At 43.0% G+C, this 72,089-nt stretch overlaps 1 pseudogene across 1 annotated transcript; it reads left to right on the top strand.

The window, feature by feature from the left end:
- Positions 1–36,494: 36,494 nt before the first annotated feature.
- Positions 36,495–37,898, top strand: LOC308418351 (splicing factor U2AF 35 kDa subunit-like; annotated as a pseudogene). Its single transcript has 2 exons — positions 36,495–36,627; positions 37,473–37,898. The product of its transcript is annotated as a splicing factor U2AF 35 kDa subunit-like (transcript).
- The last annotated feature ends 34,191 nt before the right edge of the window (positions 37,899–72,089 follow it).

Raw genomic sequence — 72,089 nt, 5'->3', positions numbered from 1 at the left:
GTTTTACTCATCTTTTCTGGTGTAAAAGATCATTCATCTGTGTTCCTTCTTACTAATTCTGTGAATGCTTAAGATTATGTAACACATGATATTGTAATTATATCTAATATGCCTACCATATGTGCACCAACTTTATCTCACTAAATTTGCCAATGCTGTAGAATGACGTTGACTGTCTCTCACCACATCAAATAGTTGGAAAAACAAAGCACCGTCCATAAAACAGTTTGAGAAACCGATATTTTCTAAGCAGTCCTTGTAAAAATGCAAGTTTATGTGAAGAATTCAAAGGCAATTAAGTAACATCAGCAGTGGATGAATGAAAACAACTAGTTTCCAGTTCATTTTGGTCTTGGCCTGTTTGATGTGACTATCACGGATTAGCTGAGACTATGTCATGTTTAAACACCAGAGATTCTTTTCTTTTCTTTTCTTAATAGTCTGGGATGTAGGGAAGGTCAAAAGCCAGCATCTACTGACAGCATTCTTGCTAAGTAATACCATGGTGGAAGATGGAAGGGAAAGCAGGTCACAGGTATTATGTGCTTTTGCTTTTCTACCAAACTCACTCTCATGATAATGAACCTGGTTCGTGCCTGGGGGCAGAAAACTCATAACCTATTTATTTTCCCTCTTTCCAGTCCAGATTACATCCCTAACATGTGAACTTTGGAAGGCACCTTTACCAAGGTGACAATTGTGACAGTGTCTTTCTCCTCAACTGCATAGCTGTTAATCTGTGCATACGTATTTACATTCCCAAGAGCCCCAAAGGTATTAAAATTGCCTTCCCTTTATTCCTCCCCAATCTGTGTATTCCCTAAATCCTACCCTCATAGAGGAAGTCTTTATTGACCTTAGAGACCTAGAAAAACCAGGCGGAGCAATGTGAAGGGAGAAGCAACTCCAGGTACTTGAGCCTCCCTTAAGCAAGCTGCCGTTTAGTAGCAGATGAGCTATCTGTCCCCACTGACTTTGAATTTTAAGAAACTGCTGAAAAGAGACAGGAGCCTTGTTGATCTGAAAACAAGCAAATACAGCTCAAAGTCTCTCAGGAAAATGAGCTACCTTGTGGAGGGCCAGCTCGCCCTGTGCAATGGCAAAGACTCTCAGGGAGAAATGATGGTTACCCTGTGCAGAGCCAGCCCGCCCTGTGCAATAATCAATGGCCTTTTTCCTTTTTTTTTTTTTTCAAAAGCATTGACTATTCAAGCACATCACTGTTCAAAATAGATGGTTCCAGTAAATGGGGTTCGTACAGGGTCATCTCCCCTTGTCTCCATCTGTGTCCCAACGGCTGTAGTCTCACTAAATAACACGTCTCACCCAAAACACCAGTGGTGAGGTGACTCTTCCTGGGGTGACCTGATCCAGATGCCACACAGAAAACCACACCGTCGAGAACTAAAAGTAAATCCAGCAGGAGAGAGGATTCCTCTGTCTCATCTTCTACACTGGGGTATTACTATTCCAGTTTTAATGGTCTGCCTCGACATTTTCATAAACTTGACTCCTTTTGAAGAAAGGACAGGAAACCTATTGAACACACTAATCTCCTTGAAATGTCTCTGGGTACAGAGTGGTGGGAATATATGCTTTGCCATAAAGCAGGCGAGGGGAGGATAAAGCACTCACAACTGCATTGCTCCAGTGTGCCGTGATATACTGTCTTTCCTGTAGAGAGAGCAGGTATTGGGGTTGTAATATTGTGTTTTCATTGCTAAAATATTGCTTTAAAAAAATTGAGAACCTCAAAGTCTTCTGCTACTACCCCCTCCCCAAAATAAATCTTTTCTCTACCTATTTACACTTCAAAACTGTGTGGGCAACTCAGTGCAGTCATTTGATTTCTGTATTATCTGGCTGTCGTTTCGTCCCAAAGGAAAATGTAAGCATTTCCCCACGGGTAAGAGCTCATTGATAAAGCTGAACTGCATTCTATACTGGTTTAATATCTAAGTTTTGCCCCGAAAGTCATCGGAAGCACTAGTCTGAAAGGCAGAAGCTGTGAAGAAGCTACTAACATCTGAGCAGTTTCCGTGCATGAGATACTATGATGGGTGTATTCAAAGTTCTTATATTGGGGGCTGTGGAGGTGGCTCAGTGACAAGGCTGCTTGACTTGCAAGCAGTAAGATCTGAGTAAAAATCCCTAGAAGCTATGTATAAGCCAGGCATGGACACACACACCTACACAGAGACAAGCGTGTCCTACAGCTCACTGTCTGGCCTACCTGGTTTCCTGAGAAACCCCATCTCAAGAGGTAAGTAGAGAGTAAGACAAGACAACATCTGGCCTTCGGGTACCTATGAGCAGGCATGCACTTCCTCATGTGCACATGAGGAATAAACCACACACACACACACACACACAGAGAGAGAGAGAGAGAGAGAGAGAGAGAGAGAGAGGTGGGGAAGGAGGGAGAGAGAAAGAGAGAGGGAGAGAGAGAACATTTCAATTTTCTACTGGCAAGGAGCTGAGGAAGTAGCTCAGTGGTTTAGAACGCTCACATTAGAACGCTCACATTAGAACGCTCACATTAGAGCGCTCACATTAGAGCGCTCACATTAGAACGCTCACATTAGAACGCTCACATTAGAACGCTCACATTAGAATGCTCACATTAGAGCGCTCACAAGTACTTTTGACTCCAGCTCCAGGGCATCAGACACAATCTTCTGACCTCCACCGAGACATGTACACATGTCACACTTACACACACACCAGCACACATACAACGAATCTAAATCTTCCAGCAAACTAGGACATGTTCAACACCCAGCAAGAACAAACATGTTCAACATCCAATGTTTTCTGTAAGAAAAAAAATTAATAACATTCCAACAAGCCCTAAATTCCAAATACTTCTTTGTGGAAAGAAAGTGCTCCGAAGTTCAAGGCCAAATTAATTTACTTGCCTTGCAATCCACCATTTACCGATCTAGTTGGTGGCATGATCCTGAGAGAACAAGGGCCTAAAACTGAGGCTGACTAAAGTCTCATGAAGTAGCCAACTTTACTCAGAGCATCAGACAATTTATGCTCTGAGAGTTAAGAAGAGTCATCTGAGTTAAGTACACAATCACACGGACAAGGCCCATGAGGCAAAAATGATGTTTTCCCATGGAGGTGTATAAACAAGCAATAGACAGTAGTTACAAGCAAGCCGAAGTAAACTCACTCCTACCTGACACACCTGGGAAGGAGGGGCACAAAAGCACATTCCAAGAACAATCCTGTGTTTTGAAGAAACTGAGGTCCCGAGGTCTTGTTTTCTTGGTGTCTTCTCACAAGTGCTCAGAATTCTCACGTGACTTCATCTCAACATCCATCAATGACTTAAGCTTATACCACGTATTTGTCCCTCTGTGTCTTTTGCCCAGACCCCAGGAGCTCAGCACTAGCACCCCCAGAAAGCCCACGTGCCAGCCAATTCCCATGGCTCTTACTAATACCACGCTCATCTGGACATACATATGCCCCAACCAGAGCAGGTCTGAGCACCCAGGATGGGGCTAGAGGTCAGCAGACATCCCAACAGCAACACTGGCACCCCCAAGCTATGACCACATGGTCCCCATGTTAGGATGTTGCTATGTAGTCATATATTGTTTTAGAGGCTTGCCATGGGTTCTTTCCCTCTGTAGGACTTGCTCCAAAAGAGGGAAGGACAATTATGAACACAAAGCACAAAGCCAAGTGCTTGGATCCTGGCCTTCAAGACCAGAAAACAGGAAGAGCATACTTTGAAGCCAGAAGGCTGCTGGGTTAGTGTGGGACTCTCTTTGCTCCACCTCAGCTGAATGCCATTTAGTGAGATAATTTCATTAAAATTGATCAAATGCCCACTTGTCACAAGAGTCCAAAAGCATTTATGTGTTCTTGCATAAAACGACAATATGTCTGAAGCTACGCATTCTGAAAGGGGAAAAGAGCCAGACACACAGATTCTAAAATAGACATAAACTGGGGTAGGGGGTTGTCTTGGTTAGATTTCAATGTCAACTTGACACAGTGTAGAGTCATCTGGGAAGAGGAAATCTCAATTGAAGAACTGCCTCGGTCATGCTGGCCTGTGGTCTTGTCTGTGAGGCATTGTCTTGGTTGCTAATTAATGTGGTGGACCGTGCCATCCCTAGGCCTGTGGGCATGGGCTATATAAGAAAGCCAGCCAAACATTAGTCAGCAACTGAGCCAGCAAGTGTGTCTCCATAAATTCTGCCTCAAACCTGACTTCCTGCCCTTCCCTTAGTGATGGGTTGGAATCTGGAACTACAGACCAAGTAAAGGCTTTCATCACTGTCTTGCTTTTATTCGGAGTGTTTTTATCCCGGCAACGAAAATAAAACAAAACAAAAAAGCTAGAACAGGGAAGACCCAGGAATAAAACGTTCTGACTAAAAAGACAAGAAACATTGCAAAACCAGGTTCTCTCAGTGAGCTAGCTGCCTCTGAGACAGGGATCCTGTGCTGGGCTTTGATCTGGGTAAATGCTTTCATGAATGTATTCCACAGTTATTACACAATATGTTTGTCTGACCACTTTTTGTATATACATTATGAAAGCAATTTTTTTTTTTTTTTTTTTTTTGGTTTTTAGAGACAGTGTCTACCCACAGAACCCTCTGAGCCTCAAACTAATGGAAATGCTATCTCAAATCTTCCCAACTCTAGGACTGTAAGTCTGAACAGAACATTAAACATTTTATTTTAAAGAAAAGGATCTTGGTGATATTGGTTTGAAGACATCTTATGACACAGAAAAATATAGAAAATAGCACAAGCTTTTGAAAGGCAGATCTGAGCCGTTCATTGATAGACATCAGCCTCGCAAACAATACTAAAACAAAATAAAATCGTTAGGTGGGGATGGGCTTTGAGTGTTAATTGTCCTTTTAGTTACACACTCACATCATTTAATGGTTAACTAATCATGCATTTGTTCAACATCAGTCATTAAACCCCTGAAAAGTGCAGTGTTTCTGGTCCGTCATGTGTAGGTATCCCCAGCAAAGGTCTTAACATGGGTGATAAAGAATTCCATGCAGCCGGATCCAGGATTCATGTCTTACATATTCAGTATTCTATAGCACTAACAACACAGCCAATACTACATCCTAACACTCAGCACTTACCATGAACCAGTCGTCGGGATTGCTCAAGGTTGGCCAGGGTGAGAGAATCCCCAACTTTATAGAGAGATGGCTTAAGGCTTATGTGATAGACCAGGTCAGAGAGAGTTTATTGTCATGAGGGAGGAAGTTAGTATCATGGGCAAGGAGGATAAATACTGCCATTAGCAAAGTATCATGCAAAGGAGGTCATGAGTTGGGTATGAGAAGAGAAAGGTGTATTATCTAAGGGGAGGTCTGAAAGCTCATGTGGGGGAAGGTGTCAGTAAGTGCTAAGAAAGACCAAGTGAAGACACAAAATTGAGTAGTAAAGGGTGGCAAATGGCAAACACCGCTGTCTCAATGCTGTGGAAGCCCAACTTGTGTGGTCCTGAAGCCATGTGATATCCAATCCAAAAATAAAGTATGGAGGGGGAAACTGCCACTACAATACAATATACAAGGTTCTAAACAGGGTGCTGACATACCTGTCATCCCTGCTCTCCGTACCTAGAGGCAGAAGAATTCAAGGTCACCCTCAGCTGTATACCAAGTGTGAATCCAGGCTGGCTGATAGATAGATAGATAGATAGATAGATAGATAGATAGATAGATAGATAGATAGATAGATAGACAGACAGACAGGCAGGCAGGCGGATGGACTGACGGATGGACAGATGGAAGGAGGGTAGGTGGGTGTATGTATGTATGTATGTATGTATGTATGGATGGATGGATGGATGGATGGATGGATGGACGGACGGATGGATGGATGGAAGGATGGATAGATGGATAAATGAAGGGATGGAAGAGTGGGCAGGTAGGCAGGTGAATGGATGGATAGATGGATGGATGGATGGATGGATGGATGGGTGGGTGGATGGGTGGGTGGGTGGGTGGGTGGGTGGGTGGGTGGGTAGGTAGGTAGGTAGGTAGGTAGGTAGGTAGGTAGGAAGATAAACTGACAGATTGGTTCCTTTAAAAACCTGATCTCACAGCATGGTATAAATAGAAACCCAGTCTCATGATACAAATAGAAATGAATAAATGGATAGTTTAGATGGTTCTAAGTTCTGCCCAAATATAATCAGTGTAACATAAAAAATTTATTATTGCAAAATTGTAAATGGTGTTTCAGAACTTTCTGCTCCTGCCCAGGTATGGGAGTCATAGAACTGGGTGGGTGCAGATAGAAACTTTTTAAATTTAAAAGAATAGCTACATAGCACAATGTAGGAAGCTATAGAGTTTGAACACTAATTGGACACAGATGTCAAATGATAGGTTTGTCCAAAATCTAAAACCCCTGCCATATTCTATTCTGCTAAGCTGGGTTCAGCCAGAATGTCATGCTAATTTTTACTTGAGGGACCCAGGAAAGGTACTTTATTTTTTTCTGTTCCAGTGTTAAATTCACTTAAATATTTATTATGATTTTCCTTAAATCTGCCATAATTGTTTACACACACATATACATGGTTTTGTTTGTAACCTAGATTACAATAGATGTTAGACAGATTACCTAAACATCATAACCCTACCATAAATGTTAAGTCATATATATATATGTATATGTATATAGTTCATATACACATATATGTAATAGTTGAGATGAGACTCATATTTATTGTATTGATATTAGAAATTCCTTGAGGTCCAGTTCTCTGTGGCAGAACACATAAGACAAGAAGAGTTGAAACAGACCTACTCCAACAAGGCCACACCTATTCCAACGGGGCTACATCCTCTAAAAGTGCCACTCCCTAGACCGAGTCTATACAAACCAACAAGGGTTGATTTAAGTATGGATGCAGCCACTCCTATTCTGCTTTCTGCCTGGTTCACGGGCAGGAGAGGCAGTGACAGGGACAGCAGAGGTGCTTCTCAGGACTGCCCAGACTGTGAGGCCCTCTCCCCTGCAGAGTGAGCAAAGCCCTCTAGCTGGATTCACATTGCCTAGATTCCACTGTATAAAATCACCACCTCTCCCACCAGGGAAGACAGACTGAAACTTCATACTATATTTTAGGCAGAATGTAAAATTAGTTGAAATCCTTTTACATACATTCGCTCAAACAAGGATTGTTTGTTTCCTGGGGAGTTTCTGAGTTTTGAGCCCTCTGACATGCCCCACACCCCGCTTTCTCCATCCAACAGTTCCTCAACTTATATTTTCTTTGCCTCCTACATCCTCCCTCCCTGTCTTTGGAGGAGGCAGAAAAACTAATGAATAAAATCACAGGTCACCGTCTCAGGAGGCTGCAAACAAACCATGGAGGAAGAAATGTCCATATCTTATGAAACTGAAATAATTAAATCAGGTGAATCTGCTGCATACATTTTCATGTTGCCTCTCTCAAATCTGCTGGGCTATTATAGTATTTCTAACGGTTCTTTTCAATACACTGCAGACTCAGGAGCATGGTAGACCTAAAGAAAGTCATAATAAAGGACTTTTAGAAAAAGAAAAAGAGGCTCATTTCTGCACCAGAGCTTCAGAAAATAGGCAGTGACCCAAAGCTCAGTGCTGAAATTTTAAATCTTTAATTGACTTTTTATGAATCTCCACCCTGCATATTAACAGAGGGGTTTCCCTCTATTATACTCTCTGCTCTGTTTTGCTCTGTAACTTTGTCTTTTTGTTTTTAAATGTGGTGTATGTGTGTATGTGAGCACATGTGTATATGTGCATGTGTGTGTGTGTCTGTTTGTGTCTCTGTGTGACTGTGTGTCTGTATGTGTGCACATGTGTATGTGTGCTTTGTGTGTATGTGTGCACATGTGTATATATCCACGTGTGTCTGTGTTGGTGTGTGTAGTGTAAAGGTACGCAGGGCAGAGCATGTGTATAGAGATCAAGCAACAATTTATAAGGGACATCTTTCTCCTTTCTATCCTGTGGGACCCAGGACTTGAACTCAGGTCATCAGGTTTGGCAGCTGGTGCTTTTGCCAACTAAGCCAGCTCAGCAATTCGGCCTTCTTTTCTGAGTCAGGGTCTCTGACTGAGCCTGGAACCACTGATCCTAGGAATCCAGCAGTCTTTGCTCCCCAAACCTCGGGAAGCACACGTGCAGACCACCATGCCTAGTCTCTTCCATGGTGCTGTGAATCTGAACTCAGACCTCATGAGTATATGGTGAACATGTCATGTGCTGAGGCCTCTAAATAAGTTTTTAGCTCTCTTAGTCTCTCCTTTTGCTTTTCAATGTGCTTTTTGCTGTCCGAGTCCCTTGCCCTGGCTTAGAGCATCACCACCCAAACCTAGTGTATCACAGAATGTGTCTCACCGTATCACCACATGTCAATGTGTTCATACACATTGACACATTCACCATACACATTCTATCCAATTACCTTGAGTACAAGTGTGACTAGGATGGCAGAGATGTTCACAGCCATGGATTTTTCTACAGTTTTTCTTTCCATTACTTCATTTTCAAGATACTTTTCCACCCAGTTTTTCACAAAGTTTTCTGACATAAACACAAAGGAAGACCTATTTTTTTTCTGCCTGACTATACCAACCTATTGATGAATGTGAACGCACGGATTAGCAAATCAATGAGTTTATCACAGGAGAATTGTAACGAACCTGGAAAGACACCCACACTCGGTGTAGTAATGAGAGCTAACTACTCAGTACAGCTTGCTTCCTTTGACGCTCTTATTAATCTTGGGAATGAAAAGGAGATGCTCTATGCTGGGACTCACCTGGTCCTGACCAGGGCAGGGTGATTTTTGTACCATGGAATACATCTTTGCATTTGAGATATTGGAGACCAGTACTAATAAGTTCAAGCCAGCTTGCTCAACAGGGCAGGCAGCATTGAACATTGTGACTTCAACATTGAATCTCTGAGAGTCACAAAAGGAGAAAGCAAGAAAGTGACTGGACCATGAGCACCAGCTCATGTAAGAGGCCCCCCAGACCCTAGCACCAGTGATGTCATGAAGGGAGTACCAATCAGGCCCTGGAACCCAGTACATAGGCAACTACATCCACCAAAACAAGAGCAAAGACCTAATCCATCAAAGTTTGTGGTCCTGAGAAGATCCCTAAATCTACTAACTTTGCTTTTGACTTCTGTAGTTCCAATTCTGCCTAACTCTTCTTGCTAACTGAGGTATGTCAACCCAGGATGTGGTTTTGTGGTTAAAAGTTCACCCTGAGAAAGGCTCTGGACTACTCAGATCTCAAACATCCACAGTGTAGTCGCTGACCTGCTAATAACGTCTTTCTATTGGCTAGAACCTGTGTCCATGTGGTCTTGGCTAATGGATGCCTCACAACACTAAGAGGAAGTTGCATTTGTGTGAAACACAGAAGCTTGAGTCAGAATGAGTAAAAGAATGATGCACCTTCTTCACGTAGCAACATTCTAGCTGCCTTCTACCAAGCCAGAAAACCATGGCAAACAGGCATCATCAATGTACTGGGGTTATGTTTTCTATTTATTTATGTATATACTTAAAGATGTTGTCTGTGCGTGTTCAGTTTTTTGATTTTGTGATTTGATATGTTCCTTTTTGCCCTGCCTTTAGGCTTACTTACTTTTACCCTTACTCTTTGATAATGTGCCATATATACATATATATATATCACAGGAGTCTGGTAAAGTGTTATTTCCTTTCTGATAAAAGACTGAGATGACCCATCTCAAGTCAACCTAGAATTATAAGGTACCTTGTGCCCTTGTAAACACCCAAACTCATTTAAAAGCTGGAGAATCTCCTACATGTAAGGGGATACAATCATACAAGAATATAAAACTGACAGAAAGAAAACACGTTCTCTTTCTTGCCTAGGCAGCTGCCCTCCCTTTCCCTGTGGGAATGCATCTGGAGAAAGACCGAGTAGACACAGAACAGCTATATCCCTAAAGACTGCTTGATGGCCTCCCGACTAGGAATATGTTTGTTCTGCCTTGTGGGCAGGGTTCTTTCCCATCAGTAGTAGTTCAATCCACATTTGGTTTTAAAGAGCTGGGTGGGTGTAAGGGGGAGTCTGTGAAACTGGAGACAAGAAGCAAACAAAAACTACAAAAGGAAGCCTAATGTGTAAAACATGGGCTCACGAATGCGTTTGTTTGGACAAGTTTAACCATGGAAGACTGTAAAGTTGAGACAGAGAGGAACCTCAGTTGATAGTATGCCTGTCGTACATGAAGCCTTGGGTTCCATTCCCAGTACCACATTAATCTGAGTGTGGTAGCACATACCTGTAATCCCAGCATGTGGGCATAGAGACAGGGGAATGAGGATTTCAAAGTCATCTTTGGCTACATAGGGAGTTTGAGGACAGTTTGAAAACCATCACCATTAAAAAGAAACTCCAGCTTCTCAAACAAATGCTGGGAACTATGCTGTCAGGTTAACTCAAAAACAGAGTTCAATCTTCACACCTCGGTTTTACAGTTCCCCCCTTGGCTGACTTATTTCTCTAAGACAATGAGTGTGGATCTGGGGGGAATTAAATGATATGCTACAAAACTCTTAGTTCCTAACACAGGGCCTGCCAACCATCAGCCTTGTCACACGAAGATTCATGTGGGATCGTGAACACCATGTGACATTCGCATACTACACAGAGTGGTCATGCAGTAAGAAGGCTTGATCCCATGTGGTCCTGGCAGACAGAGCTTGGAAAGTTTTCATTGTGCTCTGTAGAAACTCTGCTGTGCACTCTGAGTGGTACCAGATGATCATGGTATCCCAAGAAGAGGGAAGCTAGACCCTGGAGCAACATCCACCGGGCAACATAGTGGACTCAGAGATTTCTGCAACACTGAAGAGGTTTCAGGCTTCCTCCAGACAATGGTTAGGAATTTTGCATTTTACTTATTTACTTTCATATGTATGGGTGTTTTTCCTGCATGTACATCTGCACAACACATGCACCAGCACTCACAGAGGCCACAAGGGGCCAGAGGATCCCGAGCCTAGAAACCAGAGTTAAAGTTGTTCACGTCCATGTAGGTTCTGGGAGTTGAACTCGGGTCCTCTGAAAGCGCAGCGGATGCTCTTGACCACTGAGCCATCTCTCCAGCCCCATTCACTATCTTGTTAGGATTCTTTCAGCCCTGTGAGAGGTGAGACATTGCTACGTCTTTACTTTGGTTTGCAGTGGGAATGAAAGAGAAGTTAAGCTTTAGCAATGGCAGGAAGGACAAAGTCCATTGCTCTATACTCCTTATCAGACACTTGTTGCCAGAAATATTCTCACCGCCCCAGTCTAAAGGACTGTGATTTTCAGTCCCACCATGGCCAAGGTTGACTAGAAAGAGATTCTGAAGATTCATCCTTTTTCTTTCAGAGTATAACGTTTTTTTGTTTATTATATTTGTTTCTCTGCTATTTGTATATATGTGTGGATGTCAGAAAATAATTTGTGGGAGTCAGTTCTCTCCTTGCACTATATAGTTCTGGGGGTAGAAATCAGGTGCATCAGGCTTGGCAGCAAGCCCCTTTGCCAGCTAAGCTAACTTACCAGCTCACACGCTTTTTGTAAATTGTCAAATAGCATCATATATTTTGATTGTGTCAGAATGACGTTATGAAGTACTTAAACACTATGGATAGAACAGTTAAATCCTCCTAATTACAAATACGGAACCATGTGGAGTTGTCATTTTAAGTGCTAGCAAACGACACCCACTCTCCATTATGTTTCTCAAGGATACAGTATGTCACATGAACCATGGTAAAATGTGCCCAAGGAACTGTAGAGATGGCTTAGCAGTCAGGAGCACAGCCTCATCTTCCCGAGGATCAGGTTCAATTCCCAGCTCTCAACCATATTTAACTTCAGTTCCATAGGTTCCGATGACCTTTTGTGGCCTTCGTGACCACCAGACACAAACATGGGGTACAGACTTACATGTGGACAAAATACCCATGCACATTAACATAGAAAAGCACTCAACAGTCCATTCATCAAAGGAACTTATCCACATATTAGAGAAGCAAGATCTTTCTTCCTCTGAGTATGTGAATTTAATTCAAACTATGACATGATCTATTTCAGCAGATAGTAAATGGTTTGTTTGTCTCCTTAACAGGTAAATAAAAAGGGCCCACAAGAGTGACAAGACTCCTTGCCATCCCAAGAGCAGGCTTTACATATAACCCTCCAATATGGCAGAAATGTCTATTTATTTGCTTCCTGATTTATGCAGGAATTGGCAGAACAGCAATTACATTCAGGGAGTCAGACTTGGTGGCAAATTCCTTTGCCATCAGAGGGTTAGGCTTGGTGGCAAACTCCTTTGCCATCAGAGGGTTAGGCTTGGTGGCAAGCCCCTTTGCCAGCTTAGCTACCTTATGCTTGGTTCCATTTAGAATTAACTAGAGGGCTGGAGAGATGGCTCAGTGGTTAAGAGCACTGACTGCTCTTCCAGTGGTCCTGAGTTCAAATCCCAGCAACCACATGGTGGCTCACAACTATCTAATGAAATCTGATACCCTCTTCAGGTGTGTCTGAAGACAGCTACAGTGTACTTGTATATAATAAACAAATAAATCTTTATAGAATTAACTAAAAAATATACCCTATTGAGGGTTGTTCTGGTGCTGCTATGAATTCAAATGATAAATACTGGTCCTCAAGATCTGCTTGCCCTAGATGAATAGATCCACATATATTCCAAGTGATACTATGTAACTCTTGCTCCTCAATTTAAAACTATTTGTTAAAATAAAGTGGCTACAGTCAATTACTAAAGAGAGTAGAAGAGGCAGAGTTTTGGGTTACCAGGATGGAGTAACAGGTAGGAACCTTGAGAAGGAGGAGAGGGGGAAAAAAGAGGGAGGAGGAAGGAGACATAGAGACCAGGAAGTCTCCATTGAACTTGATGCACCAGGAGCATGTCCCTGAGGGTATTGCTTCCCCCAAGACAGACTGCTGGAGCAGAAACAGCCCAAAAGACACAAACAGCAAATACTTGGGTAACACAGTTGGGAAGTAGACACTCTAACCGATTAGAAAAATACATTTAGGGTTAACCTCCCAGTAATTGTGCTTGAGCTGATTTTAAAAATCCATAGGACTGTGCCTTGATTATTGGGGGACTGGCTGGGTCATATGAATAATTAATAGAGTTTATTAAACATCATTTACACTGCCTGACTCTGTAACTGAACTTAAAGGTATGAGAAACTCAGATTCACAGGGACCAGGAACACCAACTGGAAACATGTAGGCAAATTGCCCTGCTGAGAACCCAATTTGAAACAGTACTTCCTTTGAATCACTAGGGACACAAACTCTTCCGAGAGTAAGAGTTTTTCAGTTCAAGTATTTAATAATAAGAATAAATAAAAAAAAAAACTTCACAGGTCTGCTTATCAAAGGTCCCAGCTATTTTTATCCTAGTGTGGGCTTTAGCTTGTATTATTCAATGCACAGAGAAAAAACAGAAAAGTTTGCAACATTTAAACCATTCTTTCCCCCATTTCCCTAAGAATGAGAAGGTGGAAGAAATGTTCTAGGCACCAAGAAATCTAGAGACCAGCGGAGTAAAGCGTGGAGTGGTTACTGTGGGTTGAGTGTGGTTGAGTGTGGTTGAGTGTGGTTGAGTGTGGTTGAGTGTGGTTGAGTGTAGCATCTGCTCCCTGCAGGAGCCTTTGCTGGTAACTGTTGCCAGGTCCCCTTAAGGATTAGACAATAGAGAAGCTACAGACTTCATCCATTGTTGGAAACTAGTTCTCTGAGCATAGAGCAGTTGCCAGACAGAACAGGACAGAAACAGAAACACCCATGCAACACTCACTGTCAGGGAAGAAAGATGTGTCTCCTGAGATAGGTATTATGGGCAGCTACCTGTAGCCCATAGTCCAAGGCTCTTCACTAGGGGATGACCTGCAGCTTGCCAACCCATCACCAGAACAGAGGTTTCCCAAAACTCCAGATGTTGATCCCGTCTTAGCCCTGGATGACACTCACCCTTTTTGAAGTGTTTTTAAACTTCCTGGGGCACTTATTCAATATTCAGATTTTCAAGTTCCTCCTAGATCCCTGCAGCAGTGTCTACAGATAAGGGGCCCAGAGAGTTAAATATCCTAAAGGAACCCTGGTGACTAGTCTTCACAGAGTATAGAAAAAGATCATGGACAAGCCGTAAGCCCTTAGTCACCAGTGACATTTTGGGGCTCTAAGTGACTTGGGCCCTCCTTATCACTGGGTGCTGGGGTTCAGAGCCACTGTGCTTATTTCCGCAGCCTACAGGCCATCGTACAATATTCAATTTAGATTGGAGCTAAATGACAAAACTACCCTGCATAGAAGAAAACGTGGTTCATTAAATCTCTCGGCATTTTTGTGAAGTCAAAACTGTCTTAGCTGCCAGCATATCTGAAACTCTCTCTCAGTGTTCTCTCCCTGAAAACTCTGAATAAATTGTAAATATAACACAGCCAAGCCCCTAAATCGACCATCTGGGATTAAATCTAAATGCTAATTTATTCTCTATTTTTGTTGTTTCAGGTTTTTCTTTCTTTTGTTTTGAGATGGGCTTCCTGTAGCCCAGGCTAGCCTAAAACTTACTATATAGGAAAACATTCTGCCTTCAACTCCCAAGTGCTAAAGGTATATACCACTGCCATACACAGCCTAGTTAGTTTCAATACATGGTAATAGTCTTGCTTTTTAAACATCCTACATAGAGTTTGCAAGTATTTCAAAAACTTTGAGTATTATTTACAATGCCATATAATGAAAGTTTTAGCATCTCAAGTGAAAGTGAAGATAAAATTATTTTATTAGGAAGTAAGAGATATGAAATTTTTTGGCTTGTGTTTAAAGAGTATCATTTCTTATTTTTGCTAATATTTGTTGGTTTTGTGCATCAAAGTGTGATATTTTTAAGATGGCTCCAAACATGACTCAGCATAAGATAGTTCCAGACATGACTCAGCATTCTAGGGGGGTAGCCATAACCATTTGATTGGGTTTCACTGAGTAGCATATGCACAACATTAGGAATCTTTATAGGGCACAGAGAAGTGACCAAGGAATCCAAAGGCTAAGGTAGGAGGACTGTAAATTTAGGGAATATTGTTCTACATCACACACACACACACACACACACACACACACACACACACACACATCTATACTTGCAAATAGGACAATTTTCCCAAAATAATAACAATGAACCCAAGTTGGATGCCAATTTTTTTAAACTTCTGGTTTCTAAAGAGTAAAATCTCTGATCCATTTTTAAGATAATTGTCAATTTTTAACTTGTGATATTCTTAGTCTCTATTCTTTGGATGTTATTGAAAACTCTGTATGACCTTCTAGGTCATTGGTAATGGGAAATGAACTGTCCTTAAAATCATATGCTTTTACAGTCAGCAAATCTTCTCAAAGTCCAAAAGAATCATAAATAATGGAAGCTTATATTCTGCTACAATATTTATGAAAAATTTTAAAGCAGGCACATATACATTTAAAAATAAAAGCTGCTTTTTGCATTCCAGTTTGAATCAACGAAAACTGTGTTTCCAAGGTAGAGGTTCTCAAGGTCTCTAAAGGAAAAGGTTTGGGTTTTTTTTTTTTTTTTTTTTTTTTTCCTGTCAATTATATAAGTGTGCATAACCTTTGTCCAAAGTTTCAATAGACAGTAATAAAACTCAGGAGATCACAATTCTAAACATCAAGAATCCTGGGATGCTCTCCTCCTGATGGTTCCCTGCATTTTCTTCTCTAACTTTGGGGAACTCATCTTTGTAGGTCAGACCTGTCTTGAGCAATAGCCAAGGTCACAGGTGACACCCTCAGAAATTTTAACTTTTAGATTTGTGTGTGTGTGTGTGTGTGTGTTTATATTTGTATGCACACATGTGACAGCATGCACATATGTGTGTGTAGGTTGGAGGCCAATGACAAGTCTTTTTAAATCACTCTCCGACGTATTTTTGAGACAGGGTCTCTCGCTGAACCTGAGCAAACAGCAGGCTCCAGGATTCTCCTGGCTCTGCCTGCACACCACTGTTTTTACAAGTATGTGCTACCCTTCTCTGCTTTTATGTGGGTTCCATTGACCAAGCCACTACTCTAACCCCAAATTCTAGGGTTTTACTGGTCATATCAGTAACAAAGCCCACAAGCAAGAGTTTTTCTCACCTTCAGAAGATGCCTGTGGCCAGGTGGTGGTGGCACAGGCCTTTAATCTCAACAGTCAGAAAGCAGATGCAAGCAGATCTCTGTGTGTTCTAGGCCAGCCTGGTCTACAGAGTGATTCCAGGCTAGCCTAGGCCACACAGAGAGAAACCTTGTCTCAAAACAAATAAACAAACAGAAGATGTCTGTGTCCGCTGACATTGATTGTCAATTTGGCAAGATTAAGAATTACCTAGGAGCCGTACCTCCCCAGCACCTGTAAGGAATTGTTGGTTAGTTTGCCTCTGAGCATGCTTGTGAGGGGTTATCTTGGTTAGGTTAACTGAAGTGAGAAGACTCGCCCTAAAGGAATGATGGTGGTAATCCCTGGGCGCCCACCTTACAATGCATAAGAAGGAGGATGTGACCTAACTACCAACAAACGTCCACTGCTCTCTTCTCCCTGACTTCAGAAACAATGTAAACATGCTCTGACTCCCTAATGCCTTGACTTCTCCCCATGATAGAGTGTATCTCCAACCTGTAAACATTTCTGGGATTGTTCTGTAAGGCGCTAGCATTTGAATGGTTTATTACTTACCTTTGTGGCAATCTCGAAAGCTATGCAGGAAAGTCTATCCTGACAGGAAAAAGAGGGTATGTCACGATAGGAAAGGTGGGACCCCAGAAGCACGGGGTGCTGGTCACTTGGTGTGTGCTGTCAGGAGGCAGAGCACAGTGAATGCTGGCGTTTCTCCGATTACTCAATCTGGGATCTCATCCCATAAGACAATCTCAGCCACATTTGGAGAAGAGTGTCCCACTTTAGCTAAACCTCTCAAGTGTCTGTTGACAGTGATGTACAAGTACCAGTACATGCAGACAGAGTGAAGATCAGCCCCACCAATGTCAGCAAGCACCATCCCATCCACTGGCAAAGGACGACCAATCTGTTTTCTCTTCGGGAGCAGAAGCATTTAACTCCAGCGGCCATCAGGTACCCAAACTCCAAATTTTGGGGTATTTGGACTTCAACCAGAAGGCTGACACCATGATCCCCAGTTGGTAAGACCTCTCTAGCCTGGAGTAGGATGGCACCATCAGCTTTCTGGGGCCTCTTTCATAGAGAAGGTGTATCGTGGGACTTCTCTTCCTCCATAATTGTGAGAGACTTCTCTAACCAACTCTGACTGAAGGAAAAGTCTAGTGTCCCAGCCAATAGTCAAAACTTACAGCAGTGGGACCTGTCAACACGTTTCAGTGGATGAAGGCACTTGATGCCCAATGACCTGAGTTTGATTCTAGAACCCACATGGTAGAGAGAACCGACTCCCACAGGTTGTCCCCTGATCTTCATGAACATATTATGGCATGCACATCCCATACACACACGAACGTGAAGGACTCTAGGGGCTTTCGCCAGCCTTACACCCACCTGCCTCAGGTCAAGGCTAGGCCAATTTCCATCTCCACCCATAGGAACATTCTTGAGTAAAAACATTCTCAGAATGTACTGACTGATGCTTGCTAGTCAATAGATTTAAAGGTCAATATGCTTAGCCAATAAGTTTGAACTGTAACCTTGCTGATGAATCCAGTGCCCCTAAAAAGTATAAAAACTGCTTGTAATAGCCATCAGTGTCACCTTCTAGTCGCTTGCCATGAGGGGTTGATTGAGGGTCGACCCCAACGACCTCTTGTGTTTGCATTGAATTCCATTCTCCTGTCTCACTTGTGGTGGGGTCTCCCGGTAGTTAAGACTCACTTTGAGTCTTACATGCACAAACCAAAGGAGTTTTAATAATATATCTAGGATATATAATAACAGAAGTTAGCTGCTGTGGGGTTGAGAGAAATGGGAGGAAACTACAGGTGATTATGGAGTTCCTTAGTTGTATGGTAAAAGACTGGGAGATGGTGGTAATAGCTACATAATTATGGCCATTCCAAGAACCACTAGATCATATTCCATAAATGGGTAAACTGTGTAACACATGAATGGGCTCAATAAAGCTGATTTAAATATATATATTTAATTATATTACTTGTATATATATTCATATATATATATATATAAGTTCAGAATACTGATCTTTTGGGATTTAGTTTGGGAGACACCATCTAGTATTTTAGTACATGCTAGTCTGAAAATCTCAATCCTCCTGCCTCAGTCTCCTATACTATATTGGCCTATATTACCATACCCAGCTTGGGGCATTTTTATAAAGATTTACTTTATAATTTTACTTACATGTTCTATTTGCATATATGTGTTCATGTGTACGCAGGTACCCACAGAAGCCAGAAGAAGGCATTGGATCCCGTAAAGTTGAAGTCAGAGACAATTGTGAGCCACCAGAAGTGGGTACTGAGAACTGAACTTGAGTCCTCTGTAAGAGTGTGTACTCTTAACTGCTGAATCAGCCATCTCTCTACCCCTTACTGAGGCACCTTTTAAAAGCTGTATTTTCTAAACATGTAGATCACAGCATGACCCTGTTCAGGAAGAACTCGTTAAAACATAGGTTTCTTGGTCCTACCACATAAAGCTTACCAAACTAGACTGCTTAAACACGGGACTGTAGCAGGTGGCAGGAACGAGCTTAACAAGGATTCAGAAAGCAGAGAGCTAGGATAATCTGTCTTTCATACTTTTCTGTTTTAATATTCAAAGTAGCAATTGAGAAATTGGAATGCAGAGACTATTTTCAAAGTTAGTGCCAACTCTTAGGTGATTCTTGCATTCCCGTTCCTGTGCCTCCCAGAACACATCTGCACAAAGGCTTTGGAATGCCTAGGAGGTAGTCTGAAAATATGGCTTACTATATTGTGTTATTATATAATTACACAGATTTAGATAGAATATTTTTACATCGAGTGTTTATATAATTATCTCGGTTGCTAGGCTACTTGCTGTTGAATGGTAAAAAGCATATTAAGATAACACAGAAATCCTCACTCAAGTAGAAATGAAAGCTACATATATCCAATATTTTTAAAAAATAAAAGATTTATTCTAGAAGTGATTGATGCTTATAAACAGGAAGTTGCTTTAAAAAAAAAAAAAAAGAAAACTGTAGTGATGTATTTCTGAAACATGACAGAAGCCAAGGCAGGAGGATCAAAGTTGAAAACTATCCTGACAGGACCACAGTGAGCTCCAGACCAGCCTGAGATACATGACAAGGCCCTCTCTCAAAAATCAAAAGGAAATGGGCTGAAGGATGGTTCCACAGTTAAGAGTATCCTCTGCTCTTCCAGAGCACAAACGTTTGGTCCCAGCATGCACATCAGTGGCTCATAACATCTGTAACTCCAGCTCCAGAGCTTCTCAAGCTTTCTTCTGGTGCCCAAGTGCACTCGCTCACTGATCTGCATACACACAGAGAAGTACAAATCTGTACATGTGAAGATCAGAAGTAAGAAGGAAGGAATGGAAAGTGGGTGAGAATAATAGAGAAAAGAGGGAGAAAGGGAGGAGAGAGGAGGGAAGGGAGGAGGAAGATGGGAGAAGGGAGGAGGGAGGGAGAAGGGAGGAAAGAAGGGAGGAGGGAAAGGAGGAGGGAGGAAAGAAGAGAAGAAATAAGGGGAGGAAGGAGGTAAGAAAGAAGGGGAGGAAGGAGAAAAGAAAAGAGAAGGGGAGGGATGAGACATTTGATGATAATAAAAATGTTTGCCATGTACAAAGAAGTTCATACCCATAACAAAATCAAACAAAATTCTTCATCTCCACAGAACCCACTATAAAATAACTGTGTAATCAACACTCTATTCCAACTACAGAAGGGTATTTACAAACAAAGACAAATGCCTACTTTTTCTTTAACCTACAATGAGCCAAGTGTATGATTGTGAGTATGAAGCTAGTAAGAACAGTGAGATCCTGTCTTTAAAATAAAATAAAATAAAATAAAAACAGTAAAAAAATAAAAACTATGAAAGTTTGAAAGTAGGAATGCAATTAGGTTGGTAAATTTGAGAAAATATTTGTCTAGCATTCATGATGCCCTAGGCTTGAACTCTACCACCATAGACACAGGATGATTAGCCTACTCCTGTTATCCCAAGACTCAGAATGTAAAGAAGGATCAGAAGTTTAAGGTAATCCTGGGCTATCCAGTTGAGTGAAGCCTGGGATGCATAAGTCCCTGTCAATAGTAATAAAATGATAATAAGAATAACAATAATAGTTTAAAAAAACAAGATCTCAGTGTGTAGGCCTGGCTGTTCTAGAACTCACTATGTAGACTGGCCTTGAATCACCATGTCTGCTTGCTTTTGCTAGAGAGTTCTAGGATTAGGAGCATGTAACACACCACTCCCAGCTCCAAGGCTTAAATGAACATGATGAAACAGCAACAATCCAGAAAGCCAAATCCTTAGCCAGCCTGGGTCCTAATAGAGAATTTATAGATCCTTCTATGAGAAAACAACATGGGGCAGAGGTTAGATGGGGAGGGTTGGGGGTAGAGACCACTGAACCGGTAAAATGTTAATCCTGCAAACATGAAGACCTCAGTTAGACCCCAGTTAGATTCATGTAAAAGTATCAGGACTGGTTGTATGTGTTTGTAACTCCAGCACCAGAGAGGCAAAGACAGTGGGTCTCTGGGTCTCTGGGTCTCTGGGTCAGTTATTCTAGTTCAGTGGGTGAGATCCAGGCCACATCTAAACACAAAGAGGATGGTAATGAAGGATAGACATTCACATTGACCTCTGTCCTCTAAATGCAGAGGCACCCAAACACACGCTTGAATAGGCATAGGTCAGAAGGGCAAGGACATTATGTATCATGTTTAAACTGCCTCACTAGAAAATATTACATCAGCCATCAATCCTGGAAGATGAATCCGACTATTATCTCTACAGGCATTTTCCCTGCAAGCTTTATAGCTGTTCTGTACTTTATTAAATTACAAAAATAATACATACTTGGACCATGGGAGTTCAGCACTTGCTTTGGCTGAGTTATGCTTTAATGATACCTTAAGCTTCTATGAAATGTTGCTATAAAAAACAGTCAAAAAGACATTTGCCTCGGTTTGTTACTTAAAAAGCAATCGAAGTTGTTGCTTATTCGTAGAGTGCTTTCTTACCACACGTACATATCTGTATTCAGTCCCCCAGCATTGAAAAAATAAAAAAAGTAGTTTTATTTTACTGTTCGGGTGTTTTACCTGCATGTATATCTGTGCACCACTTGCATGCAGTTCCTGAAGAGGCCAAAAGAGGGCATCAGACCCATGGGAACTACAGTCCCAGGCAGTTGTGGGCTTCAATATGGGTGTTGAAACTTGAACCTACATCCTTTGGAAAAACACCTGATATTTTTCCGAACCATTTCTCCAACCCACCCACCTACCCCTAAATTAATGAAAATAAAAAAGGGTTCAGTGGATTATCAAGTCAGTCATTTCATGTTTCCTCTGATGAGAACCCTCAGCTGAAGTGTGTTCTGAAGTACTTGCCAGGGACAACTCGTTCTTTTGAAACATACTATCCCTTGCTCCAGTTCTTTTTGTTCTGATATATATCCCATGAATGAGACTAGAGATCGGGGATCGATGCAAAAGCCAAAGGTTTATTAGTCCAGTGCACTGGGGTAACCTACATCCAGAAAAGAGGTGACTCCAAAAGGCTGTTACAAGCAGTTTTTTGTACTTTTTAGGGGTGTAGGTTACAGCAGCAAGGTTATGATTTAAATTTAAACCTGTTGGTTAGTGAACATATGCGTCAGGACCCTGTCTGGGACCAGAGGGTCAGATGGTTATCAGTCAGCACATTCTATGATTCTCCTGAGAATTATTTACTCAAGGAACTCCCTTAGGCAGAGGCAGGGTGGGCCACTAGACCATTGTTTCCTCAGGAGCTGGGAGAAGGAAAATTTAAAGAATGTATAGGGCGGGGTTCCAAGGATAGAGAATTTTCTACTTTGACTTCTTCAAGTCCAGGCTGGTCAGAAACTCACTGTGTAAGAGAGGATGTCTTTGAACTCCTGACCCTTTTGCCTCTGTCTGAACACTAACATTATGAGCACACACAGCATATCCAGCTCTAGGCTTTTCTTTTGTTTGTATTAATTTGCACACTGGCATGTGGATGCCACTGTCCATTTGAGGGGGGCGTCAGAATATAGTTTGATGGACTCAGTTCTCCCTCCACCATGTGGGATCCAGGAATGGAGGAGGTCAGGTGGTCAGACTTGGTAAGGTAACAAGTTTCTTTACCTGCTGGGGCCATGTCAGAAGCCCCATCTTTTCTTCTAATTTTCTAACAAACTGAATAACTTAACAATTCCATTCCTGTTCCATGGCAACTAACAACTATGTTGCTCACTGACATACAACAAACATGGAAAAATCCACCTGACCATGTTATACTTTTAGCTAATGATTATTAAATAAATATTCTATAAGATCTTATAAACTCATATATCTAAAACAAAACAAAAACAACAACAGAAAGATCACATTTTTTAATACCAAGCCAGGGTTTCTAGTGAGAAAGCCAGAGAACAGGGAAAATGGCCAACTCTAATCTAATTAGAAAGGAAATGACCTCAGCCCTTCCTGTGCTCCCCTGAGTTTTTAACTCTACAAAGCCTCTGAGCATGTGCAGCTCTCTAAGATTCCCATCAGGTGACCTATATAGGACCACCCACTGAAAGCCCTCAGTTGGCAAGAGTAAATCTAGGAAAATTAAAGTAGCATGTGCTGCTGTGTGCACATTCTGAGCCTGGAGTCAACAGTGCAAATGTGCCTGAGGTACAGTTACATAATTTGTTATACAACTTAATTACAATAAAAGGAGTTAATCTGATGATCCCCACTAAACATTTTCTCACATCTACATCTCTGACCCCATAAAAAGCAACACCCCAACTGTCCCCACTACTATCTTTACTGGCCAGGTCTCCAGGTCTGCTTCCTATGCTAAATGTGATTGCTTTCTCAAATACTTCCAAATAAAACTTTTGCTTGTTGACCTTCTGCGGCTATATATCATATAATTTTATTTTATATTTTATTGATGAGAGAAAGCAAGAACATAAGCCTTCAACTAAGCAATACTAGTGCCAGACTCCCTTTCAGAAATTAAATGCTCACTGTGATAGTTTGCATATGCTTGGCCCAGGGAGTAGCACTATTTGAAAGTGTGGCCTTGTTGGGGTAGGTGTGTCACTGTAGGTGTGGGCTTTAAGACCATTCTAGCTGTCTGGAAGCCAGTATTCTGCTAGTAACATTCACATGAAGAACTCTCATCTCCTCTTCCACCATACCTGCCTGGATGCTGCCTTGATGATAATGGACTGAACCTCTTAACCTGCAAGTCAGCCCCAATTAAATGTTGTCCTTAAAAGTGTTTCTTTGGTCATGGTGTACGTTCATAGCAATAAAACCCTAACTAACACACTCACCATATCTTGGTCAACTTAAAGAGAAAATTTCTTCATGAGAAGTCTCTCATGGGTACACTTGTCCTCTACTGAGACTGTTATAATAATTTTTTTCCTAACCACAAAGGATTCCTGTCCCCAATATACAAACCAACATGTGTATGCATGCATATGTACAAATGTGGGTGTGTGTGCATGAGTGTGTAGGGGGTGGTTCTGATGCTCTGATTGGAAATCTGCATATTAACACTGAAGGTCCTGTTTCCCAGTTGGTTCTTGATCAATCAAAAAAGATGCTAGCAGCCAATGGCTGGGTAGAAGAAGCTGGACTGCCAGGTTTCCACAGGCAGACTAGCAGATGCAAGAGGAGAAAAGAGGATTTGTCATGCATAGGAGGGAGGGAGAGTCTCCAGCAATGTGAGTTTTCCAGAGGAGTGGCCATTGCTGCTTCCCTGAGTGGGCCTAGGGTAGAAGGCAGAAGATTAAAAATGCAACTATGCTGAGGGCAGATTTATGGTGCTGAGTAAGGAGAAGGTAACCAGACAATTAAGTTGAGGGCAGATTTAGGGTACTGAGTTGGGAGTGAAGAGAAAGGCATGCTAGCCAAGGGAGGCTTTGAAGAGCCTGGCCATTGAACTAAAAGCATATTAAAAATAAAATAATATATGTGTTTGTCTTTCATCTACAGATTCAAGGGAACCAGGATGGTGGCTAGTAGCTTAAAGTGAGGTAGTAGAAACTACATGCTACATGAGTGTGTAAGCGCACGGGGAAGCCAGAGGTTGACATTGAGTATTTTCTCTGTTGCTTTGTGTTTTATATTTTAAGACCAGGTCTTTCACTGAACCTGGGCCTCATAGATTTAACCTGAGGCTAGTTAGCAAGCTTTAGATATGCTCCTGTCTCCATCTCCCAGGGCTGGGATTCCAAGGGCATGCTGTCATACCAGTGCTGAATGAATGCTGGGGACCTGTACGCATCCTTACATGGCAAGCATTTTACTGGTGGAGCCATCTCTTTAGGACCTTGGTTTATATTTGTAACACAGCTGTGAAGATAGCTAAGAACATGTTACAGAGTATCACAGGGTTCTCCTTTGCTCTGAGACAGGTCATGGCATTGGGGTTTTCATTTGTCTCTCTGACCTGGTCTTTACTTTTGAGTCATTCCTCCTCTCTACTCACTTCAAATTCCAGAACAGTGAGCCTTACGGGAAACATATACCAGGCCCTGAGTAGTAACAATCCCCAGGGTTCCAGCAGGATGTAACTAACCAAGCCCGAGAAGCAATCACCCTGACCACACCAGATCAGGGTGACTAGCAGCATTCGTTTCTCAACCTGACCTTAGCCCTTTAATATGCAATCCTGGGAAGTTAACCTTGAAGAAAAATGTGGGTTTTTTTTTTTTTTTTTTGCTTATGAGGGTGCCATAGATTAAACCCAAACTCTCCCCTGGCCTCTATAGGCAAGCATTCTACCACCACTGAGTCACACCTCTATCTCCTCACTGTTAGACTCTAGGCAAATGCTCCACCACTGAACTATACTCCTAACCACTGAAGGCTGTTCTTAGAAAGTCCATGGAGCATTACCTTCTAGTTTGGGCCACAGTGAAATAAATTCCTGTTTTGGTTTTACCGTCTCTCCCTCCCCCCACCTGCCACTCATTTCTCTACTGTTCAGAATTGAGTGTTTAAACATAGTCTGTGGCATCCAGGAGCCAGGCTTCTCCAGCTCAGGCCTCTGCTAAGAACAGAAGAGCTAAACCTGCAAATGTGCTGTGAAAAAATCACTTTGAGTTGATTTTTTATAAACTACAGTCTCTGGGTTTGGGGAGCCCCACTTATCATGAGAACTTCTTAACTGTGGAAAATTAGGATGGTCTATACACAGAACCACTGGTCTACAGTTGCCTTTAACCCTTTAAACAACCATCCACTGCCATCCTCTGTATCAGACCTAGTAGATTATGTCTATTTCATTAACTCTTTAGGAATAGGTTAACTTAACAGCCATTTGATTCAACCAACCCAAAGGCTAAGGATGCTATCCAACAGCATTGGAGCTCACACACCCTCACAATACATACCATGACACTGTATTTCCTCCAATGTATTTGAAAGCTATCCTGGCCTTATGGGTTTTTTTTTTTTTTTTTTTTTTTTTTTTTTTTGATCTGTAACTCATTGGATCATGATATTTAGACTAACCTAAATGTGTAGTCATTCATATGTACCTCCAAAATAAACGTCTTGTCTCTTGGAGACGACAATTGTGTTTTTCACTGGCATCCTCATCTGCCTGAACCAAATCCTTTACAAGAACTAAGCTCTGTTAGATTCTTTCTCTTTGTGAGAGCAACTCAGATCTGTCTTCAAGGACAAGAAATTGGCACTGCACCTGTCCTGCTTAGCTTTAACCTTTCAACGTCTTGAAACCCAGAATCTCCCAGAAAGATAAATAAATAAAGGAGTTACCTAGATGAGATTGGTCTGTGAGCATGTCTGAGGCAGACTGTCTTGGTTATCAATTGATGTAGGAGGACCCAACCTTCAGTAAGCTATACCATCCTTTGGCATTTGGTCCTGAACTATATACAAAACCTAGCTGATGGCAGCTGGCAAGCATCATCTTCCATGGTTTCTGTGGGATTTCTTTGACTCTGAAGTGAGTTTTTTGGTAGACTACATTCAAGGTCCTGCCTCCAGTTTCTGCTTTGACTTTGCTCAGTGATGGGTAGTGCCCTGGAACTGTAATCCAAATAATCCCCCCGCCAGAGTTGCTCACAATCAAGTTGTTACCACAACTAAAATGAAACCAGAACACCTTGTGTTCTTTCTAAAAAGTACATTTTTCTTCTCATAAGGCCCTCTACCAAGCTGTCTCCTAGGTCATCTTCTGTTCACATGACACCCCAATCCCCCTACTACTGATGTGGTAGAGACCCCACATTCTCACTAGTTCCTCAGTCACATTGTTCTGTGAAGAATGCCACACATATGAGAATAAAAACATCTACGTTTTTCATCTTGCTGTTCTGTTTAACTTGCTTTTCTCTTTAACTTGTGTGCTCCAAGACTAAAACGTAAGAAGATAGGATCTGTGCTTTCAGTGTGGTCTTGGGTGTTTCCCAAGTGCTTCTGTGTTGAAATTTAATTCACATTGTGAAGTATTTGAGAGTAGACACTTTCTGAGATGTCCTACATTTAAAGACTAGGATTAGAGGACAGAGGCTACAAAGAGGTAAGGGATGAACCAACAGCTTTAGGCCAGATCAACAAAAGGTTGTTTGATGTAGCTTGACACCTTGACTTAAATCCAGTCACAGTTGAACACCAGAGAACCATGCTCTGCTTACTCAAAAACAAGACTATTCAGCCCAGCTAACCCAAAAACAGTAGGCACTTTCTAAGCCCTGTTGTCTGTCCTTGTCCCGTATTGTCCCAAGTCAACCCCCCTAGCTTTAGTCTTTGTAAGAGCAATGTAACCAATCTAGTTTTTTTTCTTCCTGAATTTTCATTACAAACACATCCTTGGTTCTTGGCCTTATTGCCCCTGTTATCTAACCTCATCATCATAATTATAAGAACTCACACAAGACCTGATCATTTCCTGGCTGGAATCCATTCAGTAAATGTAAGTGGAATGGTTAACACTGACTGCCACTTAGCAGGCTGGAGAACTACCTAGGAGACAAACCTGTAAGCATGTCCCTGAAGGTATTTCTGGACTGGGTGAACTGTGGTGGGAAGATCCACCATGAATGTTAGTGGCTCTGTGACCTGGAGTTTGGAACTGGGTAAAGATGAGAAAGTGACTGAGCGCCTAAGTTCATCTCTCTGCTTCATGACTATGCACAAAATGTAACCAGCCACTCCACACTTCTGATGCCATACCTTCCCCAACATGGCAGACTGTACCTGAAACCACAAACCAAAAGGAGCCTTTCCTTCCTCATGTTGCGTCTATATCAGATATTTGGTCACAAAAACAAGAAAAGTACATGAACACCCTGTGGTTGTTTGAATCAAAAATGGCCCCCAAAGGCTCATCTGTTAGAATGCTTGACTCAAAGTCCACAGAACTGTTTTGGAAGGACTAGGAGGCGTGGCCTTGTTGGGGAAGGTGTGTCACTGGGGGTGGGCTTCGAGGTTTAAAAGCCTATGACATTCCCTGATAACTCTCCTCGCCTACGAGTGTGGATCAGACAGACATAAGCTCTCAGCTCCTGCTCTAGCACTGTGCCTACCTGAGGCCATGCTCCACACCATGTTAGATCATGGACTCTAACCCTCAGAAACCATAAGCAAGTCCCCTTAAATGCTTTCTTTTATAAATTGCTTTGGCCATGGTGTCTCTTCACAGCAGTAGGAAAGTAAGTGAGACAAAATATTTTTCAGTCTCAGGAGTTTTGGGTTAACTCTAAAGGCTCAAATTCAAATTTAGGCTTTTTTTCTGGTTCCCGTAATTTCTCCAGAAAACTAAGGCTTACCCAATCCTGTTTCCATGGAAAAAGATCAATACCCAATAGTCCAAATAAAACTTTCTGCCTGACATGGAGAGAATGGGAACCTAAAAACCTACCTCTCAGAATTTTTGTTTCTATGACCCAGAATCAGGTGCTGACAGATGTTATAAGACCTACAGAAAGAAGTTCAGCCCTTTGCAGGGAAATCTTGCTCTATCTTCTGGCTACCGTCTGCTGAAATTTGAGGATTCCACATTTTCCTGTAGTCTCAGTTATTTGGCATGTGATAAAATGTATGTGGTGCTTCCTCAGGACAGTCCAGAAAATAATCTCAGTCCACCTTTGGGCTTCCCTCTTCTGGTTTGATCTGTCTCTTTGAAATGGCGACACAGAGGAGGCTGGAGACCTAAGATTCCCGAATTAAGAACCGAAATGCAAGAGCGGAAGTGGTCCTCACAACTGACTCATCTCTTAGTTCCTGAAACAGTAAAAAAAAGAAAATGCCTCTGCAACAAAATAAAAAGAAAAGCATGGAGTCCTCACTTGGTGGTGCAAGGTAACAAAATACTAGAAGGTGATCCTAGAATCACTGCTTCAGTCCCACAAGGCAAGCAGGCAAAGAAGAGAGAATCTTCCTTCTTCCAATGTTTTTATGTAGGTCTTTAGTAGAAGGTGTGTCCCAAATTAGAAGTGAGTACTATCAGGCCTGGATCTGGGACTTGCTTTGTCCCAAATGACCTTGAACTCAGAGATCTCCTTGTCTTGGTCTCCTGGGATTCATAGCCTCTATGCCTCAAGATCTCCATGCCAAGATCCAGGTCAGAAACTTGTATCTCCCAGCCTCAAGATCAGGATCACAGGTAAGCCTTCTGGATTGTAGCTCATTCCAGATATAGTCAAGTTGACAACCAGGAATAGCCACTACCCCATGTAAGCACCCTAAAGATGGGTGTCAGGGTCAGATGGCACATTGCTCTGAATTACTTCATATTGTGTAAAACAGTGGCATCTAGGCTGTCTTGCTCTTTGGCTCCATTTGAACACAAGTACAGAGTCTGGTTGAGGCTGTACCTCCCTGGGCACGAACACCTGTCCAACATCATCCAGTAGGCAATGACTGATAAACAAACAAACAAACAAACTTATTCCTAAAAGCAAAAGGGTAAGCATTAAACTACATAGGTTGGAAGCATCTGAGGAGATAGGTGGATTGATACCACGTCAGAACAATCAGGGTTGGGACATATGGGAAGAACCTATGACTTCAGCCACAAATGGGACATCTGTATCATCAACCTCTCCACGGGCTTGGGGACCATCAGGAAAGAGGGAATAGGAAGAGTGTAAGAGCCAGATGTCTGGGGGGATCAGAGTGAACCATCTTCTGGACGTGACAGGATGTCACATTCATGAGTGCACAGGAGCTATGGCTGTCTGTCTATCTGCACTGAACAAAGTCTGCAAATATTTTAGAATGGAATGAGAAGGGGGTCCCCAGCCCTCACCCCTAAATGCGGAGCTGTGGACAGTTGATGGCTTCTGAGGAAGGAGAGTCAATTTCCTTTAAGGATGTGGCTCCTGGCAGGTCAGCCACACCCAGAGTTACGTGGACACCACAAATTAGAGTAAGCCAATTTTTAAGTTTTAAAAACAAGGACGTGAAGCGGGTGGAACAGAGTTGGGGGAATGACGATAATTTAAAAAATTGTATGAAATTCTCAAAGAATTCATCTTTAAAATGTCTAAAGAAAGAGTAAAAAAATTTATGAAACCAGCTGGCAGAGAAACAGGAAGCCCCTCTCCCACAGGACTGTGTAACAAAATAGCACTTCTGAGAAAGAGCCCATGAGTTCTCCCAGGAAAGGGTCCTGAGACTTCTCAACCTTGGACCTGTCCCTTCTCCAGCCCACTCTAATTCCCAAATGCCCTCTGCTCACGCCTAGTAAACCATCTCTGCTTCCATCATTGCCCGTGTTTCTCGTCCATATCTTTGTTCTAGGACACTAGAACCCAGGGCTTCAGCTGGGTCCCCACTGCTGACACAGCATATTTAAATCAGCATCCATCTGTCTGTTCTGGTCATACCCTCCTTCAAGCCTGCGACTGAGCAGTTGCACTCCTGCTGACTGTTAACATCTAATCACTGCATTTACTTTCCTCAGCTCTGATTCTGCCTCCGCTGAGAACTCAGAAACCTTGAGCCATGGTGCATCTGTAACCGTTGGTAGCCATTCTGTAACCTACGTCACGCATATAGATAAACGTGATTACTGCGTGGCCTAGATTGTGTGGCCTGAGAGTGAATATAAGATTAGAATAAAGGATCTGTAGTCACCAGTGGCCAGCTATCAAGGGGAACAGGGACTATTTGAAAATGGTAGCCACAAGGCTACTGCTCATGGTCCTGACATTGAAGAATGTCACAGATGCATTTTTGTATTCTTCTGACATAGTGTTCTCACACTGGGCTTTGGGGGGGGCAGAAGTACCAGACCCTCTTATCTACCCCCCTTCCTGATATGGCCAGCATTGAGGAAGTCTCTTTGTACTGTTTTCCATTCTTTTTCTGCCCACCCCCAACCTTCCCAAAGTCTCCTGCACCCCAGGCTGGCGTTAAGGTCACACTGTACAGCTGAGGATGACCTTTAACTTCTAGCCCTCCCACCTCCCCCTCCTGAAGTTCTGGGATTCCAGGAATGTACTGCGGTGCCTGGTTGATGTGATACAAGGACTCAAACCCACATCTCTGCACAGGTTGTGCAAGCACTCTTCCGACTTAGCCACGCCCCTGCTTCTCTCCGGGCAGTGAGGCTCCTAGTCTGTGGTGCTGCCGGAGCTATAACTTGAGTCCTAAAGACGCTGCTTCCAGCGGTTGCTAAGCATCCTTCTTGCTGAGGCACCTACCCTCCTAATCTCTGGCAGATGCTGTGGCTGAGGGAGACAATCTCCAGAGAAATAAACAATAATTTCCAGACTCTGGGGTGTACATTTAGAGGAGGGAGGATTCTCTTAAGACAACATAAAGGAGGCTCTGCAGCTTTGTAACTGTTCAGCTTTGCACTCCTCCGGGGAACATCTGCTCTGGGTTAGAGTTCCACCTTTAGGCCTTCCTCCTCTGTCATAAGAGAGAGACAGAAAAAAGACAACTTCTGAAAGAAGCCTTTCATTTGCATATCTAAAAGCCTCAGTCAAGAATCCCTCCCCCCCCTTGAAACAAAGGAGCTGCTTACCCTCAAAGCTAAATTCAAATTGCCCCCCAGAAGGCTTTGGGATTTAAGATTGGCAGCAGGAAGGAGGGGGTTGGGGGGGAAAATAGTTGGGGGGTGGCATTTAGACGCAAGTGAAGAAAAGTTGAATTGACATCTAGGCTCCCATCGCTGATTTTTATTAAATTTTTTATTTTTATTTTTATTATCAGAACTACCTTCTCCAAGATGTCAAAACAATGCTTCAAACCCGAGAGGAATTGGAAAACTGCACTGTTTCTCAAAGGTGTCCGAGTCATTCTTCTAACAGCAGCACTCTGAGCGCCACAGTTGGCGAGGTGCTGTGTGTAGAACAGTCTCCCAGGGGCAGCCGTGAACAGCAGGGTAAATGGTAGGGCAAGAGTCTGGGACACCGGCTCCCCTAAAGTGGCAAAGACTCAACCAGACCAGGGACTTAAGGTTCAAAATAGATACGGAGATGGTTTATTAAGAAAGGAAAGTTTCTTAATAATTCAGACAGGAGTGAATCAGTGTGCTGAGGAAAAGCATGTGCTCAGAGGCACTGGGGCATGACGTTCTTGACCCTGTGTTAGCCATTTGCACAGTGCCCGTCTCTCCAGTTTGTACACAGCAGGGTCTCCTGTGCCTGCTTTGCTCTTGTCTTTCTCCTCCAACTGGCTGCTTTCAAACACTAATCTTTTATTTTACTCATTTATTTTAGTGTGTGTGTGTGTGTGTGTGTGTGTGTGTGTGTGTGTGTGTGTGCTCCTGCAAGAGGTGGATGGCAGAAGTCAGAAGAGGGTATTGGATTTCCTGGACACGGAGTTGAATGCAAGCCATCCAGTGTGGTGCTGGGATGGGGACATGGGTCATCTGCAAGACGAGCAAGCACTCGTAACCACTGGGATATTTGTCTAGACCTCATGTCACTCCTTTTGGTTTGGGTTCATTTGGGTTTGGCTGGGTTAGGTTGGGTTTTCAAGACAGGTTTCTCTGTGTGGCCCTGGCTATCCTGGAACTCACTCTGTAGACCAGGCTGGCCTGTAGACCAGGCTGGCCTACCTCCTCTGCCTCCCGAGGGCTGGAATGAGCACCACCTGCCTAGTTCCTACACCGTTCTTAATGTAGCTTTCTCCAGCCACGCAGAAAGCCAGCAGTTAGCTAGTACCACCTTCTAGATAAGGTCTCTGCTTTATCAAAACATTTTACCTAAGCACTCAAACACACATGCCAATTCACAAGTAGTAGGGGAACTTTAGTGTGTGCTCTACCGACTCTGGTTATGGCTGTTGCTACGAATCCTTCTGGCTACAGAGGTGTCTTCCCACATAATCTTTGGCATATGCTGTGGTTGAGGGTCACAGGCCACAGGAACAAATATTTTCAGATTCTAGGATCTACATTTAGGGCAGAAGAATTCTCTTAAGAAAACATAAAGTACTCCATGCTTAGTAGGGGAAGAAAAAAGAAAAGTACCTTTGCCCTCTATCCTCCTAGATGCCTTTAAAATGTACGAGAGGCAGATTTCTGTGCAAATGTACGAGAGGTGTGGAGTCACTGTATCTACAAGTTCTCAAAGCAAGAAGCTTTCAGGCCAGTGGGTGATTTCTACAGAATACATCTTGAGCGTTCATGGTCTGTAATGAATGTGCTTTTCCTCTAAGACGCAGAGAGAATTGAGAGCCCTGATCCCTTGTCTCCTTGCCAGTGATATTAAACATGTTGTTGTCTAACTCCAGGGTGACGTGAACCAGAGGAGAGCTCAGCTTAGTATCAATGGAGTCCAATCTTGACACCAAATGGGACTTTTCAGATCCTTCTGCTACCTAAAATTGAGACATCTTATTCGCTTCTTATAGACTTATTTATGTGCCTGAGTGTCTCGTCTGATATAAGTGTGAGTGAACCACATGTGTGCTGGTGTTCACAGCAGAAGAGTCACAGGACTCCCAGGAACTGGAGTTAAAGACAATCCTGAGCTAGCGTGGGAATCATACCTGGGTCTTTTGTTCTTAACCACTGAGCCATCTCTACAACCCCAGCTTTATTTTTCTGGTAAGGCAGGATAAAAAGACAGAGGAATAGGGTGTTGGGGGGTCATTAGAAGAAAGAAAACCCTTCACCCTGGAATCTGATTGGATCACCTCACAAGAGCAAGCAAGGATTCCAGCACAATTAACAAGTTCTTAAGCCTTCCTGTCTATGAACCCAGAATTTTCTAGAAATCTAATCCCCTTTACCGTGAGAGCCACATCCTAAAGCTTAGGTGCAATCTTTGTGTCCCCTTACCGTACTACAGTCCCATCCAAGGCATCTCCAAAAACAAACCTGTCACCTTAATTACTGAAGAGAGAAATGGGAATAAAGAGATAGAACCCCCACGAAAATTGCTGAGGAAGAAAGTAGTCTTAAAAAGCTCCCTGAATCCTGTAAAGTAGAGGAGCCTATATCCACACATGAGCAGTCCTCTCTCTGCCACTACCCGTGAAGGGCTCTTAGCTGCACTTGGCTGTCTGCCGCTTTCTGTGACTCTCTTTTGAGGACTCCATGCCCGCCCTGGATGTGTCTTACTCCCCATTGTCTTCTTCCACCCTTCCACTGGCCTCAGCATGAAACACCCCTTTATTCTTCCCTTGAGCACTCCCTTTCGTAATATTTTTACTGAAATCTCCGATTCCGCTTCATTTTAACAGGTAGCCCTAAAATTCCTTTCAGCATCGGCCTCACAGATCCCACTCTGGCCACAGTCAAAGCCTCTAAAAGATTAAAGAAAGCCCTCAAGCCGCTGAGTGGGACACTGAGGAGCTGTCTCTGTCCCCTTTCAGCTGACCGGAGGGAGAAATGGAGACAGAGACTACGAACGGTGAAGTAAGGAACACAAGCTAAGGGAAACTGAGCATCCTCCGCAGTGGGCTCGCTTTATGTACACGGAGCATGCGCAATCGCTCTGCGTATGCTGATGAAGGTTGTACTTCCCTCCAGGTATAGGGAGGTACCTGTCGCATGGGTGTGTACGGCCAGCACGGCAGAAGAAATGAAGGTGGGAATTCTTCCTCAACCTGCCCCGCATCTCACACTTCCTCTGTTTTCTGTACCACCAAGGCGCCATGTTGAGAAGGGTAGTGTGAATTCCGACTTTCACTTTATTCTTTGTGAATTTGTTTTATAAATCGGTGACAGACATCACCTCAAACATTCTATATATTTTACATATTTGCTTTTCTTTCTTTCTTTCTTTTTAGGTTATCAACAAAATGTGAACAACGAAAGAACAGAGTTTTTATACATTTTACTCCTTGTCTTTTTGTTTTGTTATTTTATCATCCAGCCCCTACCTAGATAGAGTCATGAAATGTTCACGATAAATATTTATTTGGATGGATGGACAGATATCCGAAAAGCTATAAAAGCCAAAATGCCATATTATAATTAAATTGACTACGATATGGAAATAACAGATTTTTCCCCCCAAATGTGGAAGCTGACTGGATTTTGGCTTATTTTAGAGTCTTTTTCTTCTAATTCACAACACATGCTGGCAGTAAAGCGCTTCAAAACAAGCCAGCCCGGAGTATATCAATATGTTGGGACTAGTCATCAAGACTCCAGAGACAGAGACCGGGCCTCGGGCCTGGGTAACAGTCTGCTTGGTAACACTAAATCCTTAATGCCTAGCCAATGGAGAAATAAAGCAAGCAGGCGGTTAGTCCTGCAAAGAATGTGTTTCAGATTCTCTAGAACAAAATCGTGTTTGAATATAAATCATTACTCACTGAAATTTGAGAGGTTTCTCGTGAAGAGATAAGTTTATGTGATGATATATTTAGTGAGCGCTACACATCGGTAACCCCGGCACTCGGGAGGCAGAAGCAGGGGGATTGCTATGAATTTGAGGCCAGCCAGAGCAGTGAAATATCATCTGAAAAAAATTGTCTTTAAAAATTTTAGGAGGGCATATACTGTTTCCAAGATTTTCATACTTTTGGACAATTGACTTACATGCTTTTAACAGCCGTAAAGTTTAATTACACTCTTATAAGTAAAAGAAAGGAATATCATGACTGGCTTACTTTACAGCTAATACTTTTTCCTCATACAATTCTTTTGTACTAAACTACATTAGTGCACTAATTAAGATATGAAAATAACCACAAATTGCTATATAATTTTTTTGAGAAAGCAAGTTTTTAAAAATTAAGTGTGGAGCTCAAGAGGTGGTTCTTCAGGTTGAGGACTTCATACTGTTCTTGCAGAAAACCTAAATTCAGTCCCTAACATTTTCTTCAGACAGTTCAAAGCCATCTGTAACTCTAGCTCCAGAAAAATCTGATGCCCTTTTTTGTCCTCCAAAAGTACTGGGCTCACATTCACATACCCCCCCCCCACACACACACACAATTAAAACTAAAACTAATCTTATTAAGTAGAGATATCTGGGAGCTGGTGATGCTCATAGCTGACATTCCTTGTCTATGAATGTATCTCCAGAAAGTCAGATCATGAGGGTCTGATATGGAGAATAGATTAATCCTTGTATGGATTCAAAATGTGAGGGAACCATTAGAGACAGAGGACAGCAGAAAAATGTCCAAGGAGAGAAAAAAATGTCACAGGAGAATTCTTTCTCTAGCTTCTTCCTGTAAGCCTTACCCGATGCTTCTTGTACCCAGTGATGGGAATAACCTCTGACACACACCCTTGAAACTCTGATGTTTTGCCTCGAAGTGTGCCCAGAAACAGAGTAAAGAAAATCTTAACGGAACCGCCCCAGTGTGCTTTCTGTTACCAGGATAAACACAGTGACCAAAAGCGATTTGAAGAGGGAAGGGTTTGTTTCAGTGTACAGCTTAGTACATCAGCAAGAAAAGTCAAGACGGACTACTTTCTTATACTACCCAAGGCCACCTGCCCAAGGGTGGCACCACCCACAGTGCGCTGACTCCTCCAACATCAATCATCAATCCAGAAAATGCCCCACAGGCTTGCCAGGAGACAATCTTATGGGGCATTTTCTCAATTAACAGTTTTTGTTGTTGTTTGTTTGTTTGTTATCCAGATTCTAGATTGTGTCAGGTTGACAGAAAAGCAAAAAGGAACAAACAGCCATGACACAACTCATCTGGAACTGCAAGCTTTTGCTCTTTACACTGTTGCTGTTGGTTGTATTATTCAAAGAACCATAAAAAGAAGGGGGTCGTCTGCTGGAAAATGGCTGAATACTTAGCCTCCACCTTCAGCACCAAGAAAGACAAAAACAACTGTTCATTTTATTTCAAAAATCGGAGCGTGTCGTCATGGAGACAGATGTTCTTGGTTGCACAAAAAAAAAAAAAAAAAACAACCTTTAGCCAGACCGCTGCCCTCTTTTAAAAATTATTTTATTAGATATTCTCTGTATTTACATTTCAAATGTTATCTTCTAACCCCCACTCCCATACCCCCTCCACTTGTTTCCATGAAGGTGCTCCCTCTCCCAATTACCCTCTCCACCTCAGTGCCTTGGCATTCCCCTACACTGGGAAAACGCGTCTTCACTGAACCAAAGGCCTCTCCTCCCATTGATGCCAGACAATGCTATCCTCTGCTGCATATGCACCTGGAGCCATGGGTCTCTCCATGTGTGCTCAATGGTTTGTGTTTTAGTCCCTGGGCGCTCTGGGGCATTTGGTTGGTTGATAATCTTGTTCTTCCCATGAAGCTGCAAACCCTTTCAGCTCCTTCAGTCCTTTCTCTAGCTCTCTCTCTCTCTCATTGGGGTCCCTGTGTTCAGTCCAATGGTTAGCTGCAAGCATCCTCAACTGTATCTGTATGACTCTGGCAGAGCCTCTGAGAAGGCATTCATACTTTGTTACTGCCAGTAAGCAATTCTTGGCATCAGCAATAGTGCTTGGGTTGTTGGCTGCATATGGGGTGGATCCCCAGGTGATCTGATTGATCTTTTCTTCAATCCCTGCTCCTCTATTTGACCTTGTATTTCCTTCTGTGAGTGATTTGTTCTCCCTTCTAAAAAGGACTGAGGCATCCACATTCTGGCCTTGCATTTAGACAATGGACTACTCAGCTCTTAGAAACAATGACTTTGTGAAATTCCTAGGCAAATAGATGGAACTAGAAACTATTAGCCTGAGTGAGGTAACCCAGTCACAAAAGAACACACTTTTTTTTTGCACTCACTGATAAGTGGAGACCACTGCCCTCTTGAACATTTACTCTAACCCCAGTCTGCTGATGGCTTTGCGCTGTGCTGTGACCCACATGGAGATGCAGGAGCACTGTGATGAGTTCTTTGAGGAAGTCTTCACTGAGATGGGAGAAAAGTACTGGGAGGTTGAGGAGATGAGCGTCTGTGACAACCTAGAGAGCACTGCTGGGGACCGTGTATGTCAGGTGAGAGGATGGGAGACAGCTGTGACTGCCTTCAATAACCGCTGGATCAATGGGCAGCCAGTCCATGCAGAGCTGTCCCCAGTAACTGACTTAAGGGAAGCCTGCTGCTGCCAGTAGGAAATGGGGGAGTGCAGAAGAGGGGGTTTCTGCAACTTCATGCATCTGAAGCCAATCTCAAGAGAGCTGCGACAGGAGCTGTGTGGAAGCCTAGATCCATGTCTCTGATTCCTCCAGGAACTGTGTTCCCGATCAGAGACCATGGGCACCATGGCAGAGGGCAAGAGTGTGACAGGACAAGAGACCAGGAGAGATCTGGGCAATTCTGAGCTGAGCCGATTTTGTTGCTGTTGCTATTGTTTGTTTGTTTGTTTGTTTACCATGTGTCTGCTAGACCATGGTGTAGTTGGTTGACAAGCCAGAATGGGATTTAAAAAACAAAATGGCTTAAAAAAAAAAAGAGAGCCATAAAAAGTAACTAAGATAATATTCATGTGCAAAAGAGTTAAGCTGAAGTTTGGCCTAGCATCATAGACAAAACTAATTCGACAGGTAAAAGTGCTTATTGCAGAAGCCTGGTGACCTTAGTTCATTTCTCAGAACATAGAGGTGGAAAGGGATAACTAAGTCCACAGGTTGTCCTCCAGCTCCACACACACATTGTGTGTGGCACAACACTACTGTATCTGAGGAGACAAGGACACATCTACTCACCCCAGACACAAAATAATGACAGTTCCAAGTAACAATACTACCAAAGTGGACCAGTGCGTTTACTGATGTTCTATCAGGGAAGGGGTTGGAAGGGTCACTTATGTGAGCAAGGGAGACAGAGGCATCTGTGTCACCACTACACATGAGTAAGGCCTCACAAAAGCTAGACTCTAGAGAGCAGGGCAGCACATGTGCAGGCAGTTTAACAGGTCTGAGAGTCTCTCCTGAGTAGTTCTTACTGCTTTTATAAAGGAAGGAGGAATCCTGTGAATTTACTAAGTTTCAGGGACTTCATGAGACTTGTGACTTGTTTACAAAACTCTCTTTAAAACTTCCTAAAGTCTTAAGGAACATCCTTGGGGATGGGATATCTCAATTTGGAGGAAATTGCTACACAACACCGGAGGGTACACACCTATAAACAAACACACTCACACACTAATAGTTAATAAGATTTTTAAAAACTGATGGCATAAAGCTTCAGTTTCAGGAACCCAAAAACATACGGATTCAAGGCCAGTCTGGACTACATAATGAACTCCAGAACAGACTTGGCTGCAGAGTAAGATTCAGTTTCAAGAACTAATACTACTAATAATTTATAAGCCATCCATCTAATAAAGGGTTAGTTGTTAAATATATAAGAACTTAAATAATTAAATAAGATAATCTGAAAAAAAAAAAGGCAAAGAACCTAAACGACATTTCTCAAAGAAAGCACAAGTGATCAAAACATATTTGAGAAAAGATAATAAGCCATTGAAGATGTAGAAACTGCTGGTATGTTGCTGATGGGAACACGGACTACTGCGGCACATGGAAACTCCCCGGGGAGGTAAGAGGGTAGCACGAACAGGAGGGAGGCACAGTGGTGAGCGTCTGCAGAGAATCTATGAGTGTAGTGTTTGCCTTACTTACAGAACAAGTTCTGGACAGGCCAGGATACATAATGAGACCTTCCCTCAAAGAAAATCAGCTAGAATGACCATGTGTTTTAGCAATCCTATTGCCAGTTATGGATCTGAAGGAAATCCATCAGAGTGGGAAAGTATTCCTATACTCACTAAAGTACACACTAGACTAAGATGAACAGGTCATAAAATGGGCCCCATATTCATTACAGCGTATTCTTCACTCTTTCAGAAGTATACAGCTTCTGGGGACATAGTACATAGAGCAGTCGTGAAGCCCCTAGTTTGATTCCCACCACTGCCTAAAATGGGCTGGCAGAGGCACATAGGAAATAATGTTATCACTGCCACTTCAGGGGTGGCCGATGGTTAAGACTTTAGCCTCATGTTTCATCCAGCCCGCTAGGCCCACCTGAGTGACAATAACCCAGAAAAGTTATATTTATGTGATATAAAGGTGTGTGTGAGTGTATGTGTGTATGTATGTCTCTGTGTGTATAAAGTTAAACATATATATGTACATATACATGTACACATATACACATCTATATGTATATGCAGGTTGAACAGGTGCATATGCATATACATATGTATTTGGACTAGAGATGTGGCTCAGTAGTTAACAGTATGTAATGCTTTCACAGAGGACCTGGGTTGTTTCCCAGAACCTATATCAGACAGCTCACAACAGTCTAGAACTCCAGCTTCAGGAATTCTGACACTCTCTTCTGAATTTCAAAGGCACCTGCACTCACAGGCACCTGGCTGCACTCACACAATTAATGCACACACCTACACATATGCCCATAACTTAAAAATAATAATAAAAATATTTTAAAAGCAATGTATGCATGTGAGGTAACACATATGCTAATTATCTTAACCAAGCCATTCCACATGTATTTATATCCCTAAACATCATGTCACACACTATCAACATAGATCACTTTTATTGTCAATTTAAAGAACACAAGGAACAATACAGTAAAACTGACAAGAGCAGTAACACAAATCTTAATGGTAATAAATTGCCAATGGCTTTGCAAAAAAAAAAAAAAATCAAAGACATAAATGTCAGAGCTCCAAATACAAACACGAGAATAAAACATGAAACTAAATCCATGTAGCCTCATCCTAGACAAGGGCCTAAAGTGTATCCAAGACAAAGACCAACACCACAAATGGACAGAATGTGTTTCATCAAAACTGAAAGTTTAGGGTTTGGAAATGTAGCTTAGCAGTAGAGAGTTTATCTGACATAAACTATTTCCTGTGTTCCATCACTAGCACCACAGAAGGCTTTGTTGCTGTTTTTTAATATTTTAATTGGAGGTTTGTGTGCTTCAAAGGACACTATAAAGAAAGTTTAAAAGCCAGCCTACACAATAAAATAAAAATATAACTCCTCGTCCGTTCATCTGATAAAGGATGTTTTAGTTCATCTCTGTTATCATAACAAAATTCTTCAGGCTGGATGATTACTATAGGAATTTATTTCTCACAATTCTGGAGAGTCCAGTATCAGGAGGCCTATAGCTTTAATAACTAGTAAAGGCTAGCCTTAAACACACCATGAACCCTAGGCTGGCCCAAAGCTACTGCTCATTGTGCCTCTACCTCTCAGGTAAAGGGCTGACAGCTGTGCACCACATCTGGCTTCATTCTCTACTTTTGTGGTGGCCTCTTGTTAATGTGTCCTCACGTGGTAGACAGAACATGAAAGAGCTCACTCTCTTCCTTGTACCTGTTATGAAGTTGCTAAGCCCTGAGGAAGGCAGAGCCCTCGTGCTAAATCAGTTACCTCCCAAGGGCCCTGTGTCTTTGAGTATCGTACAGGTTCCCATGCACATACCATAGTGGGTCTCACAGTCTACATACATGAATAATACTTATAACTCCATAGTAAAAAGATAACTCCCTTAAAACATAGTCAAAGGGTTTAAGAAGACACTAAAGAAGACACATATGAGTAGTAAGTATGTTAGATGCCAGCATCACTTTGTATCATGGAGAAGCAAATCAAATTCCCAGTGAGATGCCACTTACCACACACCAGGGTAGACAGTACCAAGTGCTGGAGGCCATTATGGAGGAGTTGGACTCCTTACCCAGTACTGCTAGGAATACGAAATGGTGCAACCACTTTGCATTAGGCCAGTGAGATCGTTCAGCTGTTGCTGGATAAAGGTGGTTACCTCCAAACTTGAAGACCTGAGGTCAGTCTTTCAAAACCTATGGGGGAGAAGCAACCCCCAAAAGCTGTCCTTTGACATCCACAGACACACTGTGGCATGTCTGAATGCCATGCATCCAACACACAAACATACAAACACACACACACACACACAGAGAGAGAGAGAGAGAGAGAGAGAGATACATACATACAGACAGACAGACAGACACAGAGAGACACAGAGAATATAAAACAAAACAAGTTTTAAACAAATAGAGCTCTCATAGGACCCAGAAATTCTACCCCTAGGTTATATCTGAGAAAAGTTAAAATGTATCTAAAACCTGACTTGCATATGAGTACCCACAACATTCATTTTTATGGCCAAATTGTAGGAATATCCCAAATGTCCACCAACAGATCCGTAAGTGGAATATTATTCAGCCCACAAGAATGCAGAACTGAGGCCTGCTGCTGCAAGCATAATCACAATGCCCCCCTCAAAAAAAAAAATCAGACGCCAAAAACCATATGGTTTATACTTCTGCTTGCATGAATTACTCAACAACAACAACAACAAAAAGAAATCAAGACAGAAAGTGGGCCAGTGATTGCCAGAGGCAAGGTAAAAGGAGGAACATAGAGTGCTTAATGAACACAGTGGTTTTTATTTTTGTTTTCTGAGGTATGATAAATTGCTTTCAGTGAAGGTCCTGGAAGTAACTCCACAAGTGAATACAGTAAGAACCACCGAAGTGTGTAATTTAAAAGGGAGAATTTTATGATACATCAGTGATATCCCAGTAAAGTCATTACTTTTGAAAGCATTGTTTGAGGGGACAAATCCATATGAGCTACACCTCAAATCTCTTCTTTTTCCTAAACTTACTTTTATAGATTGGTGCATCTTTGGATGGAAAATGGCTTTGGTGGCCTTGTTTTTAATTCTGAGTTGAGGAGGGCCAGCCAGTGAAGTCACTTTGACTAATGAAATATGTCACACAGATGGCTTTCACCTTCCTGTAGAGATCAATGAGCCAATGTGCTGTGGCAAGAACTAGCCCCGAAAATACAATGTTTTATACTGTTGTCGTTTTTACAGTGTTACAGGCCATAAAAAAGCACAAGTGTGTGTGTGTCCTTTATCTCCGGCTCGCTCCACAGGCTTCCCGTACAACTTTAACAATTTAAATTCTGTTTCTCCCTTCACTGACTTAACTCACTTTTACAGACAGCCATCTCTTGCTCTTCTCTGTAGGGACTAACTGTCTGATAAAACCTTAAAGGGTATGGAGAATGCCTTGTTTTCTGCTATGGTTTCAACAAGATGCATTCTCCCACCAGACTCGGGTGTTTGAACATTTGGTGGCCAGCATGGGAGGATGTTGGGCTTGGCTCAAGGTTCTACAGCTTTATTTCCTGTCCACTCTCTGCTTCCTGTTCCTCCTTCATGAGAGGAAGTCCACTCAGAGGCCATTGTGGATCTGCCTGCCATGCCTTCCCTGTTATGAGGAACAGTATCCTCAGGGTATGAGCTAACATAAGCTCCTTCCTTCCACTAAGCCACTTCTAGTCCAGCATTTGCCTAACACAGAACAAGACAAATAACTCTGACATACCTCCGACCAGTGCCTGCTGGCTTCTTCAGCTTCTGATCTCTTTTCAAAACCTGGAGTGGAAAGAAAGAGTGTTATTTATCATCTATTTATCTATTGTCTATCTATCTACCATCTATCTTCTATCAATCAATCATCTAACATGTATCTACCATCTATCTATCTTCTATGTATCTGTCATCTATCTTCTATCTATTGTCTATCAATCATCTAACATCTATCTATCAATCTATCATCTAACATCTAACATCTATCTATCATCTACCATCTATCTATTTATCTATCTATCTATCTATCTATCTATCATCTATCTATCTATCCATCTATCTATCTATCCATCTATCTATCTATCCATCTATCTATCTATCCATCTATCTATCTATCCATCCATCTATCTATCCATCTATCTATCTATCTATCTATCTATCTATCTATCTATCTATCTATCTATCTATCTATCTACTATCACCTTTAGTATTCTCCAAGGCCAGCTAAGAAGCTAAAAGTCATGTGAACAGTATGGATCCCTTTGCCTCTCAAACTGTTTAACAAATATTAAAGCAGTAACTTGGTGCTTTCTCTTCAGGAGCCACTAATGGCAAAGCAAGCCACACTGTCTACCAAGGATTTGCAAAGAAGTTCACAGTATCGGAAAGATATTACAACTGAGTAGAAAAACCTGTGGAAATAGAAGTGCATGTTCCAAGAGCAGTGGAAGAGGAGGGATGGGAACACAGAGGGAAACGCTCCCTTCTGGGAGAAGAGAAATCACCTCACAGTTCTTTACCACTCAGATAAAACTATCATTAAATTCTGGCAAGATTCTCAAAGGAAAGGACTCGGTCAGCCTGGCTCCTAACATATCACCCTGAAAGGACTTTAAAATGGCTGCCAGTTTGCCATAAAGTGTCCAAAATTTTTCTTTGGTCTATATTTTTAACAGACATGGGCCAGAGACACTCATGGTACCTATTGTTTATCTTAGACCATTTCTGCTACTATAACAAAATACTTAGACCCAGTAATTTACAAATAATAATAATAACAATAATTTTTCCCACAAGTCCTGAAGCTGCAAGATCCAAAACAAATCTGGTGTCCACTGAGGATTCACTCCACAATTTAAAGATGATGTCTTTCAAGGAATCAGCCCTTCAGCCTCATGTGGAGGATGAGAAGGGCTAGTTCCCTACTGCCTATTTTTGAGGGCATCTGATCCAAGAGAATGATTGTTCCCAGAGGCACCATCTCTGAATACTGCTGTGGTAGGGTGTTGTTGACATTTAAAAACAAACAAACAACGAAAACCTCTCTAATCTTAAAGGGAATAAGAGATAGTTTATTCTGTAGCCATTTTGAATAACCACAGCCCAGAAACCCCAAATTCCATGTTCCAGTGTGGAAGCAGTTTCATGACATTTTTATTGTTTTACAGAACAAGGAAAGGAAAGTCATAAAAGTCATAAACCAAGGAAAGTTTAAAATGCATTGGTGAGTACATGGGAGGGACTATAGGCAGGCACAGCAAGATGAAGGAAGTTTTTCTATAAACCCAAGATGCTATCGTGAATATATTCTAAGAGGTCTTTATCTATTAGTCACAAGATGCTAGTTCTGAAACAGAGGTGGGCAAAGAATAGCTTCCAGAGGGCTAGCACTAGCCCAAGATAAGGAAATTAACCTCTGGACCTGCAATACTCCAATCTCTACAGAGTCCTGACGTTCTGATCAGTCAACCCATCTGCTGACACAGCTCCTTTCCAAGAGTTTTTATTAGAAATCTGAATTGTTGAAGGGACACAAACATTCAAGCCACGGCAGACTTTTTTCTTTTACTCTCAGGATAAAATACCAGAGAACTACGCTCAGAGTGTTGATCTTAACTCTGTAGCCGACTTGAACATTCTGGAAGGAATAATCCATCACTGAAGAAGAGTGTGCCTGCTGTTTATAAAATGCTGAAATCGGCCCCACGGCAGGGTGTTGTAGCTTTGTAAAAAGAGGTGGAGCTGATTTCCGGAGAAATGAATCTTTGTTGGTTGCTTGGCTATTTGGTTGGTTGGTTGGTTGGTTGGTCAGTTGGTTGAGACAGAGTCTCATGTAGCCCAGGCTAGCCTCCAACTATGTAGCTGAGGATAGCCTTCAACTCCTGGCCCTCCTGCTTCTACCTCCCAGCACTGGACTTGCAAGCACGTGGCACCATGCCTAGTTTACCAAGGGTTTAGCTAAGCAAGCTCTCAGTCAACTGAGCTGCGTTCCCAGCCCAGAAAAAGGTGGACTCTAGCTAGATAAAGAAACAGGTCTAAGGAAAGCAACCTGGAACTGAAGAGGCCAGAATCACCAGACAGAGCCAAACCCTGCAGAGCCGTTCCCGTGAACTAGTCTAGATTTAATTTTGCAGAAGGGACAGCGCAGGGCCATTGCGGAGTTTCCCACCAGGGAAGACTAATTGCATCATAACACCTCTTCTGCAATTTCAGCCAGACAACCGCCTCTTCCACAGTGAGTTGATTCTCCCTAGAAACATTGAAAAGCATGAGTGTCGGATAATTACCATGTAAAGCCCTGCTTTGTGGCATGTTGCATTTAACATGAGCTGAGTGCTATTTATAGATGTTCATTCTTTTGCGTGCATGTGTTCATTAGTCTAAAGTTACTCTTTTGCAACATTTTTTAAAAAATCAGTGGGAGGGGTGTGTGCTGGTGGAATGTTTCGGCAGTTAAGAGTAGATACTATACTCTTCCAGAGGACCCAAATTCATTTCTCTGCAACCATGCCCAGTAGCTCACAATCACAACTCCAGCTCCAGGCTATTGGACACCTTCTTCTGAACTGCAAGGGCATCTGGACTCAAGGGCACACATAAACATAATTTTAAAATAATCATAATGAAATCTTAAAAAATAAAATGGGGCTGGAGAGATGGCTCAGCAGTTAAGAACTCTGTTTTTCCAGAGGACCCAGGTTTGATTCCCAGCGCCCACATGGTTTCTCACAACTGCCCCTAACTCAAGTTCAGGGGCTCCAGTGCTCTCTGCTGGGCTCCTCAGACACCAGGTACACATAGAATGCACAGATTTTCATGCACGTGAACCCCATGCACATACAATAATAATAATCAGTTCAAGAGCTGATAACCGGACTACAATTATCCTACTTCTCCTGGAACCTAATATTCATCAAGTACACATGTTATTTGCCATGGAAATAATGCCACAAGGCCTGGCTTAAAAGATTTGCCTGCTATACATACAGGAGAGGAGATTCTGGAGTCAACGAAACTGCTAAAGCAGCTGCCCCAGTTCAAAGAGCTAGGCACTGATTATAATGTAGCCATATTACTGCAATCTGCCTGTCTCAGTGCCCAGGTCAAAGTGCAATGTGTGCCCAGTGTTTGTTTAGAAAAATGGTAAATCATCAACCACACCTGGCTCAGCTTCCTCCGGGATGTTTTAATGACAGTTTAAGACAGAAGCTAAGCCAGAGCTCTAGTCACAGGAGCTGCTAACTTGGATACCATGTGAATACCACACTTGGGGGGAGGTGTTGGGGGGGAGCTCCAGATACTTTTCCTCCTCGGGTAAACAACTCCTTCATCACGTTCATGCTCTAACCTAAACTCCAAGCTACTTCTCAAAGCAGCTGTGAAAAAGGCCAGGGCTGGGCTGCAGCTCGGGAGGCAGAGTGCTGGCCCAGAACCAGGAGGCCCTTGGTTCTGTTCCCATTAACTGGGTGTGATGGTTCACACCTGGAACCCCAGTGCTGGGGAGGTGGAGGAAGAAAGATTAGGAGTTCAAGGTTGTCCTCTGGCTATGTGTCAAATTCCAGGCTAGGTTGGGATGTGTGAAACCTGGTGTGCTAACAGGGGTTATGTGGGGGTGGAGAGGGAGTGGGGGTGCAGTGGGGGTGGGGTGGGGTGGGGGCAGGGATGGAGTGGGGATGGGGGAGAGGAGCCACTGGAAGTTCTCCTCACATATGAAAGAGAACATGTTACTAACTAATGTGTTATACTTGGACATTTCACTTTAATTTCAGGGCCAAAAAAAGCCCACAGGTTTTGATAAACGAGCCTTAAAGTCACCGAACAATCCACTCCGGACTGCCTTAAACAACTGGAATCAGGCAATAGGCTCACTCACTCATTTTCACTCAACTACCTCAGAGTTAAGCGGCCTCAGTGGAATGCAGGTAAACGAGGCGTGCTCCCCTGCCACTCAGAAGCGAATTCTAAGACCACTAACGAGACAAAGGCTTTGTTATTTCCACTAAGAGACACTGTTCCAAGGCAGGCGGGACCTTCTAATATCGTCTTCCTTTGGCCCAATTTCCTTTTAGTCCCAATTAACTCATAATTCCATTAGACGTTAGAGAGTAAGGCTTGGAAACAAAACGCCCGCTAGTTTTAAAAGCACTGCATTTACAAAGCCCTCGGCCTGCCCCTGCCCCTTGACCAGACTATCTATAGTCCAGTGAAATTAAGTTAGGGTCGCTGTGCCTGACCACCCTGTAGATTATTAGTTTGCAAATGTGTTCATTAAATGGCAAGATTCATGGGGATGTGGGGGGCGGGGTACAAAAGCCTTCTGCTTTATCTCTCCAGGACGGTCCACTGGGTAGATCTAAAAATAAAATCAGTCCAGCAAATAGCACAGCTCAGAAGAATAGCTTCCTGTTTTGTGGTCATTGGGTGTCAGGCCCACTGGGAAATCTAGGGTTGCATGACTCTTTTGAACGAGCCTTGAAGTGCTCACCAAGTAGATGACTCCAAGGTCCCCTAACTAGGGACACTGCTGTGAATTCAGAGTGCTGCTTGCCTTCTGCCTGGGAGGAACAGTTGGGGCAGTCACAAAAGAGAAGAGCTCTTGTCAGAATTACACAAAACCTGAAGGCTGACGCCAACACATCTGCTCTCACGCACTGCTGTGTGTTTGGTATTCCCAGTCCCAGACCGGATGGCTGGGGGAAGGGGGGGGGGGGGATGTCAGGTCTGCTCCGGTCAGGATGCGGTTTGATGTTTGAGCTGTCTTCCTAAGATTCTTTCAAGGCACTTAACCCTGAAAACGCTATAAAAATCAAGTAACTCTCTATCTGTATCCGTTTTCCCTTTGAATGTATTGTAGCATTTTATTTGAAGCGCTATGGGGGATTTCAGGCCACTTGAGCTTTCCTGGTTAGGACAAAAATGTAAAGAAATTGTATTTGAGGTGGTGTGGTTATCAAACGGTTTGATCCAGTCAGTATGGAAAGCTAGGAGGAGCTGGAGAGACACCTTGGTTGTTAAGGGCGCTTGCAGCTGAACCACAATCCAGAAGTCATGTTCCCAGCACCCACATTACTGGCTCACAACCTCCTGTTACTCCAGCTCGGAGAATCTGACGCCCTCTTCTGGCCTCAGCAGGCATTGCAGTATTGCATACACTCATTCCTATGGATACACACAAATTGAAAATAACAATGATCAAGGCGGAGCCTGGCCCATCTGCCACCCGGAACAGCAGCTCGTAGAGGCTGAGCAACTGGTGGGTGGGAGACCTGGGCTGCCAGGGAGCAGAGAGATCTCTGCGGAGTGCACACGGAAAGTACACCCCCTGCCTTGACCTGCCCTGCCCTGTCTGATCCAGCGACCAGGAACAGAACTTTGGAACTTCTGTTCCCACCCGGCAACTCTGAGGCATAGAACAGGGCTCGACCCATCTGTCACCTGGACCAGTGGAGATCCAGGGACACAGACCAGATACAAGGGAAAGGCAAGAACATATCACTGACAACAAAATGGCAAGAGGAAAGTGAAAGAGTACATCCCAAGGAAACCAAGACAATCTGGCAACACCAGAACCCAGCTCTCCCATAACAGCAAACATCGGAATTCCAAACACTCCAGAAAAGGAAGACACAGACCTGAAATCATACCTCAAGATGCTGATAGAGATACTTAAACAGGAACGGGAGGAAAAGCAAAAAGATTCAGAAGCTTTTAAAGAGGAAACAAGAAAAACACTCAAAGAACTCAAAGAACTAGAGGAAAACAGAATCAAAGAGATGAAGGAATGGAAGAGGGAAATTAAAACAGAAATTGACACAATAAAGGAAACACAAAAAGAGATAACCCTAGAGGGAGGACACCTAAAAAAGAAATCAGGAATCACAGAAGCAAGCATTTCCAATAGATTACAAGACATGGAAGAGAGAATCTTGGGGGCAGAAGACAACATTGTAAACATAGACAAAAAAGCCAGAGAAGATGCAAAAAACAAAAAGCTCCTAACCCAAAATGTCCAGGAAATCTAGGACACAATGAGAAGACCGAATCTAAGGATAATAGAAATAGAAGAGGGAGAAGAGTATCAACTAAGAGGCACAGTAAATATCTTCAACAAAATCATAGAAGAAAACTTCCCTACCCTCAAGAATGAGATGACCACGAGCATAAAAGAAGCCTTCAGAACTCCAGAAGGTTGGACCAGAAAAGAAATACCTCCCGACACATAATAGTAAAAACATCAAGTGCCCAAAGCAAAGAAAGAATACTAAAAGCAGTAAGGGAAAAAGGTCAAGTAACATATAAAGGCAGGTCAATCATACTCACACCCGATTTCTCAACAGAGACTATGAAAGCTAGAAGAGCCTGGACAGACATCATGCACACCCCAAGAGAACACAAGTGCCAGCCCAAGCTGCTATACCCAGCAAAACTATCAATCACCATCGATGGAGAGATGAAGATATTTCAAGACAAATCAAAATTTACACAATATCTGACCACAAACCCAGCACTACAACGAATTATAGGTGGAAAACCCAATACAATGAGGGAAAATAGAGCCTAGTAAAAACAAGAAAACTCCTAAACAAGAAAACTAAAAGAAGAAAAAGACACAGACACAACTCAACCCACAAAAGCAATAATGGCAGGAAACAGAAACAACTATTCCTTGATATCTATTAACATAAATGGTCTCAACTCCCCAATAAAAAGACATAGGCTATCAGACTGGATACATAATCAAAATCCAGCCTTTTGTTGCATACAGGAAACTCATCTCAGAGACAAAGACAGACACTATCTCAGAGTTAAAGGGTGGGAAAAAAACTTCCAAGCAAACAGCTCCAAGAAGCAAGCTGGAGTGGCTATTCTAATATCGAATAAAGTAAATTTCCAACCAAAAGTTATCAAAAAAGATAAGGAAGGACACTTTTTAATAATTACCGAGGAAATCTGTCAGGAGAAACTCTCAATCCTTAACATATATGCTCCAAATAAAAAAGCACCCACATTCATAAAAGAAATCCTACTAAAGCTCAAAAAATACACTTCACCCCACACAATAATAGTGGGAGACTTTAATACCCCACTCTCACCAATGGACAGATCATGGAAACAGAAACTGAACAAGGACACTGCAAAACTAGCAGAGACTTTGAACCAACTAGAATTAATAGATATATACAGAACATATTATCCTAAAGTAAAAGAATACACCTTCTTCTCAGCACCCCATGGCACCTTCTCGAAAACTGACCACATAATTGGACACAGAACGAGCCTCCATCGATATAAGAAGATTGAAATACTCCCATGCATCCTCTCAGATCACCATGGTCTATGGCTGGTCTTTAACAACAACAAAGACAACAAAAAGCCCACATACACATGGAAACTAAACAATGCTCTGTTAAACGATAGCAGGGTCAAAAAAGAAATAAAGAAAGAAATTAAGGATTTTCTAGAATTCAACGAAAACAAAAACACAACATACCCAAACCTATGGGATGCAATGAAAGCAGTACTGAGAGGAAAACTCATAGCCCTAAGTGCTTCCAAAAAGAAACTGGAGAGAGCTTACATCAGCAACCTGACAGCACAGCTAAAAGCCCTAGAACAGAAGGAAGCAGATATACACAAAAAGAGTAGATGGCAAGAAATAATCAAAATTAGGGCAGAAATAGACCAAATAGAATCAAAAAGAACCATTGAAAAAATCAACAAAACCAAGAGTTGGTTCTTTGAGAAAATTAACAAGATTGATAAACCCCTAGCAAGACTAACTAGAGGGCAAAGAGAGAGTATACAAATTAACAAAATCAGAAATGAAAGTGGGGACATAACAACTGAAACTGAGGAAATTCAAGAAATCATCAGATCCTACTACAAAAATTTATACTCCACAAAATTGGAAAATCTGGAGGAAATGGATGAATTCCTAGACAGATACAAGATCCCAAAGTTAAACCAGGACCAAGTAAACCATTTAAATAACCCTATAACACCTAAAGAAATAGAAGAATTCATCAAAAGTCTCCCAACCAAAAAAAGCCCAGGTCCAGACGGGTTCAGTGCAGAATTTTACCAGACATTTATTGGGGATATAACACGAATACTCTCCAAACTATTCCAAAAGATAGAATCAGATGGAATACTACCTAACTCATTTTTTGAGGCTACAATAACCCTCGTACCTAAACCACACAAAGACCCTACAAGGAAAGAGAACTTCAGACCAATCTCACTTATGAACATTGATGCAAAAATACTCAATAAAATCCTTGCAAACCGAATCCAAGAACACATTAAAACGATCATTCATCATGACCAAGTAGGCTTCATCCCTGGAATGCAGGGATGGTTTAATATAAGGTAATCCATCAATGTAATCCACCATATAAACAAACTCAAAGATCAAAATCACATAGTCATCTCACTAGATGCTGAGAAAGCATTTGACAAAATCCAACACCCCTTCATGTTAAAAGTCCTGGAAAGAACAGGAATCCAAGGTCCATACCTAAACATAATAAAAGCAATATACAGCAAACCAACAGCCAACATCAAACTTAATGGCGAGAAACTTGAAGCAATCCTACTAAAATCAGGGACTCCACAAGGCTGCCCACTCTCCCCCTACCTATTCAACATAGTACTGGAAGTCCTGGCTGGAGCAATTAGACAGCAAAAGGAGATCAAGGGGATACAAATCAGAAAGGAAGAGATAAAAACATCACTCTTTGCCGATGACATGATAGTGTACTTGAGTGACCCCAAAAATTCCACCAGAGAACTCCTACAGCTGATAAACAAGTTCAGCAAAGTGGCTGGATACAAAATTAACTCCAACAAATCAGTAGCCTTCCTATACTCAAAGGACAAACATGTGGAGAAAGAAATTAGGGAAAAGGTACCCTTCACAATCGTCACAAAAACTATGAAATATCTTGGTGTGACTCTAACTAAGGAAGTGAAGGACCTGTATGACAAGAACTTCAAACCTCTAAAGAAAAAAATTGAGGAGGATCTCAGAAAATGGAAAGATCTCCCATGCTCATGGATTGGAAAGATCAACATCTTAAAAATGGCCATCCTACCAAAAGCAATCTACAGATTCAATGCAATCCCCATCAAAATTCCAACCCAGTTCTTTAAGGAATTGGAAAGATCAATGTGCAATTTCATATGGAATAACAAAAGACCTAGAATAGCGAAATCCATCCTCAACAACAAAAAAACATCTGCAGGAATTCCTAACCTCAAGCTATATTACAAGGCAATTGTGTTGAAAACTGCATGGTACTGGTACAGAAATAGGCATGTGGATCAATGGAATAGAATAGAAGATCCAGAAATGAGCCCTTCTGTATATGGTCACCTGATTTTTGACAAAGGAGCCGTAAACATTCAATGGAAAAAGGACAGCCTATTCAACAAATGGTGCTGGTCCAACTGGCACTCAGCATGCAAAAGAATGAAAATAGACCCTTTTTTATCTCCTTGTACAAAGCTCAAGTGTAAGTGGATAAAAGATCTCCACATTCAGCAAGATACACTGAAATTATTAGATGAGAAAGTAGGGAAAACCTTAGAACACATAGGCACAGGAGAAAATTTCCTGAACAAAACACCAATGGCTCAAGCTCTAAGGTCAAAGATTAACAAATGGGACTTAATGAGATTGCAAAGTTTCTGTAAGACTAAGGAAATTGTCAAGAAAACAAAAAGGCAACCAACAGAATGGGAAAAGATCTTTACCAACACCACATCAGATAGAGGCTTAATATCCAAGGTATACAAGGCACTCAAAAAGCTAGACACCAGAGAATCAAATAACCCTATTAAAAATGGGGTACAGAGCTAAACAAAACGTTCTCAGTTGAGGAACACCGAATGGCCGAGAAACATCTGAGGAAGTGCTCAACATCCTTAGCTATCAGGGAAATGCAAATCAAAACAACCCTGAGATTCCACCTCACACCAGTCAGATTGGCCAAGATCCAAAACTCAGATGACAGCAGATGCTGGCGAGGCTGCGGAGAAAGAGGAACACTTCTCCACTGTTTGTGGGGTTGCAAACTAATACAACCACTCTGGAAATCAGTCTGGCGATACCTCAGAAAATTGGATATAGTACTACCTGAAAACCCAGCTATTCCACTTCTGGGCATATACCCCAGAGACACTTTAATACACAACAAAGATATATGCACCACAATGTTCATAGCAGCTCTATTTATAATAGCCAGAAGCTGGAAAGAACCCAGATGTCCTTCAGAAGATGAATGGATACAAAAATTGTGGTACATTTACACAATGGAATACTACTCAGCCACCAGAAACAATGACTTAACCAAATTCTTAAGAAAATGGCTGCATCTAGAGAATATCATCCTGAATGAGATAACCCAGTCACAAAAGAACAGACATAATATGCAGTCACTGATATTGGGATGCTAACCCCAGAGGCTTGCACTCCCCCAGAAACAACTCACAGACTGTATGAAGTCCAAGAAATAAAGAAAACAAAAAATATATATATTTAAAAAACAAGAAGACTTTGACTATTTCCATGTTGCATTTTGTTTTGCATGTACTTTACGCTCATTGTAACTATTAGGTTTTCAATGCATACTGTCAAGCCCTTGAAAAAATCAAGTACTGACTAAAAAATATATTCACAGAGTTTTATGTAAAAATTATTTTAATATCTGAAAAAACAGTACTGACAAAAATGTATAATTTTAAGCAAAAAATGTTTAAAATCTGTACATTTATCTTTGTTTTGTAAAATAAAGTCGTTTTAAGAAATTTGCATTCTAATAATAAATGTTTCACTATTTAAAAAAATGATCAAAGTTTTAAGTGTAACGTTTCTGTTAGGAACGGAGTAAAACAGAGATATTCATCTTCTGAATGTAATTGTGCTTACCCCCAAAACTTCACCCTTTGTTCTAAAGATATTTGCTCTCACTATTTTAATTCCATTAACAGATATTGTGCTCCCTTTAGATATTTCTCCCTGAATAACCTGTCTTGACCTGTGGGGCTTAGATTTAATGACTACTTTCCCCTCGTTTCCCTTCACAAACCTCTTAGACTTGTGACAAGGGCCCTTCCATGCATACGTTGGGACTTCAGATATAGCCCTGCTGCCCTCAGAGCCCCACATCCGGGGAAAACTGCATCAAATCATCAACACGACAGAAAAATTGGCCATTATTATCCCCAAATCGAGCCTGCCTTCTTTTCCTTCTTATTTTCGCCTTTCTTTTGTTTTTGTTGTTTTGCTTTTGTGCTTTGACATCAGGTCACAAGTAGCCCAGGCTGCCCTTAAACTTCCAATACTCCCAAAGGTCCAACTAAGACCTGCATTTATAATTCAACTTTGTGAGAAGCTAATGTATAAACAAATAAATATGCCCATAATACAGATTTAAAATTCCAGTTTAGATAAGGCACAATAGAACACATTTGTGATTTCAATGACTCAAAAGGCTAAAGTAGGAAGATCCCAAGTTCAAGGCCAACCTAGACTACATAGCAAGGTTTTAGTAATAGCTACTAGGTATCGTGTTGTCTATGGTTGGGATGGATGCAGCTTATACATGTAAGCTGTGAGAGACAGGTGATGTGGTGAGTAAGTAATAATACAGTTGTTAGGATTGTTCCCGTGTGTGTGATGTTGGCTCTGAGACAGTCTCCCTAGACCCCTGCTTGGCCTTTGCTGTAATCCTCGTGGCTCTGTTTCCCAAGTCTGGGATTACAGATGTGCACCACCTTATCTAGCTTGTTTGGTTCCTTTGTTTGTTCAAAGTCTCTCATTCTGAAGACCAAAAGGGTTTGAACTCACTACAGGGTCCATTTGGCCTCAAACTCATGGTCCTCCAGCCTCGGCCTCTCAAATGCTAGACTTATAAGTATCTAATACCATGGGTGTTTATCGTAGAGTGTGGGTTTGTCTGTTGGTTTGTTTATTTGTTCAAATCTTTTATTGGATGCATAGTGTGAGTTTTCCAGAATCTATTTCAACATCTGCCTGGCACCCGGTCCTTTGTGTGAGCTCTTACTGTCTGATTTTAGAAATAATGATGAATGATCCATCTTTACAGCCATCCCAGGCTCTTCTGTGAAGGGACAAGTTTCTGGAGAAGTCAGCCCCGACTCTCCCATCCACAGGCACTTCCCTTTAAACACACCACACCACTATTACAAATGACACTCAGAATTGTCTTGCTCTGCCTCAAGATTGGCTCAACTAGAATAAACAATCTGCTGCTGCTTTCCAGTTTGCTCTGATAAGCAACTGCCAAGCCAGGACCGCAGAGAAGCATCTTGCTATGGTGGACCACTTCCTGACGTTGGGGCAGGTTTCTTCAGCCTTTCAAAGCCCTCCCCTACCCAACTGCAGTCATCCAGCACTTTTCAGAACCCAGCAAGACAATGTCACGTCAAGTTGTCTGCTTCACTGTCTCAAAGGCTCAACTGGCTGTGTTCATTTAATTATCCTATTCTGATCCAATGCAATTCATTCATTCATCGTTTATTCAAAATTCCATTCACTATTCCAGTCGTCAACATCCAAAGGCAATGAGCAACTAATTTTCACCTTCTCTATTACTCAGGGAAAAGCTTGAGGCTGGTTAAGAAGACATGTGTGCACTTATGGGGTTTGTGGGTATTACACAGCACCCAGGCGAAGCTCGACAGATTAGAGCAAGGAGGTAATGAAGGCAAAGGTATCTATTTAACCCCCACATGGGCCCATTAACTTCACTGAGACAAAACCACCATCCCAAAGATGCAGGTTAAATTTCTAAACCCAGCCAACCATATAGAAAGCACATCAGTGAGCTCATGGGATGCTAAGAGGAGTGTAGGTGGCTCAGGAAACGTCACCACTAAGTGCCTTGAGCAAATGGGGGGAAATTAGTGAGTCATTTATCCCATGATAAATATCTCCCATGTACAAGAATGCTGAGTAAGGCTCTAAGATAATGATGGACAGAAAGAAAACCAAGGTAAGAGAGGCCATTTACAGTCTGGCATCGAATTTCAGGAGCTGTTCTCTGGCTAAGGAATAGAACCTACTATTAAGGTTGAGGCATGTCAAAAAAGAAGCTATGCTGTAGAAGTAATTAGTAGGTACACGATACACTGTGATAAGCTTTATGAGATTGAGAAAAACAGACTGTAGTGCGTACTTTTCTCCTCACTGTGACCGAATACCTGATCAGGGTGGGTATGTTGGCTTACAGTGTGAGGGAATTCCAGACCATTGGGGTCGGGGGCAGACACATAGCAGTAGAGGAGCATGAGGTACTGTTCACCCTGTTGCCATAGTTGGGAAGCAGACAAGAGATAGGAAAGGGGAGAAATTATAAGACAAGACCTGACCCAGAAACGTGCTTCCCCCAGTGAGGCTCTCTCCACCTCTGAGACGTTTCACAATCTTCTAAAACAGTTTGTTCTCAGCCTGAGTTGAGACACCTTTGACCCTTTCACATGATTGCTTAGGACCAATAAAAGCATGGATATTTACATTGCGATTTATAGCAGTAGCAAAATTACAGTTATTAAGCAGAAACAAAAACTAACTGTATGATTGGGAATCATCAGAACATGAGGAACTGTATTAGAAGGTTGCAGTATTAGGAAGGTTGAGAACCCCTGCTCTAGAACATCGCCAGCAACTGCGAACCAAATATTCAAACAGACCTATGTCCCTGTGGTGGCATTTCCCATTCAAACTATTTCCAACTATAACATACAAAAGAGAAAAAAAAAAAAAGACAGAATTCACATTTTAACTGATGTGATCAAAAATGATTTTTAAGGAGGGAGAAATGAGATTTATCCAGAAACTTAGAAGGAACAGAGGAAAAAATTCAAAATATAGCTCAAACGAAATAATATAAATCTCAACTGTTAGCATTTTGTCTAAGCTCTACCTCAGCTATTTGGCAAAGGTCACCCCACAGTCACCTGGCAAGAGCCAGTGTGCTGAATTGCTACAAAAGGGGCGGCTTGCCCCCTCCTCCCTCTCTTGCTCTCCCCTTCCTGCTCCCGCTCTCCCCCATTCCCTTCCCTTTTCTCTCTCCACGTGCTCAAGGCCTCTACTTCTCTATCTCCCTCTGCCTCTACTACCCTCTCAGCTCCCCTCCCCATTCTCTGAATAAACTCTATTCTATGCTATACCGTTGTACGGCTGGTCCCTCAGGGGTGAGAGATGCCTCAGCATTCGCCTGCAGAGGCGCCCTCTTCCCCCATATCTGACTACACATCTACCAAAACACATCCCCTCTCTCTTTACTCTTTTATAAACACACTATCAACTATTAAATTTTAATAGTTCATTTAATCTTTAAAAATGATTATTAGAAAATCTTAAATGCAGTACAGATTCAATTAGAACTCCCGGAAACATGAGCCTGGAGTGGCCCAGATGATGAGGGGCAGTCCACTTCTTGTTGTTAAGCAAAAGACCAATAATAAAAAGTGCAAAAGGGGAATTGAAAGTCTTCAAAAATACTATTTTGAGAGAGAGAGAGAGAGAGAGGGAGAGAGAAAGAGAGACGGTGGGGGGAGAGTAGAGGGCTGCCAAGAGCATGTGGAGAAATAGGGGGAGGGGGATGGGAAGAGAACAAGAGGGGATGGGGGGGGCAAGCAGCCCCTTTTATAGTGAGTCAGCACACCTGACTGTTGCCAGGTAACTGTGGGGCGGAGCCTAAATGAAAAGCCACCACAAACACAGTGAGACTCCATTGGAGGCAACTGATTTTCCTTTGCCAGTGGCTGTTCATTGCAGATAGCTTCTTAGAGGCTGGAGTCCATGTCTGCTCTCCTTTCTCGGTGCTGGGACCCCATCTACAGTGAACTTGAGCTGTCCTCGAGAATGCCACAGCCTCTCAGTGCATCCATCGGTCTCTGTCTCTGGGGTCATGCACGACCTCTGACTTTTTCCACCTCCACATCAAAAATGACGCTCCGAGGCTGGGGTTTGGGGAGCTTTGACGAAGACATTCAGCTTTGGACTAAGCGTTCCAAAGTCCCTTACTTTCTGCACGCCCGCCAGCTGCGGGTCTTTGGGTCAGTCTCTGGTGATGCAGAATGGAGCACGGACTATGGGTAGAACAGTCCGACATGAGGAGTCATTTTATTGCTATGTTTCTTTCGCGGAATAATAGTATGAGATATTCCTGCCTGAGCTCATGACCTATCTAGTCCCAGGATCTTTGCCATCTTAGCAATCAGTGTGTGCTCCGTCTTACGGAGCGAGCCTTAGATCCCTTCAGAAAGTGGTTGGTTAGGCCCCTAACCTTTGGGCCACTACTGACTGCATCCGTGTAGAATGCCTGCAGGTCGATGTTGTATGTTTGAAGGATTGTGGCTGGAAAACCCTTCTCCTCTGGACATATTCAGTGTGCCTCCCAGCATCTCAAATGCTAGTCTGTAGGGAGTGAAGCTTCTGGTCAGGAACCAGCTTACTTCTCAGTGTCTGACGACATGACAGACGTTGGCTTTTGTGGGGAGCAACCAATTGTCTCGGCTAAGCCTGTGGTATCTGGTGATCTCCATGGGGCCTCCTTGGGGCACTGGAAGTTGTACTTGTGGGTGTAAGATGCCTAGTCATGGCATGGTCTTCCCTGGTCTTTGATGACCCCAGTTAGGTTTCTTTCTTATGTGGATATATCTCTAGAAGCTTCTACAGTAGTAGGGTTCCATATGGTTTTTCGAATGACCTTGATTGTTATTTGTTTCCTCTATATTCCCTCTTGAACCTTCTCTTCCATCCCCCTCCCTATTGAACTTTCCAAATCAAGTTTCATTTTGTCTCTCCAGAACAGTATACTCTATTCCCCTTCCTTGGTAGAGCCTCTCCACTCCCACCCCATGCCCAGCCCTTACTAGATATCTAACCTCGGTGGCTATCCAGACTGTCACACACATTCTGAAGGCCTAAAAGCTAACATCCCCATGTAAGAGGAAACATACTATATTTGTCTTTGAGGGTCCAGGTTAATTCACCCAGGATGACTTTTTTCCCAGCTCCATTTATTTACCTGTGAATTTTAATAATTTCATTTTTTTAACAGATGGATAATATTCTGTGTACACGTACTAAAATTTCATTACCCATTTATCACTTGATGGACCCCTTGGCTGTGTCTAATTTCCGGCTATTATGACGAGAGCAAGTGTCTACAGTAGGATGAAGCATCCTTTGGGTATACGCCGGAGAGAAGTGTAGCAGGGTCTTGGGACAGATCTTTACACAGCTTCCAGAAGTCACCATGTCAGTCTCCACAGTGTTCGTGTCGACCAGAAATGAGTAAGTGCTCCTCACCTTTCCCCACGTCCTCGTCAGCTCTCATCTGTATGACTGGACTTCGCTGTTCTGACAGGCATAAGATGAAATCTCGGAGTAGTTTTAGCTGCATTCCCTGACAGTGAGGGAGAGCGAACATTTCTTTAAGCGTTTCTCAGCCATTTGTACTTTGTCTTGGGAGAGCTCTCTGCTTGGTTCTGTAACCCATTTTTAATTGGGTTATTTGTTTGGTTTATTTTCATGTTTAGGGTTTGTTTTTGTGTGGTTTTGTTTTGTTTTCAGTACTTTACATCTGTACAGGTTTGGATGGCTAAGATTTGGCTAGACTCAAGCCCATACTGATGAACAGCAGAGGGTTTTTGATCAAGACAGTAGCTTTACTTAAAAAGTAAAAGAAAAAAATCCGTCTCGAGTGTTAAGAGATGGGGTTGGAAAAGAAGTCAAGTTTCAACAGGAAACTCGTTATTAATTTGGTCATGAAAAGATGGAAACCATCCAGCAGCCTGACAGCGATAAGAGAGAAACAGCCCTGGGGTTGTTTTAAAGCAAGAGCACAGTAGCTTGAGAAAAAGATTATGGGAATGAAGAGAGGAACAGAGTAAAGGTCAAGGGTCACCTTTAGAACTGAAGAGTCTCACCCCTGCCTTCCACAGGGATGGTGAGAGAGGAATTAATTAGCTTTCAGGAGTGAAGCCCGGAAAGGAAGAGGCGAAGGCCACATGGCCTCAGATGGCCTCAGCCAGTTCAGTGTCACCCCTCTTCTCAAAGGCTGTCAAGGTTTAACATCACCCAGGATTAAACCTCTACTCATGAAATGCTAAGTAAGGGTGAGGTCCTTCATCAAATGCATCCTGCCTCTCTGCATCTGCCTCACTACAGTGTTCTGAACACAGAGCCACTCTCGCCAGGGGACAGTGCTTCAGGAGCAAGCAGAGGAAGCTTGTGGGGACACGTACGCAGCTCAGAAAGGGGCCCAAGTTAATACATAATCTTATCGAACAGTAAAACCGAGCGTCATCAAGCACTGAATTGTCAAGGACAGATAAATGAATGCTAATCGATGCTTATAAGATGCCCTGAAGCAATGATACTTTAAAAAAAATATTCAAAACTTGAATACAAACACGGGAAAGAAGAGATATTACAAGTGACGAGCAAAACCTCGGCCAGGAAGTCCAGAATCTGTGCCTAGGCAGGTAGATGCTCAGTCAGGAGTCTTCCTTGTGTGAAACTGAATGCAACTTTGACTAGTCTGGCGTGATTTCTTTTTCTTTTTTATTGAAACCTTTAAGAGAAGCACAGAATTGCATCTTCAGAGTAAGTAGCCGGTCAGTGAGCAAAACCATACAGTAGTGTCAGTCTGGCTGGCTGGAGCTCAGTTGAGGGAGTGTGTAACTACTGTGTGTGCTCTCAGTTACTCTTCCAGAACTCCACAAACCGGGGGCGGGGGGGGGGTAATAGCTCACCTGGTAAAGGTCATCCTCGACGTCATAGGGCGTCCAAGACCAACCCGGCACACATGAGACCATGTCCCGCCATTCTGGTGAGTGTTTTGCTATAACACTGATGGGCGCAAAAACAAGCCTTAGCACTGCAGATTCTAAAAGCTGAATGGCTGCTGCCGCTGTCAATCACCTTCATTTGCATTCCGCGGGGTCTCTGCCTCTCTGCCTTGGCTCAAGGTCTCTAAGAGATGGATGTCCAAAGGAGCTTTGAGATCATGACTTTCAGCACAGAAGCAAGAGCATGAGTCCGCTTCAGAAAAGAGGGGACTCCCCATGGTTGAAGATACCTTAGTGCGTAAAAGCTTGCCTAAACACACAGGGGCCGAAATCCGTGCTGTTGTATTTTAGAAAAAGAAAGAGAAACCAGAGATTTGTTTGGTGGAGGCGTAGTATGGTACAGGGGAAGAGGGTGCCTCTGCAGGCCCATGCTGAAGCATCCTTTCTTCCTTTCCTTTGGGATTCTGTAAACCCCACCCCACAGTTACCTGGCAACAGCCAGGTATGCTCTGCCCCAGTGACCTGACACTATAAAAGGGCAGGCTGCTTGTCCCCTCACCCCTCTCTCCTCTCTCTCTCCATTCTCTCTTCCCCCCTCTCGCACTTATTCTCTCCTACCCCTTTGTCCCTCTTCTCCCCATTCCCTTCCCCCTCTCTCCACGTGCTCATGTCTGGCCTCTACTCCTCTTCTCTCTATCTCTCTCTCCCCCCCTCCCCTCTCACCTGCCTCTCTCTTTATCTCTCTCTTGCTCTTGTTCTCCTCTCCTACCCCTTTGTCCTTCCTCTACCCATTCCCTTCCCCCTCTCTCTCCACGTGCTTATGGCCAGTCTCTAACTTCTCTACTCCTCCCTCTTCTCTCTCTCTCTCTCTCTCTCTCTCTCTCTCTCTCTCTCTCTCTCTCTCTCTCTCTCTCTTGTTCTCGAGTAGTTGATCCCTCAGGTAGGAAAGATGCCTCAGCATTTGTCCACCAGAGACATGCCCCTTGCCCCTCATGCCTCCCCGCACCCCCATAGAACATACTCCACCACCACCACATTCTATTAATCTTTTTCCTAACATTGGTGCCAAAACCCAGAATATACCTTTTCTTTTTTATAAACACATCACTTTCCCACTCTGAGGTACTAGAATAAAGTTTATTCAGGGCATGGGGAAGGGAGGAGGGAGAAAAAGAGGTAGGGGGGAGTAAAGACTGGCCATGAGCAGCAGGAGAGAGAAGGGGGAATGAAGAGAGAGATTAAGGAGTGGGAGCAAGAGAGTAATAGAATGAGGAGGGGGCAAGCAGCCCCTTTTATAGTGAGTCAGGCACACCTAGCTGTTGCCAGGTAACTGTGGGGCGGAGCCTAGAAGAAATGCCAATACTGTTCTCTGAGCAGAACTTACAAGACCAGTTGTGTCTCTTCTGCAAAAGCTTGCTGACTACTGTCATTTCCTCATAGAAGGTGGAGACTAGGCACAACCTTGTGCCCACCTGAGTATCCAAGCAGCCTTCCCTACGCAGGTATGTGCAATTCTGCCCTAACTGCACAAGATCGAGGGTTCTCAGGGAAGAGCTAGAGAAGGCATTAATTGAGGGGGACTCCATCTACGCAGGTTTTGGGAAGCCATTGTCCTTGCAGCTGAAGGCTCTCTTGGGGTCATCCATAGTCCTATCACTAACCCCTTACGTGTGCTCTTAAATTAGCCCAATAAATTCATAGGTGAACTGGGGTGGAATAATACTGTATTTTGTCATTGGGACTAAAGTGGGCAGGGACAGATGTTGCTCATATCTCCTCCGAGGAAAGGGTCTTAGTAAAAAGTAGATATACTAATTATTAAGAAGAGATGGGGTACATGTCTGTAATTCTTTGGGAGTCGAATAGATAAATGGTTTCCAGGGGCTCCGTTTACTGGCCAGCCCTGCTAGCCTACCAGGTGAGCACTTTGACTTTGACTTGAGACTTTGTCTCAAACACATAATGAGTGGCACCTGAGAAACAGCATTTGAGGCTAATCTCTGACTTCACGTGCATGTGCACACATATGCACCTATACACTCCATACCCAGGCACCTGCAAACACAAACGTGTGTACACATAAACACAGTGAGAGAGACAGACACCGTGAGGGAGAGAGCTCTGCCGATGGGTGGCCTTGAGTTCACCTTATTGCTTTTGATAAACAGAAGCATGGCTCGGATAATTACCCGAGGTAAAGGAAGTGACCGCAGAGGGCCATGGTCACTAACAGCTGTATGGTTTGCCGTCCCACTGACAGAAAATCCCCAGTACGAGACGTTCAAACCAGGAGCCTGAAGTGAGCGCCACACGGCTTCCAGCCAGCGGGGCAGGGAGACTAACCAAAAGAAGTAGAGACTGGACCGGGAGGCTCCACTGGGCACACCAGCACAAGGGGACATCTCCACCAGGGATGTAGAATGGAAATGGAGAGAAAAGTAGTCTTGCAAAAAGAAAAAAAACGTTTTGAGGAGAAGAGCACTAAAGGCCTACAGGCTGGTTGGATATAATCAAGAAAAAAAAAAAATCTATGAAGTGATTTCAAAATCTTGAGCTCATGTCACTGAGGTAATTTAGACCAGAGCTGATTCGGGATGAATTTTCTTCCTGGGGGTATTCAACTGTTTTTTTTTTTTTTTTTTTTTTTTTTTTTTTTTTTTTTTTTGGCCAGCTCCAATCTTCTGAAGAGTGTCTGAAATGTTTCTATTGCAGGTCTTTGGCTTCTCATCCTAGACTTCCTCTGCGTGTGTGTTGGGGGGGATGGATGGGGAGTATTTGTTTAATGTACAGTTAATGGTTCTCTCCTGATGCATTTTATCTGGTCTAGTTAAAACTATATTTTGCTCAGTGGCACAACCCTATAGTCCTACCTGCTTAGAAGGCAGAGGTAAGAGAATCACTGGGGCATGAGTTCAAGACCAGACTGGGAACATGGTTCTGTTTTAGAATCTAGGATGCAATTTAGAGGTAGAGTGTTTGCCCAGAATACACAAGTATGGGCTAGCAGTCCAGCAGTGCACACGTGTGAGCACACACACAAACAAACACACACCATATTTTTATTTCATCCTTTCAAAGAAATTATAATAGCTGTGTAAAGTCTTTGCCAAACTCAACAAATGGGCTATCCTGGCCTTGTCTTTTATTAAATTTTTGTGTGATCTTGTAACATATTGTTTCATTTTCTAAAGTAAGCAGTAGCATTTCTGTAACATTAGATACTATGAATAAAATTTTTCAAAGATTCTGGGTTTGTTGTCTTCATTGGAAGAACTTGTTCATTTTTGAAGACATCAAAATTACTTCTGCTCTTGGTGGTGATTTTGATTCGGTTTGGTTTAGTTTGGTTTGGTTGGGTTGGGTTGGGTTGGGTTTGGGGTTTTTGGTTTTTGGTTTTTGGTTTTTGAAGACAGGGTCTCACCATACATTACTGGTTATTCTAGAGGGTACTGTATAGAACAAGCTAGCTTCGAACTCTCAGTAGTCCTCATACATAAGCCTCCCAAGTGCTGAGATTAGACACCTGGATCTTAAACTCTTCAGCAAAGCAGAGCCCTGTGGGTTTTAGCTCCTTGTGTTGTAAGTGGGAGACAAGGACAGGAGCAGACAGGCTCCTCCGGTGCTCCTGTGTGTGCTCCTTCTTCTTGTCAAAACCCTAAATCTCATCACTTATGCATTCTGTCCAATAACATGGCTGTCACATAAAGCTGGCCTTCTACTAGTAACACCACCATAGCCAGAAACAGACTAAAAACATAAGGAGACCCTGAGAGAACAAAGCGACAACTCATTAAACTTCTGAGCTGCTCTCTGTCTCCTCCTCTGGAAGCTCCCAAGTGCTGGCTTCAATGGACCCTCCCTCCTCTGGCATTCCCCCCAACTTATTACCAGGTCAGAATTCAGCTTCTTTTTCAAACCTTTCCGTCCATTCCCAATTGGTTGGGAATAGGAGGCCAGGGCTTTGTCCCTAACTCTAAATTTTTGCCACCCTTGAAACTGAGGACTAAGCTGTGGACTGTTTTTTTTTTTTTTCCCTAAAGACAACAAACATGGAACCTCCAATATAAAGGTAGTCTTTCAAGAAGCTCTCTGTGGCTCCCAGAAGTCTGCCGCCCTTGGTCTTGGAGTGAGGAGTGGCTACTATTTGGTCTCCATATTGCTGAACTTATGAAGCAGTGTCCTCTCTTTTGCTGCCTTCCTCACATGAAAAGAGAATTCACATAGCAGGGCATGATGGTGCATACCTATAATCCCAGCACTCCAGAGGCTGTGAGTTCTAAGCCAGCCCTAACCTAGTGTCCCTGGGAGACTGCTGTTTGTTCCAGGCATCCTGCACTCTCCCCTCCTTGAGATGTCCCCAGGGCTCCTGCCTGTCACAGGTCTCAGTTGGATTCATTAAGAGAAGCAGGAAGCTCCTTAGGTCTTGAGTACCATTTCACACTTCACACTAAGCTTACAACTGAACCCAGAGAAGGTGTATGCTCAGCTGTCCCCTTGAACCCCAGCAATGCCCCGGCTTAGAAACTACCCCTTCTTCTGCTCACCTCCATCCCCACACACACACCACACACCCACACAGGTTTCCTAGACTTTGAAATTCAGCTTTTGATGTTTCCAGGTGTCCTCATTTTTCCTCATTTCTGCCTTTCTAAAATGGAAAACTTGTGCCAGCTCCAACCCTACGTGACAGACCCAGGACTATGGACAGAGCTAACGTTCTTAAGGTTTAAATCAGTTCATGTATTTTCCTAAGGGCTCTAATTTCTCACTAATTATGAGAAAAGGCATGATGGGCCTCAAATCTCAGCAATCGGAAGACAGAGGCAGGCAGTTCTCTGCTCTGAGTTCAAGGCCAGTCTGTTCTACAACGTGAGTTCCAGGACAACCAGGGCAACAGATTGAGACCCTGTCTCAAAAACAAACAAACAAACAAAAAAAAAAAAAACCACCCACACACTCATCCTGTTAAAACACTACAATTCAACCTGAAAGTGCAGAGAGCACCAAGACATTTAGAACATGCATTATTTCTTTTTTAACTTAGTTACTTTTACGTCAGTCTTCTAATCATCTTTTTATCGTCTAAGGAAAACAAGTATTCGCTTCTGTTACACTTGCCAGAGGGTTGTGCGGCAAAGGATCCATGTGTACAGGTGCTTGTCTGTGTGAGTGGGCAGGCCAGAGGACCGCATGTTCTGTTCCTCAAGAGCTGTCCAAGCTTTGTTTTGAGACAGGGTGTCATTGGGACCTGTAGCTCTCGGATTTAGCCATTCTAGCTAACCAGAAAACTCCAGGATCCTCCTGTCTCAGCTTTCCCGGTGTGTGGATTACTAGTCAACACTGCCATCCCTGACCTCTTACATATGCACTGAAAACTGAACACAGGTCCTCAAGTACTTTACTGACTGAGGCATCTCTCATTCACTGCCTCCCCCCCCCCCGTTTAAAGATTCATTTTATTATTGATTATTTGTATTTGTGTATCCTTCTATGTGGAAGTATGTACCTGCAGGTACAGGTACCCACAGTGGCTGGGGGAAAAATGGTGTCAGTTCTCCTGGAGCTGGAGTTTTGAGCAATTACAAGCCACCCAACAGAAATGCTGAGAATAGAACTTGGGTCTTTTATAAGACAAGTGTGCATTCTGAAGTGCTGAGCCTTCTCGCCTCCTTTCTGTTTTATTTTGGCTTTGTGTGGTACTGATGATCAAACCCAGGGCCTCGTGTATGTTCAAGCGAGCTGGTCACTGGACCATATTCCCAGCCCTCCATACCGAATATGCATTGAAGATCTCAGAAACCTGCTCAACAAAAACAAATACTGGAAAAGAGACGGTCTAGTTAGCCAATGTTGGATTAAGGAACTAGGAATCAAAAATCCCTTTTGACTCTTATGAAAGCACTCTTCTCAAGGTGCACCCTGTGCTTTTGAGATCTCAGATCAATTCAAACACATATGCAGAACAAAAGCAAATACACAGCCCTATGCTTTTAACATGTTATGTGTATATTGATCCCTTCCTAACCTCATATGAATGATTAACCTTTTTTCTGTCAATACAAAGCCACAGTGCATTTGAAAATCAGGGGACAAACTGAGAGTAGGTTCCCTTCTTCCATTGTGTGGGTCCTGGGAATTGAACTCAGGTCATTAGGCTTGACAGCAAGGACCTTTACACACTGAGCCAGCTCTCCGACCAACAAAAAGAATCCTATCTTCCAATAGACACCAACTATCTTCCAACAGAAAAAGTATTATCTTGGGCCTTGTGGTGTGGCTCGATAATGGAACGGCTGCCAAACCATTTCAAAGCTCTGGCTTCCCACTCTAGTACTGTAAAACCAAAACCACCCAACAGAAGAAAAAACACCGTTGTCTGTGAATGTGAAAACCCTGTAAACCGCACGTCCTGCTTGCTCTGGATGTACTGAGGGTCATAAACCAGCCTGACTTTTAAATGTATCCGTTCATGCAGGCCTTTAGAAACTGCCTCTGCGCTCATTCACTCCTTAATGGAGTTCAGTGTGGCTCCATTTCCCATCCGCTCTTCAAACGCCAATAGCACCCTCGATGGTGCATCGTGCCTAATGGGCTTTATCCAGCGCTCATCCTTCTCAGCTTCAAAGCCACACTCACTTCTATGAAAGTCTTACACACTCGCCGTCTTTTCTTTCATCCGGGTGTGGTGATTGAACACGGAGCCTCACTCACGGGGAAGAAGTTCTCTAGCGCTGACGGCAGCCCTTCCCATTAACTCCGTAAGGTCCGCTCTTTGGGTTTCCTCCACGTTCTCTGACCTGCTGAACGTCTGCTTCACCGTCCAGTTCGTTCTATGCCACTTCCTTCCAAAACACCGTCCACAGTTAGAGGCTCAGGCTCCACCGGCACCTGGGACGCCCCACAGCACTCGGGTGTACACCCTACTCCTCTGATGAACCGCTCCTTCCTCTCCTTTGACTCAGTCCTTCCTCCTCTGAGAGCCTCCAGAGTCTGCTGGGACGGCAGGTCTGCCTGTTCTATTTATAGCGGCAACACTCTAACCTCAGGTCAACTTGACATTTAGAGGAGGGTTGTTTTCATTCTTCCCCTCACCTTGACCCGTCTTTACACCCATCAAGCCCACACCATTCCAATCTCGACCTTCTTTTCCAGCACTATTCCAAACAGCGGCAGTTTGAACCGGTTTCTCCTTCTGATGCTATTTTACTGGGTCGTTGTAATGCCTTTTCTTTTTTCTTTTTCTTTTTTTTTTTTTTTTCAAAAGTGTATCTTCCTAAAAGGAAAGGGCTGGGTTCAGGATAATCCTTTATCTGTGGCATTAAATGCTGGAACGCCTGGGAGGCAGTAGGCTCTGAGTTTCTGAAGAAAGGGTTTAGAGGGGGACTGAGTCAGTGGGCAGATGAGAAAGGGAAGAAGGCAGGGTCATTTGAAGTAGCATTTGCATGGTGGGCACACGGTTTCCATTTAGGCTGCTTCGGTGGCTCAGGGGGACTTTGAGAACCAGAAAAAGCCCGTTGATCTCTTAGTGCTGACTCAGCTGGAGAGCACGTTGACCCCCAACTTAACTGTATTTAGGAAAGATCAGGGATACAGACAACCTTCCAGTGATGGTCAAAACAGTCCTTTGACTTTTCTACTGGCTTGATTTCTTGTCAGTGCAGCTTGGGAAGGGGGGTGTCAAGAATTCTCCCCAGAACTCCTCTCCTCCCCCCAATTACTCTTCCAGGATGGCCCACATGCCCCTGGTCCCTCCCCCATCCAGGTTCTTCTGTTAAGGAAGAAGCGGAACAAGCATACTACAACCACCCAGGTCAGAACGCAGTGGAACACAATGGTGCCTGGTTCGAATGCATCTTCATGCATATTCTAAGGAAGTCTTTTTTTTTTTTTTCCTTCTCCATTTTACCCTTTTCCACTGCTCCTATTTGGATTAAGCCGGAACCTCAAGAAGACAGAGTTAAGGAAAAAGTGAAAACATAAACCTCTATGATGCCATTCACATAGTCCCACAAAATCCCACCGTTACTAGCACAAACCAACATTAGAAAACAAACTAATAACTATCTCATCTGTGGAGATTTGTAAATGAAGTGGATGTTGTCTAAAAACCAAGCATACTAAACTCTAATTAATGTGTAACGCTTTATAAAATACAGCGAAAGAATTTAATCCCCTTGAATTAGTGGTGCCTCTCTAATGAATCTGGCTTTTAATGCATTCAGCTCAGTCTAGTAAAATCAATGAAATATTTCTATTGAATCACTATTCAGAGGGTGTGCCCATAGGTTTCGGCATGATGCTTAATGTGTGACCTACCCAAACAGAGTCCCTCACCACTTTAAACACCAAAGAGAAAAGATGCTGATGTCATCTGCCCTAAGCACAGGTCCAAAGGACATCAGTCCCGCACACTTTGGTAACTCCTGTGTTTCCAGTAAAGAAGCCAACTGGAATAAACCTTAGAGATTGAAAACCGAGTGTGTTTCATTAGCAACACCGACACCAGATTTGGGGGTGGGGGAGTGTAATGTAAGAAGGATGCCTGGGTCCAGAAGAGGACAAATTCAAAGGGTTTATTTTCAGTCTGCCCTAGGGACAGGGTCTGAATTGTCACAGGGAAAGGAGCTATAGAGGCTGTTTGCACAGAGAACCCCCCTCCCCACTCGAGATGTTGGGGGGCGGGGCTAAAAGTGTTTCAAGTAAAATTGGCCAAAGGGCAGCCATTGTTTCTGCACACAGCCCAGCGTGGCTCTGCTGACACAGTGAAAATGGAAAGGAGTCCACTCTGGCCAGATCTTGGGAAATTTTGCAGCCTTGAGGACATGGTAAGAAAGTAGGCAACGCAGGGAGATGAGTTTTCCTTGGAGGAAACGCCAGCTGCCAGCCGTCAGTCAACGGTTCCCAAAGAGGAGGCTTAAATGGAAAAGCATTGAGCATATGTGAGCATGTGTGGAGAACGACTGGGAGTTTCAGCAGGGACGCAGTGAACTAGCAAAAATGTAGCTATGGACTAGACAGTCATGGCCTCATTTGTAACCAACACCAGCGAAACGTGAGGATGTTTGGAAAAGGCATAGTTTGCAAATTCATCTTCTTTTGACTCAAAGTTAACTTTTCCAGTGTGTGCGTGTGTGTGTGTGTGTGTGTGTGTGTGTGTGTGTGTGTGTGTGTGTGTGTAGGTCAGAGGACAGCATTTGCGAATTGAATTTCTCCTTTCACCATGTGGGTCCCAGGATCCTCAGGTCCTGGCTACAACTGCCTGTACCCATTTTTTCAGCAGCTCCATGTGCAAACTGATCTCTGATCTCACACTATTCCTTCCTCCTCAAGAAACCCGACTGTCTTTTGTTGCCCGAGTCTTTTTGATAGAAAATGTCTATAGTCTTCAAAATGACCTAATCGATGACATCGCTGCCCATAGTTTTACTAACAGGTATTTTGATAATGAAATCAACTTTCTGGCCAGATATGGAAATGCATGCAAATCTTTATTAATATGTGAGCACTAAAAATGCTTTACAACTCTGGAGCTTGCTGAATTCAGTCCTGTGGGCATTCAAACATCTTTCAGGAAATACAGCTGCAGGAACATTTCTCCTAATCTACTTGGAACAAAACCAGAACCTTCCATTAAGAACAGAACTCGATCAGATGCAATCTTTGGCCTGATTACTTCCTCAAAGACTTTTGAATTGATGGGCATCCAATTTCTTATTAAAACAAAACATGACAATGCAATACTGTGTTTATGTCACATATATAGAGATATCTACACATCATTTGTAGTCAATAAACATTTCTTAAATACCAAGTATCTTTCCCCACAACACACACACACACACACACACACACACACACACACACACACACCCTTTCCTACCAATGCAGCACATTGGAATGATAAAAAGCCCAGGCCTGGGTATAGATGGTCAGGGTAAGTTAGGCATGTCTAAAGTTTCTATTGACTGGATAAAATACCCTAGTAAAAGCCACCAAGTGGAGAAATCGTTTACTGACCTCACACCTCCATATTACTGTCCACCACTGTGGGAGACCAGAGGTAGGAGCTCTGAGGAAATGATTTCATCACTCTGTAACCAGGAACAGAGAGCAGAGAAGGTCTACAGGGCAGCGCTCAGTTCTGCTTCCTCTGTGGAAACAGTCTGGGTGCTGGAGGCAGAGAGCCAACTCTCAACACGAGTGTTCCGCATGAGCTGCACACCATCCCCTGGGACTTGGCCAGGCTCCCAGGCGCCCTCTTGACCTGCTGCCTTGGCCACACCAGAGGCAGGACGCAGCTTTCTCTTTAGTGCAGGCTTCAATTTGTGGGGGTGGGGTGGGGAGAGAATACATTAAATAAGTTAATCAGAGAGAGAGAAAAATGGGGGAAGGAACAGGACAAGGGCAGGAGGCTGGGAGAGAGGGAGACAGGACACCAGCTGGGGATAACGGTCCGTGTCTGTGATCGCAGCACTTGGGAGGCCCAGGCAGGAGGATCTCCTTGAGTTGCAGGTACATATAAAAACATTGTGCCAAAGAAATAAAGTGGGAGGAAATAAGAGGGAAGGAGAATCTACCAAAGGGCATCGTGTTTAGAAATGACATAATGAGATCTAATCCTGTGGACGCTAATTCGGACACTTTAACAGAAAGATTGCTAGGTAACTGAATTTAATAAAAAGGGAAAATGTCTACCAAAGAACTCATGGGAAGACTATTTACATCACTGGCAAGAGAGACATGAAAATACCTCTGATGTGAAGATGAGTCCTCCTCCCTCTTCCCTCCTCCCTCCTAACTAACACCTCCTGCCTCTTCCCTCCTCCCTCCTAGCTAACACCTCCTCCCTCTTCCCTCCTCCCTCTCCCTTCCTCCCTCTCCCCTCCTCCCTCCTCCCTCCTCCATCCCTC

Source organism: Micromys minutus, assembly GCF_963924665.1.
Source record: "Micromys minutus genome assembly, chromosome: 3".
In the NCBI taxonomy this organism is placed as follows: domain Eukaryota; kingdom Metazoa; phylum Chordata; class Mammalia; order Rodentia; family Muridae; genus Micromys; species Micromys minutus.
Note: the sequence above shows the minus strand (reverse complement) of the source record. Positions and strands in the feature narration are given on the sequence as shown.